We start from the raw sequence: 72,089 nt of genomic DNA, 5'->3' as shown, positions 1-72,089 counted from the left end.
CACATTAAAACAGATAAATTGTATTACTAATATTGGGGCTAAAGATACCAGATGAACAGCAAACTCATAAATCGAAAATAAACTTACATTCCATGACTAAAACTGAAAAAGAAATGCAAACCAATAAAAGTACACTAGAAACCACATAGAAAACTAAAAACTGAGCAACAAGAACCCCACCAAAACTTGGGGTGATCTCAGTTTCTCCGGATGGGTAAGCAGATCCTGCTCTACAAATGGCATTAATTTAGTAACAATGTTTGTACATTTAGTATCCAGGTCTTCTATTTTCTGAAACATTTAGCTTTTGGATCAATTGCTAATTAAATGGATTACTATCCCTTATTCTAGATTTTTGTTGCAGTCAACACAAACTTTTTAAATGTTCATAAATAGCTTCACTGAGTTATCTTGGTTTTATTTTAACACAGTCAATTGCAATCATTTATCCATTATATTTATAAAAAAAAAAAAAAAAAAAAAAAAAAAAAAAAAAAAAAAAAAAAAAAAATCAGCAGCTACATGTATACATGTGCATTGTAGGTTCTGTTTTCTAATTCATTGTAAATATTACAATGTTTTATATGTAGATAGCCTTTCGCTAATGATGGCATTTTTGTTAATTGAATTTCACAACAATTGGATAGTTTTTCAACTGTTAGTCTTTTTTTACTTTGTTCTGGATTTAATACTTTGGATACCACTGGTTTTAGCAATGAGAAAATTTTGCACAATACATATAGAAGTTCACAACTACCATATGAATGTGTCGGTCCTTAGTAAGAAGCCTGTAAAACAGGGTTTGTAATATTTTGGTGTATATCTTGATTTTCCATTTGTTCATTGATGTGGCCATTAGTTTTCTTGTATATATTGTTTAACATTTGTCATTTCAGGGCTATTTCTAACTGATTTATGTAGTTTTTTTTCTGATTGTAAAAATGTTGTATGGTAAGCTTTATTTCTTTTTCATCATTTTGTCTAGAGCTGGTGTCTGATTACCAATCATACCTCCCTTTTCGTTTCTTTTTTTTATGAATAATGACAACAGTTTTTAATTTTCATTTATGTATGTACATGTACATGTAACAATATAAAACAGTATATATTCATGTATAATATCATTCCATCATTAATATTGGTCATTGTTGGTATATATTTATCTTTAAGTTTAACAATGTACTGTGAAAGAGCTATCTTCTTACAGATACTTAGTATTATGGTTATTGGTAAACCACTGATTCAAAGGACAAGCTTCACTAATTGCCCAAAATGACCATAAAACTCCAAAAAATTCACAATTTGGTTCATAAATGGGTCTATTTCAAAAGTCTTAACGCTCAATAAATCAGTTCTTTTCATAAAATAGATATAGGAAGATGTGGTGTGAGTGCCAATGAGACAACTCTCCATCCAAATAACAATTTAAAAAAAGGTAAACCATTATGCATGTAGGTCAATGTACGGCCTTCAACACGAAGCCTTGGCTCACACCGAACAACAAGCACATTTTATGTTCCAAATTTGTCAAAATGTGATGATTTTGAGCAATTTTCAGACCTGAAAGCTTTATGCCTTTAGAAATAAGGATTTGGCCGCCACCTACCATCCAACATGTTTTGTAAACAAAAGAATCTAAATCTGATATATATATATATAATTCATCAATATAAAAAAAAATTGGATCTTGGATGGCAGCCAAGGTTATTTATTCCAAAAACAATTACACAGTTTTACCATAGTTATCTGTGGTATAGTTTTCACAATCATTCAATGGTTTTGTTGTGTATGATTTCGAAAAGAAAAATAAAGATTGCAAGACCTGAACGAGGCCTGATTTTTTAAAGTGACATATGAACAACAGAGTCAGTGTGGGTCCACTAAGCTAAACTGCCCGCTTTGCACCAGCCAATATAAATGAATGCCTAGGGTGGGAATTGAACCCACATACACAAACTTTGTTGTCCCTATATTTTTAAATGAACAAAAAATTGTCAAGAACAAATTTAAAACAAGATGCTCCACAGGGCACAGCTTTATACGACCGCAGAGGTTGAACCCTGAACGGTTGGGGCAAGTATGGACACAACATTAAAGCTGGATTCAGCTCTAAATTTGGATTGTGATTAAATAGTTGACACAGAATGAATGGGGTACTTATAAAGTGAGAAACGGAATCGAAACGAAACGAAACGAAATATAACGAAACGAAACGAAATACAACGAAACGCAACGAAATACAACGAAACGAAACGAAATATAACGAAACGAAACGAAATGTAAAAATGCAGAAACGAAACCCTCTTCAAAAGCATCAAATATATACACCTTATCGCTATTCCCGGCTGACCCGTCCGCTTGAACTTTTGACGTCAACAACAATCACTTTTCCATTGTGGCGTCAGACATTTTGTTTTATGACGTCAAAATTTTACGGGAACCTGTGTGATTTCCAGCAATGGCGGACAAATAGCGATAAGGTGTATTGCCCCTCCCCAGCCCTTTTAGTTCAAAAGAAATTTTCCTCAATCATAATACAAATACTTCAAAATAAAACTATTATATAGAAAAGATATTTTCAAATTCAATTATACAAATGTCATGTATAAAGAAGTCTTTTCAACGACCCTGTAATTGGGCAGGTCCACGATTTCAATACGGGTGGTGTAAAAGGGATTGAATTTGCCGTGCAGAAAGAGTCACGAACACAAATATTTAAATGGTGACGCCCCTCACAAGAAAAAATGATCTCCCTTTTCTCAAGTTTCTTGGATTTACCGAGTTTAATAAGACCGGTCGGTTAAAATGCTATGTAAGTACTTATATTCGAAAAAAATTATTAGGACAGGAACTTGTTTTTCCCCAATAGTACCGACCGTGCAAGGGCTTTATAGCCAGTCAAGGTCGTTAAAAACTCCCGTAGTAGCCAATAGTTCTCCGTTTCTGATATAAAGGCCAAAAGATTTTTTTCAACGGCTTTTTATAGTTCGTTCCTATATTGGACGGTCTTCAACAATGAGCAAAGCCCGTACCGCATAGTCAGCTATAAAATGCCCCGAAATGACAAATGTAAAACCATTCAAACGAGAAAACTAACGGCCTAATTAATGTACAAAAAATTAACGAAAAAAAAACAAATATGTAACACAGCAACAAACGGCAACCACTGAATTACAGGCTCCTGACTTGGGACAGGCACATACATATACACATACATGCATACTGTGGCGTGGTAAACATGTTAGCGGGATCCCAATCCTCCCCTAACGTGGGACAGTGATGTAACAGTAAAATATAGGAACGAACTATAAAAATCAATTGAAAAGGGCTTAACTCATCAGATGGATACAAATAGAAATACATAGACAAAAACCAGAGTGGAATCGTTTTCGAAATTCTTGCACAAAACAGGGTAAAACATTCATATCTTATTATATTATAAATGTTCTCGTCCTGAATATTTATTTAACTTGCCACTGGACGTTAAAGACCATTTATAAACATTAACCCTCAAACCCCTAAAATACTCTTAAAACAAATCATTTTTTTATTCAATTTATTATGACCTGGGCTATTGAAATATTTTGCCATTATGGTCTATAAAGATATCAGATATCAGCTGGTTAGCTACTAAAAATTGCAATGACTGTTCTGTTTCCTTAACTACTAACACTGTCGAAATAAATTTTAAAATGTATATACATGTATAAGGGTACTTACATTTTCTTTTCCTTCTCATTGGGCTCCATTTTGCGTAATAACGGTTGAATAAAAAATATTCCTTTTATATATACCCGGCTGGAGCCCGTGCAACATCTGGTGCTGAATGCGTTTTAGAAAACTTCAAAGACCTTTGATTTTTTTTCTCACGCTCACAACTTATCCATATATAAACTCAGGCATGATAAAGGGAGCCGACAGGATGAAAGACAATGCCTTTAAAAAGTATTTTTGGAACATCAAAGTGTTATATTGTACGTCAGAACGGGTAGCACGTCCACACGGGGTTGTAGAAAAGTATGCAGTCTTTCAATAAACAATAAATTAATTTACAATCCTCAATTAAGAGATCAAAGGAGTTTTTCTTTTCATCTTACATACTGTTTTAGCGTGGTTGTAACAATGATAACTACATCAACAGCACCACACAATTGCATAACATAAGGGTCAGATTCATTTCGTTGTGTTTCGTTTCTTCATTTATTCATTTCGTTTCGTTTCGTTATATTTCGTTTCGTTTCGTTGTATTTCGTTGCGTTTCGTTGTATTTCGTTTCGTTTCGTTTCGATTCCGTTTCTCACTTTATAAGTACCCGAATGAATGTGGTCTAATGAACTTAAAAAAATTTTTTTTGCCTTTGAGCAATTCACTACGCTGTTGAATATTAATCCTCTCAAAAAAATATTTGAAGAAATTTTCTTTTTATTTACGATATCTGAAATGAGAAAAATTGAACCCCCCCCCCCCCCCCCGCCATTTTTTTTCACATCCCCCCTTCCCTTATTCCAAAACTGATCTCAATTCAGATTTCTAATGGAGTTTGAAAACAATAACTACTCATTTAATATTGAAATGTAAAAAATGTTGAAATGAGAAAAATTGAACCCCCCCCCCCCGCCATTTTTTTTTCACATCCCCCCTTCCCTTATTCCAAAACTGATCTCAATTCAGATATCTAATGGAGTTTGAAAACAATAACTACTCATTTAATATTGAAATGTAAAAAAAGTTGAAATACGGGGTCATTTTACCGCATAGTATTTTGACCCCGGGTTCAATTTTTAAGGGTTCAAAATACCATATGACACCGGCAATGAAAATTTCATGTCAAAGTCCCCCCCAAAATTTGCTCTCAAAATCCAGACGTAAAAAATGGCTTCAGCATTATGACGTTGTTGGAAGGCGTTCCAGAAAAACATTGAAATAGCCTTGCCAGTTTGTTACCTTTCTGTGATTAATATACAAATATTTCTAACGACAAAACATTTTCATATTATAATTTGCATTAAGAAAAATTAAAAAAACTGAGTATCCATTGAAAACATGAATTTAAAAGAAGTGATACGGAATTTTATTCTGCACTATAGGTGTCATACCACCAATTAAAAGTCCCTATCTGTTCAACCAAATTTTGCAATTTTCACAGCTTTCTAAATATTTTACCTTAAGTTTAACTTCATAGAAACTAGGTATATCCTGAATTGTACAGGTGTCACCTTTCTGCATGCCAATTTTCAACATACATTCAAAATCATATAAGAAAGCAGAGAGCTTCCGAAAGGAGGTACCACTAAAAATAACCCCTGGTTTTCTGGAAATCTTAAATTAGTATACTATGGAGCGCATTAATCCTCAATTTTTAATACAAACTCATAGACAGGTAAATTTTGGCTCAAAATGGTCTTAATATATTTCTCTTTCAACAAAACTTTCATTTCTGCAAATTTGTTAGTTAGTTTAGGTGAACAATGACATCAAATGCACTTTTTTTTGTCCGAGTAGGCCTACTTTCACATACGTTCTAAATTTGAGGGAGTAATTGGTGGTATGACACCTATATAGGTCCGCGGGTCTATAATGTCGGTTATCATTCCAAAACTAATTATACATGCATCTCTTTGATCTTTGAAAAGTAGGCGATGGCAATACACCCGAGGCCCCTCAGGGGCCTCTGATGTAAAAATGGAATACATTTGAAATAAATGTTATTTCTATTGAATTTATTTAGAGTGTTTTAAAACCAAACTTTCCTCCGTAAGTTAAATTTGATCAAATCCGTCTCTTACTTTATCTATTGTTTGAGCAAGTCGGCTAAATTAAGGCTTTACAGATAATTTCCTACTGCATGTAAAGCAAAACTTTGGTTGACTTGATTGCTTAGTTTGTATAATTGTTTATACAAACTTTGTAAATAAGATTGAAATCTTCAAACAATATGTATCGGCATAGTTTAACCTGTATTTATATAATTATTATATTTGAATTAAATTGGGTGTTATCATAATGATTGTACAAAAAAAAAGCAAGCACGCTAACTAAAGTCTTGCTTTACATGCTTAAAAAAATACGCCGTAATAGATAAAAAAATAAATATATCATACAGTGAAAATGCGCCGCATATACAATACTAATGAATCGCTCGACAGTCAAAATGAAAGAATAGTATCATTATTCGACAGTAAACATGACTCGCATAAAGAAAGCATCATAGTGGAATGCAGTTCAATATGAAGAAACTGAATGACAAAACCTATTCTACGTTATACAACTTTAATAATTGTGTTGAAATGAATATTTTTTCTGCAACAACATCTTACCTGTTAGTTATAAAACACCTGCACGATCTGTTCGTGAAATGTCCTAAATATTCACCTATTTTGGTATATATTTCACAGCTTTTTGGATTTAGGCGCGAAAAAAACCCGTTCGCATCTCTTACTTTGTTTTATTAGTATTATGTGTTTCTTAACATATACTTTTTAACTAATTTTCTCCATTTTCTTCAAAAATAAAAAAAAAGTCGTCTGTTTATTTATCATTCTACATCAAAAATTTCTGGCATATACAGTGAAAATGATATTTTAGGATCCGCACTTTACATACACTGATAATGGTATGATGTCGTCGTCTGCATCGTCGTCGTCGTCGTCCGAAGACACATTTGGTGTCCGGACAATAACTTTTGTTTAAGTGAAGGGATCTCTTTAAAATTTAATAAGAAGGTTCAATACCACAAAAGGAAGGTTGGGATTGATTTTGGGGATAATGGTCCCAACCGTTTTGGAATTAAGGGGCCAAAACAAGCATTTTTTCTACTTTCAGGATATGAACTTGTGTTTTAGTATTTCAATTGCTTTGAAATTGTACCACAATGTTCAATACCACAAGTAGAAGGTATGGATTCATTTTGGGGGTTATGGTGCCAACAGTTAAGGTATTAAGGGCCATCAAGGGGCCAAAAACTAGCATTTTTGTAGTTTCTTGACAATAACTTGTGTGTAAGTGTATGGATCTCTCTTCTATTGTACCACCAGGATCCATATCACAAAAGGAAGGCTGGGGGATTGAGTTTGAGGTTAATTGCTTAATTCGTGCAGGAATTAGCGGTCAAAAACAAGCATTTTTCTAGTTTCCAGACAATAAATTCGTACTTGTTCTTAAATCTAAACTTAAAACAATCCTGCATTTTATGGGTCACTCTTTGTCGATGAAAACTTCAAATACTAAATGGTAATAATATAAAGTCCTAATTCATTTACTAGAACTAGTATCTATACTTTCTTCGTAATGCCAATTCACTCATATCAATAAACAATAACTAGAGACTCTAAAGAGCCTGTGACGCTCACCTTGGTCTATGTGAATATTAAACAATGGACACAGATGGATTCATGACAAAATTGTGTTTTGGTGATGGTGATGTGTTTGTACATCTTACTTTACTAAACATTCTTGCTGCTTACAATTATCTCTATCTATAACAGTACTTTCTGTGGAAAATATTATTGAAAATCTTCAAATTTTAAGAAAATTGTTAAAAATTGACTATGAAGGGCAATAACTCCTTAGGGGGTCAATTGACTATTTTGGTCAACTGACTTATTTTTAGTTCTTACTTTGCTGAACATGATTGCTGTTTACAGTTTATCTCTATCTATAATAATATTCAAGATAATATCCAAAAACAGCAAAATTTCCGTAAAATTACCATTTCAGGGGCAGCAACCCAACAACGAAATGTCCGAATCATCTGAAAATTTCAGGGCAGATAGATCTTGACCTCATGAACAATATTATCCCTGTCAGATTTGCTCTAAATGCTTTGGTTTTTGAGTTATAAGCGAAAAACTGCATTTTACCCCTATGTTCTATTTTTAGCCATGGCGGCCATCTTGGTTGGTTGGCCGGGTCACCGGACACATTTTTTAAACTAGATACCCCAATGATGATTGTGGCCAAGTTTGGTTAAATTTGGCCCAATTGTTTCAGAGGAGAAGATTTTTGTAAAAGTTAACGCAGGACGAAGACGGACGACGGACGACGACGACGGACGACGACGGACGCCGGACGACGACGACGGACGCCGGACGCCAAGTGATGATAATAAAAGAAATACTAGAACTGGTAAATAATAATTATGTTGCCAATGATGATCAAGTTTATTTTAAAGTTAACAACAAACTTTGCATATACAACATTTCCGGGAAAGCTGTTCAAATCGATTATAATTCGTTAAAATGTCTCAACGGTATGATGAATTACATCGAGGCTGTACATACGTTTAAAGCGGAGTCCACGAGTATTGGAAGTTAAAACAGTGAAAAAAAATTTCATGTGATATATCTTCAAATTTCAGGAACATAACTCAGAAAAACAGATCCACAAATGTATCTCAAAACTTGTCGTTTTGTTATTTTTTGCACTTGCACTTTAATTTGATAAAGGCTACCCGCTGTTTAGATTTGAAAACAATCTATGTTTCAGGGCCAATCACTCCAAAAAGATAGTTATTTTTTTCTGAATTTTGTTTATCAATATGGAAGATACATCTTGTTATATAAACCTTTTTGAACAATAAACATGTTCATAAAAATTGATGGCACTATAATTATAAGAGAAAACATGACATATAAAATATTAGGAATGGAAATCATGATTTCAATTTCAATTGTATTTATAGTCGAGGTGCATGCATGCTCTAGATTGTAAAAGTGCTAAATACAACTGCAATTCACGAAGAATCATCCTTTGCAATCATGGTTGATTCAGCATGTGTGGCATGTTCAAGCAGCAGGCACCAATTTGAGGAGCCATATCCCAAACTTTTCAGTGACAGACCAACCCTTCATCCCAGTCGAACCATCTCACAAATTTACTCCAACTGGATCAACTCTCAATTCAAATTTTTGTATTAAATACGTATAAAATATTTGCCACTAAGCATAAAACCATAAAAAAAATCGCCTGGAATCTTTAAATACTAAAAACTTTTTTGGGATGGAATTTTGCCGTTAAAGGATCCATTCCTAAAACAGCTTTCATATCAGCATGTGGCATCGGTGGTCGAGTGGTATAAGAGAGGGGCGAAAGATGTCTAGAGGACATTCAAACGCATAGATCGAATATAAACTGACAACGCCATGGCTAAAAAAAACAGACAAAAAAAAACAGACAAAAAAAAAACAGACAAAAAAAACAGACAAAAAAAAGAAGAAAAAAAAAACCCAGACAAACAATAGTACACAAGACACTAAATAGAAAAATAAAGACTAAGTGACACGAACCCCACCAAAAACTGGGGTTGATCCAGGTGCTCCGGAAGAACCGCAGATTCTGCTCCACATGTTGCACCTGTCGTGTTGCTCGTGTTATATTCATTTGATAAAATTTACTGTTTGCAATAACATTTATTGTTCTTAATAATAAGGATGTTCTTATCCCAAGCATAAAAACTTAGCCGTATTTGACACAACCTTTTTCAACTTTTGATCTTCAGTGCTGTACAACTTTGTACTTTTTTTCGCTTTCGATCTTTTATATCTGGGCGTCACTGGTGAGTTTTGTGTGGACGAGGCGCGTTTTTGGCGTATTAAATTTTAAACCTGATGCTTTTTGTTATTCATTAATCATGTGTTTCTTTGTCTAATACGTTTTCCTATTTATTTGTATTGTAGTCCTGTAATATTATGTTGTCATTTCTATGTTATATTTAACATTGCCATTAAAATGCGAGGTTTCATTGGCATGCCACAAAACCAGGTTCAACCCACCATTTTTTCCTTTAAAAATGTCCTGTACCAAGTCAGGAATATGGCCATTGTTATATTATAGTTCGTTTCTGTGTGTGTTACAATTTAACGTTGCGTCGTTTGTTTTCTCTTATTTTTGAGTGTAAATTGACATTGCGATAAGACGTGTCACGGTACTTGTCTATCCCAAATTCATGTATTTGGTTTTGATGTTATATTTGTTATTCTCGTGGGATTTTGTCTGATGTTTGGTCCGTTTCTGTGTGTGTTAGTTACATTGTAGTGTTGTGTCGTTGTTATCCTCTTATATTTATGCGTTTCCCTCAGTTTTAGTTTGTTACCCCGATTTTGTTTTTTGTCCATGGATTTATGAGTTTGAACAGCGGTATACTACTGTTGCCTTTATTTATTACAATCCCGGCAAATAGTCTTATTCGGTAAGTCCGCACATTAGTCAAAAGGGAACGGGAATGGAGTTACGATATAAGGAACATATTCGACATCATCTGTGAAACGGATATTTCATAACGGTCAGCCAACTCGTGATGTCGTCCGTAAAATTTACGAAGGGATGATTTCAACTTCACCATTTGGAACTATATTGGTTTAACAGCTTCCTTGGTTGTGAGCAGCAATCCTCTACCAAGGAAATCTGGATAGGAAATACAAGCCCGAGGATATCTTATCCAGTGGGAGATTTATTATGTACTTGATGTAAGTTACTGCACGTGGCAGGTGCGCTCGACTCCAATCTTTAAAATTGATTAGTATTACCAGTAATTTTTCCTAACGAAGGTCGGTACACGGTTCAGTCTCTGACTTCGCCACCAATAAAATCTGACTACCACAAAATAGCACAACAGAGCTGAAAGTGGCGTTAGACTCCAATCAATCATTCAATCAATCAATTGATTTATCAAACATCAAATATAAAGCATATTGTTTTTGCCATCAGCTTGTTGAAACCAATCATTTTTTTTTATAGCAAACTCAAATAATGAAAAGGAGTTTAGATATGTGATTTATTGTTCAAGGGGGCTGATTTTGATCTCCCGCATATGTTACAGCTAGGTCAGTCACAAGTTCGGGGGGAAAAAGGGGGGATACGTACACGTACAAGGTATGCCTATTTGCGAAATTTAACGGGGAAGTTTAAAACCAATGCTTATGGTGAAAGCTTTATGTAATATTATTTATGCTTGGCTTTGCTGCAATTAAAAGTTTTATCCAAAACGTCAATAAATTATGCGATAAGTTTATGAGTTTCGTTTTTTTAAATTGAATCTGAGAATCTAGAAAATTAAATCACCACAATATTAGTTTGACAATCGAAAAATCAATCTGTGCGGGTTTTACAAAAAAGATATTCTGAAACGATTATGTCGACGAAAGGGGATAATTTTAATCTGATGACTTCAAATGGAGACGGAGGAGGTAAGGTGCAAAAGAAAATACATTATGAAACGTTCTAGGCGAGACTTTGACTATATTTGTCGTTTTGATTTTTCTCCCCATATACAATTAACTCCTATAATATCAATGCCTCCAGGGATATGTGATTGCTTTATGATTTAATCAATCTGGATTTTGTGTCCAGAGCATAATTGCTACGACTACATCAGAAGGTGTCACATCTTAATATATAGATGTTTTTTTCAGGACATCAGTCATCATAATTATTTACAAAACGTAGGCTTTTTAAAAAAGAATACACCTTATCGCTATTTGAAAATCTTCCCTGCTTCACCGCAGAATCGGTCCCACTTGAACTTGTGTCTTACAACAATCATTTTCCATTGTGTCGTCATATGGATATTTTCAATTATGGTGTCAAAATTTTACAGGAACTTTTGTGATGTCTAGTAATGGCCCACAAATAGAGATAAGATGTGTTTTAAAAGATGCCCATTGGTTGATCCGGGGTGGGGGGTGGGGTGGTTCTGGGGGTTGGAACCCCCCTTTTTTTCGGCTGATCAATGCATTTGAATGGGGACATATAGTTGGAACCCCCCTTTGTCCTGGGTTGGGCCCCCCCTTTTTTAAATGGCTGGATTCGCCCCTGGATGCCCATGCAGGCATCCCCCCCATGCCCTCAACAGATCTCCTGTACCCTGGTATTATAGAAAAAAGTTCAACCAAATTTTTATTTAACTGTCAAAATATTCATGATATAGAGATGATAGAGTTTCGATCATCAATGACAAATGTAGATCAAACTTCTATTTCTCAGGCAACCCCAAGTGTGACTGGGGAATAGAAATATGGTCACTTGGTCTTCTCCAGACCGGCAGTAAAAGGCTTGCTGAAGTGTGTGTCCGTTTGGCTGTGCGGGATGTATCAGGTTCGCAGTCACGTCCGGTCAGAATGGGAACGTTAAATCCGATATCTTGTGTAGAGAGAGTGCCATGCTATTTACACGTTAAGAACCCTTGCAACAACTCTTTTAGGGGTCCGTAGGTGGCCTGTTGCAAGGCAAAGTTTCTGTCCCTATCCAATAAGCCCTCATTTTCCAGTGGCAGTCCAAATTTCCCAGACCATCATCCCAGATGGCCTCTATTGTGACAAGACCTCCTACCTATTGTATTTATTGTGAACTTGTTGATGTTCAATTCCTGAATAAGCATGAAATATTTGCCACTGGACGTTAAGCAACCAACAATCAATCGATATTTCTCAGGCGCCCAGAGCCCATCCCCTATCAAATCCTGTGTCCACATATTTATCAGGTATACAAACCTTTTTACACTAAAAAAATCCTACTTTCTTGACCATAAGTACAATCTGACTATTTTTGTGATCTTAAACTTCTGTGTATATATGTATTTAATAAGTTCATGCATATGTACAAATTAACATTGTATATAGTCATCCTTGATCATGTCAATAATGTTGTCATAATTTCATGTTGGTTTACAAAAAAAATATGCATGATCTAAACCTTTTTTGAAGTTTTTAATAGCGGCTAGTCATTGAAATACATTGTAGGTCAATTTCATCCACTTGTAGAAGCCAAATTTGCAACATTTTTGGCATAACATTATTTAACTTGTAGTAACATTTTGTTTTGAATTAAAGGAGCTCTGACGACTGATTATTGTTGAACTTTAATTACATGCACACATGTATATGTATTGCCTGAATATCTAAACTAATTATTATTGTTACACCAAAGTTGGTGCAATAAACAATATTCATATTGGAGTATTGAGGGCTGGATTCCAAATTGGAGAGTGCATCTTATTATTATAATAGTAGGTAAACATGGACAGAGATGATTGATGAAATTCTATCTTTTTACTAACAAAGATCATGAAGATAAGAAAAATCATTTAGAATTTGATTAAAATCTTTGGTTATCTCCCTTTAAAAAGCAATTAACAGCAAGAAAATGTTATCTATACTTTAAGTTTGAAAATGGAACTGTTTTTAGTGGAGAAATATCATAACAGACTAAATGCAGTGGTAGAATCTACTTTTATATGTATATAATTACATTAGATGTATGTTTCGGTTACATCTTCTGACATCAGACTCAGACTTCTCTTGAACTGAATTTTAATGTGCGTATTGTTATGCGTTTACTTTTCTACATTGGCTAGAGGTATAGGGGGAGGGTTAAGATCTCACAAACATGTTTAACCCCGCTGCATTTTTGCGCCTGTCCCAAGTCTGGAGCCTCTGGTTTTGTTAGTCTTGTATTATTTTAATTTTAGTTTCTTGTGTACAATTTGGAAATTAGTATGGCGTTCATTATCACTGAACTAGTATATATTTGTTTAGAGGCCAGTTGAAGGACGCCTCCGGGTGCGGGAACTTCTCGCTACATTGAAGACCTGTTGGTGACCTTCTGCTGTTGTTTTTTTCTATGGTCGGGTTGTTGTCTCTTTGGCACATTCCCCATTTCCATTCTCAATTTTATTCATTGTAATACATTATTCTGATTGGCTACACTGCAATCTCGGGTTATTGCTTAGTCAATTGCATTACACAATAAAATTTATCATTCATGATGACAGGAGGTCACACAATAAAGTGCACAGGTAAATTAAATAAAAACTTGATAAAAATCATGTTTTCATGATCCTAGCTAAAAAACGCCCACATTTATAGAATGAAGCGCTTCATACAAAATGTACTTCGGTCAACGCTTTTACAACCCAATAAAGTTACAAAATGAAGCATTCAATTCTTAAATACATTGAATGTACATGAATAAAAAGGTAATTTAGTCATATTTAGTCAGACCATATATTGTGCAATCTATATATATAGCTATCTTGTATTTATTTATGGTGGTGTAACAAAAATTTACAAATACAAGTTAAACTTGAGTTTTCTAACTTTTTTTAATACGATAAGACATTGTAAGATAGAAATTCTCCTTCTTCCTGTCTGTCCATTCTGTTCCATCAATTCCACTCCACCATTCACTGTACAGATAACTTCAGTTGTGCATGGTGAAAATGAAAATATAAATACCATATTAATTAGTTGGAACAAGGATGTGTATAGTTATTACCATGATTACTTACAATTTTTACATGTACCTGCACAATTTAATCCTTGGTTTGAATTTCTTTTGAATTTGTTTCATTTGACCTTGAATTGAATGTCAAGCAGATTACATATATACATAAAACTGAGAATGGAAATGGGGAATGAGTCATAGAGACAACAACCAAATAAAAGAGAAAACACATGTATACATATATATACCAAATACACAAATGTATCAATATAGATTGCTGTCAGCCTTTCTTACAAAGAATCTATATTGATACATTTGTGTATTTAGTATGTACATGTACAATGTATACATGTGTTTTCTCTTTGGTTGGGTTGTTGTCTCTTTGACTCATTCCCCATTTCAATACCAATTTATGTATATGTTACGTGACTGTAATGACAATGAATGAATAGTTGGTAAATACATGATTTTGCTGTTAATATTTAATTATTAAAAATATGCATTTAGTCAAAATTCAATTCTACATAGATTATGTTTGAAAATATTCAAAATTGTTCAAGCAGGAAACTGTTACACATGTACTTTATAAAAGCATACACATGATACAGATATGCTTGAATTTAAATGAACAGTTACAATTTTTTAGTAAAAAAAGGGGTTTTGCTTAAATGAATCAATAGTTGAAATTGAGTCTAGGCAACTGTTATAAATTGTAATGTATATTATTGATTGGGAATATTTTTAGTAATAAATACAATTTTGAGAGTGAAATAAACATGTTTAATTTCAATGTTTATAATGTAGGAAAATTGTAAATATTGAAGAAAGTACAAACAGGTTGTCATGGTTGTAGCATTATCATATGCTTGCTTTGTAAGGAATAATTACAAATTTTTTGTTTGTTGTTGATACATTTCAAAGATTTGTTAATAGTTGAAATTGATGAATGACATGCATACATTGTACATGTATCCTTGATTGTGCTGTACTTATGTACATGTTGATGTCATATTTGTCATATATTTTTTTTTTTTAATGATGGTGAAAAATTGTAAAATAGGATATAAGTGTACATAAACAATAACATGTGTTTCACTTACCCTGACTGTTCAATACATGTTCAAATATATATTAGTGATATAACACAATGTATGCAAAACATTTAATATTCTATAATTTCACAATATTAATATTCATGTGACCACATCCTATGATAGGACACAACAACAGTCCTTTAAAATATCTAAGTGTTCATGTGATCTAGAAATTGTAAAATAAAAGGTACTTCACCACCGATAGTACAGTTTACTTTATCTATATATGACTAGCTATCATCATTGATCATTGACTGATTTACCTTTGAAAAAAACATGGCTGATTTTGATGGTTCAACTCGGAAAAAAACAAAAATAGATGATTATCAACCATGTGAGTTTTTGTCGAAAAAATTGTTGCATATACATGCAGGTATATATCTCTGAAAAAGGGGAGTTTATTCCCTAAGGGCCTGTACTTGTTCAAATACAGTTATAGGATAAGTTTAGAAAATTAAACCAAGAAAAAATCCCAAAATGCATATACATGTATTGCATTAAATTAAAATTACTACAGTTATAGAAGGATTGTTGGAATGACTGAGATCAAATATACATGTACATGTATATATACTAATGTTTCCTACATTGTCGCTGCCTCCTGAGCGAGAAAAAAGGGTAGGTAGGTAAGGTCGAATGATATTTGTTTTTAATAAATTACAAAAGACTACATAGATGTTGTGAAATTTTCTAGACCCTCAGTCCTGGCAATGCTTAACATGCTTAAGTACAGTTTCTGAATCCCAAAATGTTTTCTTAATGAAAATTTGAATACAAGCTATTTTTCACCTAAGCAATTCAAATATGAATTAAAAAACATACCTTCATGTGCTACTTAAGAGATAAAAGGGGTCGAAATTTTAGACATTTCCTTAAAATTTCAGTTTTTTTGACATTTTTATCCTTTGGAGTTTGGATATACATGTGTAGATACGCCAAACTTTTATTTTCATTTCAACAGATAAACACAAGCGGATTTTTGTAGATACATTATAAAAATCTTCTTTGCATACATATGCTCTTAATATGTACAATAGTTTTTTGAAAATAAAAAATTTTTAACGGTTTCAGAAATTTAGGGAAAAAATAGCATTTTTTTTTAGGTATACATGTATTTTTCCAATTTAAAAAAAATTGCAATGTTGACTTTTTAATTAAAATTGGTACAAATAATCTTCATAGGTTACCAAACCTAATGCCATTTTATTGTTTTCAAGTTAGATCTGTATAAATCATAAAAATCAATCGTACAAGCATTTTCCCTGATATATCACAGTTTGATGTCTTGAAAATAACATTTTACTTTAGCAATGTCATTACCTCCCCTGTTTAAACTGTATCGTATGCCCTTAACCAACAATTTCTGGACTATAGTTTAACAATGCCTAACCAAAATGTCCATGTTAAATAAAAAAAAAGATGTGATATGATTGCCAATGAGAAACTCTCCACATTTTTTTGTTGTGTACCGGTACATATGTATATAATAATTATAATAATAATACTTTATTTCAAAAGCAAGTACAGCTTATAGGATATACATTCAATTTTTGACAAATTAATTATACATGCACCATATCTAATAAACAGACATATAAGTTGGCAGGAAAGTACACCAATAATTTTAGTTTACCCTACATCATGTATATCATTAGTAGAACCTTTTGTGAAATTATAATTAAGTATAAAAACCGCACCTGTCTTCCAATTTATTGATTTTCTATGAATTTTCTTATTACCAAGGTAATATCTTTTGTATATATATAATTACCTATAGCTATCATGACTATAAAGTGAGTCTTTTCATTATGAAATATCATTGGTATATATATATACAAACATATATATCTGTGAATGTATATAAATTTATTTTAACATGATAGAAATGGCTTCAACTGTTGAGCCTAAATTAGAAGCTAGAGAATTTAATGTCAATCCAGTTATTGAGAATTTGAAAGGTAACATTTTATGTTTTATGTATTGTGAAAACCACAGAACTTTAATGGTTATTTTATTTGCAATTTGTCAATTCAGATGGAGTTCCATAAAATTAAAGAAATTAAAAAAAAAATACACAATTGGCAACTTTGCTTAGATTAATCATGCAGAGTTCTTCCAAAGCAATAATGTTTTGTATATATATACATGTATGTATAATCAGGCTATCAAATAATTTGATTGATAATTTTATTGAACTCATTTAGTAAGCATTTAGTTTGAACAAATTGAAAAGTTTGAATTTTGTTGTGTTAAATTGTCATTTGTATTTAATTTTTTTCCATTTTTATTTTTTTAAATAAACTAAAGATTGTAGTTGTTATATATTTCAAATATAGTATATTCGATATTACTCGAATTCTTTCAAAATTCATATCTTGAAAAAAAAAAAATAGCAAAAATTTCTTTTAACTATTTTGTACCTTGTATTGAGATTTCCTCTTTAACATATTTTGCCACAAGATGTCTTTTATGCAAGATTCAATTAATGTGAGGCAGATATCTTTTGTTGTTAATATCGAATTTCACCAAGCAAGCTATCTAATCTTGCCTTTTCTGTTAAACATGCTTAATACTTGTCAATGAGAACATGGTTATGAAATGACAGTGGCAGATATATTCAATGAAATGTTTGCAAAAAAAAGGCTCTCAAGACATCAAGGGTAACATCAACTTAAAAAGTTGTCTAATTTTAACTCAATGGAAGAATATCATATTGACTACTTTTAAACTATGGTTAACTGACTGCAGGAATGAAGATCTAATTTTTGGGAATTCAAAGGGAAATATCTATTTGATCTGATTATTTTCAATTTTATATTGACTTGCGTTGATTAAGAAGTTTATAGTCATACTTAAGTCCAGTCAAACTAGTTTGAACCCCAAACTAATTGCAACAGAAAATGTTTTAGTTTTAATCTATAGCATTAGTCCCAAAAATACACCGAAAAAAGTCCCATAAAATCTATAACTTGAGGAAAACTCAAATTTTGCATTTTTAATTTCTTATGGTAATTAACATTGGAAAGGGAAATAACTCTGCCAAAATGAGTCTTTTTTGTCAGATTTTGGTTGATCTTACTTAAAATTCATGTAAAACATGATACTTTGATGGGGTTATAAGTTTGTGTTTGTCTATATTATATAATCTTCTGCTCATGAAATGTACAAAACTGAAATGTTACGGGTATTTTTATTATTTTAGCACACATTTCAGTAAAGAAATTGCAAATTTATGGCTTTTTTGTGACCATTTTGAAAAATAATGTGAATATTTGGAAATGTTTATATCTGTAAATTATATTTGTTCAGCATCTACCTTGTTTAAAGAAATTTTTAACCACAAAAAGAAGAATATATATATGCTTCATTAGTTTTATTCAATTTAAGATTCTTTACCTTGACATGGTGCAAAATCGAATAACTAATGAATTATGAAGTCTAGGCTGTAGCTTGTTAAAAGATATGAAACCACCTTTATAGTTCTTTGTTATACTATAAAGACGGCTAAAATACCAAGAAACAATACATTCTGTTGAATTGAAGCGGTATAAAATTATAATTTTGTATTCATTTTTATTGATATTTTTGCCTTTTTGTAGAGCTATCTCCCATGTCAATGCAAATCTCCATAGGAATTTTAAAATCATGAATTTTTAGTTGTCTTCAAGTCAGATTTACTTGGGGTATAATGCTATAGATTAAAACATAAAGATGCAATTACTTAAAGGTTAGGCTCAAATTAATGCTAATTTTTTTTGTTTTGAGTTTAAAAATATATATACATGTACATGTATAAATGTAAGGGTAACAGGCTTTTCTTCTGGCCTTTAATTGTTTGAATATTTTTAGCAATGTTTATAGTTATTTGTTCATTAATGATAAGATTAATTCAGCATTTATATATTATGCTAATTAATATTTCTGTATTTTTGTTTGGCCAATTTTCTTATTTATAAATAAACATATATCTAGCCTTTATTTAGGTAAATATTGATTATCAACAATACATGAACATGTATATATCTATTTATAGAACAGTCACAAGATGTAAACATTAAGTAACATTTAAAAATTGAAATGGCTGAATTAACATCTAGTAGACAACTAATCCTTAAAGGGGATAGTTTAGGAAGTAAGTCAACCATAGAAGTTTTATTCTCACTATATATATTTGGATTTTAATATAAGATATTCATATTGTTAAAGAGTTGTGAATTTAAAGGTTGTCTAATGTCATAAATGTTCATCACTTTAATCATCCATTTCTTGCACAATTATTATTCTAAATTACTGTGGATTCATTAATTTTCGTTGGATACCAATTTTTTCGTGGATTTTGTGGGTACAGGAAAAACACAAATTTAATTGTTAAACGAATTACAAATTCTCTAAAAAAAAAAAAGAGTTTGCCAAAAGCACAAAATTAAATATCCACGAATTTGCAAGTTTTCCTCAAACCATGAAAATTGGTACCCAAGAAAAGAAATGAGTCCACAGTACCTGACACAAAATCTTTTCTCACCTGCTGCAATAATCAGGTCAGTTTGAGAGGCTGTGATCTATTTACAGATCTGTTTTATGTGCTAATTGATTGTGCATTTGACATCATATTCAAGAGGAAAGTCTTTCTTTCAGGCAGGCCTAGGATTCTTAAAAAGAGCTGGGCAGTGCACAACTGGACCACCTAATGTTGAAAATCCTAGCTAGTTTACTGACAAAAAGTATTGATAGTTATAAGAAATATTCCCCCTCCTATACTGATTCTCCTTAAAGACTTACATTGTAGGTGAAATCACCCTGAAACAGAAAATGAAAGGAAATTACCTGTGTTCTGACAAAAAATTAAAATCATATAAGGCCATTATTTTTTGATAATTTTGGATACATATAGCATTAAACATGGCTTGATTTTCTAATCTTTTACAACTTGTGCTACAGGTCAGTTTACGTAGCCCTCATTTGTCACTCTGCGTAGGCACTTGTTTCTATCTATTGGAAGGTCAACTTTCCATATATCTACATGTATAAATATATATATATATATATGGATAGTTGACTTTCGCATGGATAGCCTGACTGGCACTCTGACTTCCTCCACCAATAGAAACTGACTGCAACAAATAGCCCTAGCGCTTAGCTAGTGGCACTTAATGCCAATCAATCAGTTGGGCATTGAATTGGAGTATGATATTTTCATTTTACTTCCATGATCTGTTCTAGGTTTAAGCTCTATGTACATGTCCATTTGTGTTTGTCAATACCCAAATGAACCTAATAAAGCCAAATTGTTTATAAATACTATTTTGTATTCTATCAAATTAGTCATTATGCAAATTTGTAAGGGAATATTATGTTCAGCAGAAAAGGATGCATGATTGATATTGGAAACCTTATTTTCTTAATTAGAATACAAGGTACATTCTGTAGTAATGTATATGGAAAATATAAACAAAACTAGCCACCCATGACAATCATTCTTTTTATAGTAAAATAAACCATGTAAGGTAGTTAATTATGGATAAAACAGTAAATAATTACATGTAGGGTTATCTAACAAAAGATAGAAAACCAATAATTGTTAGTGAGAGAATGTTTAAGACAAACCTCCTCAGGATGTTGATTTGATTCCTCTCTCAGACACTGTTGTTGAATTTAATTTTTTCCAAGTCATGAATGGTTGCATTTAAATACATTCAAGTTCAAAATGTGTGACATTTTAAATAAGTAGTGGTATTTTAAATTCTCTAAGTAATATTTTATTTCATTTATATTTGGAGATATTTAACATTCATTGTCTGTAGAAAATGACCTGAGTATGTTGTAAACAAGAGTGAACTGTGTTAATGAGTAAGTGAACCACATCAAAACTATTTCTTTTGGTGGATTAAAAAAGATACAAGTTTTGATGTTGTGGATTGTGGATGAGGATTTTAGTTTGAATTCAACATGGCTTTGAATGTTCGTTCTGGTCATGGGTCAACCCTTCCAGTTTTTCGTGAAGGCAGTGGGCTAGTACAGGGTTTACAAAGTGTGGGGATACCAAAGGAACAGAATGGTAACCATGGTGATAACCCTTATGTTACCTATGTAAATGTGAATAAATTTGAAAACAATTGGGAGGATTTAGATGATGAATTTTCCACGAAGGAAATTTTTGACACGAAGGTGTCAGAAAACGTACCTGTTAGAACAACTGCATACGATCAAACTAGACCAAGACAACGAGAGGAAACATTTTATAGCAAACAGGATGTTCCCCCAGTTCCAGTACAGGTTGACCCGTCTAATAACTGGACATGGCAACCCATGCATGAACATGAAAACTTAGGACAGGAAAGTTCTTCTCTGGAAACTTACAAAATTCAAAGTAAACCAAGACAGATGGAAGATACCTTTTATACTGAACCAAGTATTCCATCTGTAACAAACCAGTCAACATCTGATTGGACACAATCTGTCATGAAAGGTCAAGGTTATTTGGAACAAGAAATTTTAGGGACAACTAATTTGAAAAAAGAAACTCCTTCTGACCAGAGTAGATATAGAAATAGTGATAGATTTCCATTTATTAAAGATGAGTCTTCTGCTGATTTGACACAGCCCGATTCACAAGGTCACGGTTATTTTGAACAAGAGAAACTACCTATAGACACAGCTGATGTGACAGTGGAATCAGCTTCCAACTTAAGGAACAGATTTGGTGGGAAAAGATTTGAAACTCATTCAACTGGTAGGTTATTGTCACTCAGTATTGAAGAAATGCTGAAAAAAGTTGTTTTTAATCCTTTTTTCTCATTTTTGGAACTTAATTAACCGGATTTTTGTGACAAAAATGTCTGTTATTGATTTGGGGATGTACGGCGGGCGGCTGGACTGGCGGGCAGTCGGGCGGGCGGCAATCAAATGTTGTCCGTGCATTAACTCATGAACCGTTCAACCAAAGCTTTTTAAATTTTAATATGTTGTTACTGACAACTAAATGAAGGTCAAGTTCAATAATGGCGATTTTGACTTTTACTGTTCAGGAGTTATGGTTCTTGAAAGATTGAAAAATGGTTTTTCCAGTCGTGTCCATGCATTTACACATGAACTGTTCTACCAAAGCTTCCCAAATTGTAATATGTTGTTACTGATGACAAAATGGAGGTCAAGTTCAATAATGACGATTTTGACTTTTACTGTTCAGGAGTTATGGTTCTTGAAAGATTGAAAAATGGAGTTTCCAGTCGTGTCCGTGTATTTACACATGAACTGTTCTACCAAAGCTTCCCAAATTTTAATAAGTTGTTACTGATGACAAAATGGAGGTCAAGTTCAATAATGACGATTTTGACTTTTACCGTTCAGGAGTTATGGTTCTTGCAAGATCGTAAAATGGCGTTTCCATTCACTTTATTGCATTTACTCATGAACCATTAAATCTAAGCTTTTCAAATTTGAATATGTTGATACGGATGACAAAATGGAGGTCAAATTTGATATTGACGATTTTCACTTTCACCATTCATCAGTAATGGTTCTTGTGATATTGCCAGGACACAAATAAATGTTAATAAATCCGGTTTGCTGTCGTTGTGACAGCCTCTTGTTCACTTTACTCTTCTTATGAAGTCACAATTATCATTAAGATTTAACTGTTACACATTTCATGAACTGAGATTAAGATATAACTGCTGGTAATTATATATACAATTTCTAAGTCTACAGATTTTTTGCTCCAGTAATTTTGAACAAATAATTTTTTGGTACATGAAAATGTATCATCATTTGAAAGATATCTGGAAAATATCTTTTAGTATATAAAGTGATTGTCAGTGGATTTTCTGTACAGAATAGATTTATTCTGGATGACTTCACAATTACTAAAGAAATATGTTATTGATAGATGCAATACAATATTGAAATTGAAACAAGATATCAGGGATGAACAGAAGCTGTATGCATGAGTGATTAGTTAATTATCATGATTATAGACTATGATCATCATAATGTCATCACAAGCTGTATGCATGAGTGATTAGTTAATTATAGACTATGATCATCATAATGTCATCACAATAGGGGGGGGGGGGGGGGGGGGGGGGGCTTGGACAGATTTATTGGTGTTCACTGAACAAAACAACTTATTTTTTCAATTTCATTCAGGAACAAGAATAGATTTTGAATACCGGTATCTTAATTTTGTTGTATTATTTTTCTTCTTCTCATTTTCAATTAATTGAAACACATCTATTGCCCCAAGAGATTAAGAATCAAACAATTTATTGAAAAAAACATCCTTATCAATAAAGATGAATGGTCAGTGTCTAATAGTAGTGTACTACAAAAATTATATGCAAAAATGCAAGATTTAAAGAAGAACTGCATGTTGCTTTCTTGTTTAGTTTTGGTTTTTTTATTTCACTTCAGTGAAATAGACATTATAGAGGGACTTTAAAGTCTTTGTTTGTTGCCCGATTCTGAAAGATCAAACATTTTGCTGTCTGAGGCCCCATATTGACCCCCTTAAGTTTAATCTTGTTGTCTATGACCAGATGTAGAGCCTCTTTATATCAACAGTTCTATGAATTAATTGATCCCCTGCCATTTCACATCACTATTTGTTGTTTTATTGCAAATTGATTTCTGTTCAAGTAGATGATGAAATAAGATTTAGGACAATATTTGTTGTGTCAATTTTTCATAGATAAACAAGTGAGTATTGTTTTTAGACAAATTTAAATTAAAATTAAAAAAAAATATAGGATATTGAGTTAACAGAGAATGAAATCTTACAAATGTGATCTTGTAAACTTTATGGCATTGTTTAGTTTTTACTTTCCAAGATTTTATAAATTTAAGTGATATTCTGTGAAGTATTATTACAAAAATTTACTTTTGTTGATGTGATATTTGAAAATGTCAGGTTTCTTTTGACACCTAGAAGCTCACCTAGAAGAAACATTGAGTAGTATCAACAAATCATATAAATAGAAATTAAATGATTACTTATAAGTAAAACATATATTTTGAGAATAATTTAAATAATTAATATGCAAATGACTTGGAGCAAAATCTATCTCTATGTGCATGATGTGTAGAAAAATAGATTTACTCCTGTTTTTTTAATAGATTTTGTTGTTCAAATGTTTATAGTCTTCTATATTGTGTACTGTAGACAAGTTTTTGTATTTTTTTCTCTATCTGAGTGCACGTGATATTACAAATGTATATTGTTTGTTCTTTTCAGACTAATGATTTGTTAATTGCCACTTTTCTAAATTCTTTTCAGTTTCATACTGTTATAATCTCTTAAGTTATATTATCATGGTAAAACTTAGAATACAATTGTTAACCTGTTTGCTTTCATTTTGGCGAAAACTGCATATTTTGACAGCTGGTTAATTTCATGAGATTTTTAACAAAATTAAGCTGTTGCAATTATTCTACATGTGTTTTTAAGTGTGTTTATAGTTACATTTGTGTGACTTTTGATCAATACTTTGGAAGTATAATTTAAGTAAATGAAATTTGAAAAAGTACAAAATGAAAGATGAAAACAGAAAAATAATTTCCATTAAAAAATTCATTCAGACCCAGGTTAAATAGATAATAAAATTAATCCCAGTTACAAGGTGTAGGTAATTTATTGTTTACTAAATGAACTGACAAATGTTTATCACAGGCACCTGTCTTTGAAAAAAATACATAGATGCCTTAATATGTCATTATATTAAGGTCACGAAGCTCAGGTATAAAGTGTTTTTTTTTGCGTGACAATATTGGACATCAGAATCATTCCTTAAAATTAGTCTTTGACCTATTTATTATACCCCTACTTTAAGAAAATGGGGTATACTGTTTAACCTCTGTCTGTCCGTCCGTTCATTCATCTGTCCGTCCCTCAGTCCATCCATCCACCTATACATGTACTTCCTTTCGTCAGTACATCTATCCATTGGTCAGTAGGCCTGTCCATCCTTTGTATTTTTTTAGTTGCATCTTTCTCAGGAACTACATCATAAGGATTTCTGAAATTTGGTTTTAAGGTTTTATATAAGTCAGCTTTACCTTTGATCCATTTTCAGATTCATCACTCAACAACTTAATTCCTGTTTACTGAACACGTGTATCATTTTACACATGATAGCCGAAGTTGATAATTTTTATCAGTTTTTTCTTAGGAACTACAATACAAGGATTTCTTTATTTGGTTTCAAGGTTTATAATTAAGTCAGCTTTACTGTGTGATGTGTTTTCAGATTCATCACTCAACAACTTCCTGTTAACTGAATAGTTTTAGTTTGGGGGTGGGGTATCAATAGTGAGTAGTAGCTTGTTTCATCAGCATACATTTTTTTTTAACTCAAACATCAATCTTTTGAAAAGAAGACTGTGACCTATTTATTTTATAATTTATAACCAGTAAATTATTTCCAAAAAGTACAAAACATTAGATAGATACATAATAGAAAAAGAATTTCCATGTTAAATATTAAGTTTAGAGATGTATTAAATCCACATTGCGAAGTAGGACATTTGATTCTAAAAGGATTTATCCATTTATGACATTTGTTCTGTCAACAGACCTTGTTTTATCTTGATTGTCTAGAAATTGGTTCTCAGTTAATAGATGATAATTCCTCATGATACCATGTTATTGATATAGTATTTCAATCATTTGTGTGGTCACTAGGGATTTGTGTTGATGTCAGTCCATTAATGATATATATAGAGATAGGGAAGGAGTATAGAAATTTCCATTTCTAAATTAAAATTTTATGATATAATGATTTAGTACAAAGAAATGTTAAACGGTTATGAATGAAAATTAAAAGGAACAATATCTCCTTGATGAGGGTTCAAAGGATAGACAATACAACCATATTTCATCCTAATCTCATTAAGACTTGGAATTGGGGTTTTATTTTTGAGAGTGGAAAGGGGTTCAATAAATTGTTCCCTTTAATACTTAAACTCCAGTTCATATACATTTCAAACATTTGCAGATCCAGAGGGGGGTTCTGGGTGTTGGACCCCCCTTTTATTTTGACGATCAATGCATTTGAATGGGGCATATGGTTGGAACAACCCCCCCACCCCACCCCACCCCTTTTTTTAAAATGGCTGGATCTGCCCCTGCCACAGGTCATTTAGCACAGTAATATGTAGTACTGATACATGTACTAGTATGTAGAGTTCACTCACAATAAATTGCATGTGCACATTACACATATGGGGATTGTTAGTTGTAAATCATCACCAAACAGATTGATTAACATGGTGTTAGTGGGTGGTATATATTATTACAAAGTGGGTGTTAGTGGGTGGTATATTATTACTAAACAGGGTGTTAGTGGGTAGTATATTATTACCAAACATGGTGAATTACTACATGGTGTTATTGGCTGTTGATGAATTACTACCAAAGGTCATGAGTGACTACTAAACAGGGTATTTTGCTGGTGATTTAGAGTGATAACCCAATTGATGACCCTATTACATCATACAGAGGGATAAAGTTTTATAATGAATCCCCTATAATCAGAATCATTTACTGTACACAAAAAATCACCAGGAACACAGTATTGAAATTTTTCATATAACCAATGTAATTTAATGTCCTGTCACTAACGTAAATATATCAAGATTAATTCATAATAACTTACATTATCGTCCTTCCCTACGCCTATATATATCACCCTACTCTGTAATTCTCGTATCAAGGCTTCAAAATGAGACCAGGCATTATCAGCGACATCACAATGTGTGAGGAGAATTTATCAGCGACGTCACAATGCGAGAGGAGACGTTATCACTTGCCAAAAAGGTTCACATTGTGGCTTGCGGCTGATAATTTACAATATCAATGTGTAGAAACCCGATAATTTATACATATATCCACTACCACCTCATCATCATGATCATTGCCTGCACTCTCCTAATAACTTTTTCAGGCAGAATATAAAAAGGTATAACATTTTGGTATTTCTTTAAAATCTAGACCTCTTGTACCTCTTCTAGAATTGTAAATCTACTTGAAAACTCAATTAAGTAATATACAAGAATCAATAGATTTTGTATTATGTTGCAGTGTTACAATTGTGGCCTTTCTTTACAACTCTGTAACTATAATGATGAATCTAATGTAATATGTTATTCAAAATATTTATAGATAATTACATTTAATGTTCCCTGTTTTTGTTATTGGTGTTGTTTTGTACAGTTTTTAGGCCTTTATATAATTTATGTATTCTTTACATGTATCGTTACTCGTAACTATCCAGCGCCCTCGCGGTAAAATCATTGACTAATATTCAGACGTTATATATAATATTATATAATAACAGAAACAGTTTTTATGCCGTACACAGTCTATCTCTTATGGTAATACCTCCCCTAGCAACTACACATCCATGTTATATTTTCCTGCAATGTACCATCTAATCATGTTTAAGCCGACAATTTATAATTTACGCATGGAAATATTTACCTTTATTTTGCTGACGTTACTTTTCAATAAAGCGACAACATTTTTACGGAGACCGCAAAATACACTGCAAACATATACAATGATTCAAATGCATCTGTTTTTGCTTCTAATAAAAGCAGGATACAAGAAAGTTATGTGAATACTATATCTATAGGGCCTAAAGTAAAACGGTCGACTGTAGGATACAAGTTCTTCTTCCAGCTACCAAAATAAAACACCTTTGCTTTAGTTGACAACGCACGGTAAGGTTTAAATTAATTAAGTCATTGACATTTGGTTGAAAAGTTCTTAATCAAATATTTGTAATTTGTCTTCCGGGGTGTTCATTTTTAGTTTGTATAAACGACTGATAACGTCATAATCCAACTACGTATCGTACGTCTATACTTTCACAGACCATCGGACTTTAGCGTATGTAGGAATCACACTTTAGCCTAGACCATCGCACTTTAGCATGACCATCATACTTTAGCGTCCCCATCGCACTTTAGAGTCCTACATATATATATATTATATTATAATTGTTTATTTTACAGTGGGATCAGCAGACAGATCGGAAGGAGGAAGTGTTGGTTGTTGTGGATATATCTTATGGTGTCTGTCCATCCTACTTATCATTTGTACGTTTCCATTCTCTATGTGTTTAAGTATAAAGGTATGTACTTCAACAAAAAGGAACTATTTTCAAACATTCTACCCTAAAGATTTACTGAGGTATCATTATTGATTTTCTTTGAATTCTCTTTGGCATTAAGTGCCATACCAAGGGGCCATCGGTTTGGCTATCCAAGATGTATAACTACTTGTAGGCACTCTTATACATCAAAAGTGTAAATGTTGGTGTGAAATTTGAAACCTTTTTTTAGAAGCAAAATTACTTTTTGATTTGCTTTAGTTCTACTCAGTGATTTATTTCCTTTTGAGATAAATATAACCAAAATATTAGGCAGTAAGATCAAAGGGAAAATATACGAATTACCGATAAACATGATTCTGTCATGTCTGTTTAGAACAAAATGAGATCTGGAAGTCTTAACTAATTTAAGTATCTGATAGACTACCAATTGTTTGAAAATTATTTTGTTGACATGTGATAGTCCCAAGTTTTTAGATAAGGAAACATTCTTAAAGTATAAAGATAGATCTTAGTCTTTGTCAATCAAACATGTGGGTAGTCCTTTGTGCTAGTAGTTTATTGGCTAATTGTTTTTTTAGTTTAGTTGATTTATAGAACTGACATCAAACATATGTAGGGGAATCGAAAAGCTAAGCAAATGCAGCATATGTTACTGAACAGTAGATATAAGAAGATGTTGTTTGTGTGCTAATGAGACAACTCTCCATTCAAGTCACAATTCCTAAAGTAAACCATTATAGGTCCAAGTACAGTCTTCAACAAGGAGCCTTGGCTCACACTAAATAGCACTAAATAGCAAGCTATAAAGGGCATCAAAAAGGACTAGTTTTAAACCATTCAAAAGGAAAAACCAATGGTCTTATAATCTATATAAAAAACAAGAATAGAAAAAAAAACTAATGAACCACATTAACAAACAACTACATGTACTACTGATCATCAGATTCCTAGTATACTATGGATATTGAAATGTTGATTACCGGTATGGACTTAACTTATTCAAATTTCAATTAAATTGCATTTTGCTGAGAATATTTTTGACAGTGTTTATCAGATATAATAAAGGCATATATATTGAATGTATATGTTATTGATTTTAGTAAGCTAATCTATGATGAATTAATATGACATTGTACTTTAATATATAAAGGTGAAATGAATGTCCACTGACTGATGGTAGTTAGCATTTATTCTTAACAAATTAATTTGTATATGGAATGTATTGATTCTGGTAGAAATAATCAGAAATGAAGAATTGTGTCAACATTTGGGATATAATGAAATATTTTGCAAATAAGGCCAAAAAAAGAATGATTTGTTACAAGATTAGGTACATTTGTAGAAAGAAAATTTACATTATTAATTTAAATTTTGCAAATCACATCTCATTGCCATTTTTGGAATGATAACAACATTTCAAACATTGCTTTGTCTTCAGTTTTCTGATTTTCTTTTTGAATTTGAAGAAGCTTAAGGTGTAAATAAATTCATTGTTCACTTAAATTATATGATGGTTAATGTATATTTGGTAGTATTTAAGAATGTCAGCTTTAAAGTAGTTTTCAGGATATGTCACCATAAATATGTCATAGATGTTTTAGGTCAAACATGTATGCCAGTAAGCTGATCTGTGTTCTTTACAATATAGAATGCAAACCAGTTCACTGGTATTTATTTTGGATAAAAAATATCTGATACAGCATCTTTAGACATTTGAAGCCAGCCTCTATAGTGCAGGATTTTCTCTCTGTGTTGAAGACCCATTGGTGGCCTTGGGCTGTTTTCTGCTCTTTGGTCGAGTTGTTGTCTCTTTGACACATTCCCCATTTCCATTCTCAATTTTATATTTACATATCATGCATATATGTACATTTTCATATGGATATATGAACAGAGAAAAATAAATTACAGTGTTAGCCTTTTTATAACATATATTTTTTTTGTTTCAGGTTGTTCAAGAATATGAAAGAGCAGTGATATTCCGACTTGGTAGACTTGTTTCTGGTGGTGCTAAGGGACCAGGTAAAATAGAAATACACTGCCAATGGAGCCAATATGACACAAAAAAGGGGTTGGGGAGATTAAACTCCTCAGAAAAGACATTAAAAGATAATTTTAGAATTTTTATTCCAACAAATTCTTTAGTTTAAAAACAAAAGTAGTGTTTTGTTCTAGCTCACTTTTAAAGCATCTGTGATAAAGTAGATATCATTTGTACTGAAATTTTAACCCACACCAAAAAGAATTTGTTTTGCCTATAAGATAATTAATTTTTAATGTTTTCACCATGGAGTTATAGTTCAGGATATTTGGAAAAAAAACTACCGATCACTAAGTGCTTGTGTATTGACAATTTAGAATATAATTTTAATTGAAAAAGAACAATTAAAGTTTTGAGTAGAGAGTTTTTTGTATCTGGTTATAGATAAGTTAGGGAGATGTTGATTTAATTGTATTTTTCAATTCAGTTTGTTAAGAACTATTTGTGATAGATCAATGATATATTCTAAAAAGTTGCTTTAATTACTATTGGTTTATATCAGTTTGAGGACTGTTTCAAGGCCCTGCCACCTAGGTCATGGTCAAGCCACTCACAATTAAATATAAATTTTCAGTGGTTAGTTTTCTTAAGTTAGTTTGACAGGAACTACTTACAAAAGACCACAAATTTTTCTATATAATTATATTTCTGTTTGTACATCTTAGTTTGTTAACCATTTTGAGGTCTTGCCCACTAGTTCATGGTCTGTGTAAGAATATATCTTAGACTTTTATTCTTAAACAGATAAAAATCATTTACTTTTTAGTATTTTTCATATTAACACCTTGTTATGTTGGGCTACATCTACACTACAGTGCTATTTTGAAAAAAATAGTTTCCTACTCATAGCATACTTGGTAATTTTAGTTTTATTTTCATAAAAAAACATGGTGGAATTGTTAACAATGTATATTGCTGTTCTCCCATGTAAGGGAATACTATTTTAATATCTGATTATTTTATCTTTATAGGTCTATTTTTTATCATACCCTGTATTGATTCCTATACGAAGGTGGACATGAGGACAGTATCTTTTGATGTCCCCCCACAAGAGGTAACATTATAATATTAAGATCTACTACATTCCTCACCACATTTTCCTGATGATATAACAATAAACAGCATTAAATTGGATTGTCTGCATTATGGATAGTTTCAAACACTGCAGTCTTTCAATGTTTTACGTCCTTTCTTTAATAAGATAGATTATTTCAATAGTTTGCCATTGCTGTGTTTAGAATTATAATTATTTCCCTTTGCTCGATGTTGGCAACTTGATTAATTCAGTCATTAATCAAGAAAAGCAAAGAGTTATTTCCCTTTTCTACATGTTGACAAATTATACAATTTCTTCATCAATCAAGAAGAAGTAAATAGTTATTTCCCTTTGTTCCATGTTGTCAAAGTGAACATTTAAAGAAAGAAAAATGCAAATAAAAGGTGTAAGAATGAGATAACATGCATATACTTCGAAATAAATGTCTTCCAAAAGTATGGAAAGCCATTGGAGCCAAATAACGGTATTTTGTATACGTCAGTTACAGCCTCTGCATTGTAAGGGTTAAGTGTAAGACTTGTAAATTTAAAGATATCTTCAATAGAATAAATAAATACTGTGACGCTGTACAATTATTTAAAAAAAAAAAAAAATGAAATGAAAGATTTCTTATATAGTATTACATGTATTATGCACAATGTGAGTAAAGTATGTATCACTAAAGTTGGCTGATAAATACAGCCCTAGTCAGAACTCTTCAAGTGCCTTCTAATAGTTGATTGAACTTGGCAAGATGATCTTTGAGGATTGGACATGTTGGATGGAATTTACAAAATAGAAAATAATGGCCAAAAAATGTAGAATAATTAGCAATAAACACAGACTTATGTGCAAAACAAAAATTAAAAATAGAGAAAAATAGTTAAAAAAGATATAGAATAGACAATAATGGGGTCATATGAAGATTAGAGAATAATGGGTGAAATAGATAAAGAAATAAAAAAAAAGGTCTAAAGATTTAAAGAAAAAAAAACAAAGACCCAAGACTCTTTTTATTACTATTCTTGAAAACAATGGTCTATGGAGAAAAATTATTTCTAAATTTTTTGTCCTTTTGCATGATTTAGTAAAAAAAAAAGATATGATATTGGAATGTTTTAATAACTGGTACTGTAAAATCAGTAAAAACCCTAGAATAATAATTAATGTATAATTTAAGTGTATAATATTTGCATGCTCATCAAACATGTATAACACACTAAATTTTAAAGCTTAAATTTTTGTTATTTAGATTTTGACGAAAGATTCTGTAACAGTGGCAGTTGATGCTGTTGTGTATTATAGGATACAGAATGCCGCCATGTCAATAACAAACGTGGAGGATTCTAACAGGTCAACTCGTCTTCTTGCCGCTACTACCCTCAGAAATGTTCTTGGAACAAAGAATCTCAGTGAAATTTTGTCAGACAGGGAAACCATCAGTCACGTTATGCAGGTAAAACATACAACAGCAAAATGTGGATACATCTATACTATTTAATGAAAAGACCTCATTTTGTGTGTCACTTCTCTTCCTTCCACAATAAATTCATCATCAGTTCTTTGTGTCCTATACATGTAGGTACAATGCATAGTCACATTTGTCATCCTCACTTATGACTTTTCTGTTTTGGTTATTATGGGAGGAAAACAAAAATAAGCGTCTGGATATTGTTTCTGTCATCGGACAGAATTTTTAGTCATAGACACGACTTTAGTTTAGGACTGTTAAAATTACTTGGCTTGGGGACAGGACATTTATTTTCGCTTTATTTGCATACAATGCTCATATATTATGAGATTATAGTATATGTCTGTTCATAGTATACAGAAAAATACAAAAATAATAGAAAAAAATTGCAGATATGAAAAAAAAAGATATGGGTTATAAGAATTGTCCTGTCTCCAAGTACCAATAACTTTTGATACCTTTCCTAAAATTCCCCAGGCATAATAAATATGTTTTTATAAAAATTCATCCCACAACAGTTTATAATACATACTTTCAACCTTGCTTCAAATGCCCGCGATTTCGTGGATGTGTTCTTGTTATATATCAATTTCCTTATGTCATGTAAAGTAAAATAGAAATTCTTTTAATTAACAGTGAATATTAATTCCTTTAAGCCAGATATTTTTACTCCTCAGTATTCTCACATCCTAGTTCATATTTGTTTTGAAAATTTTGATCTTTTATTAGAAAGGAGAAGGTTCAGTAAGACCCCTTTTTGGCCCCAAAATATAGCAGTTTTAGAAAATTGTGAAAATGTAATCTTTAAGCTATATTTTGGAAAGTAAAATGCTTCTGCTACATAAATGTGAGCTGTTTTTGACAATACAATGCACAAGTATCGCGTTCTAGCATCATTAAGTCATGCTAAATGACTGAAATCTTCAAAATTTTAGCATTTTGGTTAATTTTTAGACGGTTTCTGTCTAAAATGAAAGTGGCCGCATTCGTGTTCATTCATAATATTGAAATGTAAGTTGTATTTGATGAAAATACAAAACATATATAAAGGTTGAGGATGAACACGGATGCGGCCACTTTCATTTTTGACAAAAACCATCTGAAAAGTGACGTTTTTTGGCATATTTGATAGATTTTTCATATTTAAGATTGAATCAGAGCGATTTTAATGACTATATCAGTTAAAATCTTTCACATACACTAATCGAATCAATTGAAATAGACACTTAAGTGTTTAACTATCGTTAGATGAACCTGAAATTTGAGGCCAAAATCTGCCCTTACCGGACCTACTCCTTTGTAAGTATTTTTAAGGATTTAATGTTTAATATTCTATGTAAAATATCACATATATGTACAAAACATGGGTCCCTTTTATGTGCGTATAATGAAATGTTTTTACAGGGTAATTTAGATGAATGCACGGATCCATGGGGTATCCGTGTTGAACGAGTTGAGATGTAAGTGTAATACACAAGCAATGGGTGTTTTCTGCTAATAGATATGTAATATATAAAGTGTGTCTCTGTGTAGTTGGTCAAATTCTAATTATACTGAAAACAGCTGATTTTTATCTAACAGTTTGATGTGTTTATCTTTTAACATTTTCAGAGTTTTATGGCATGGATTATGAAAATTAAGAAAATTTCATTATATTTTAGTGTTTGGAAATATGCAAATCATAAATTAGAATATATCAAGTTCTTAGCTCATATAAATTACATCCTTTTTTGTCGAGCCTTCGACTTTAGTCGAAAAAGACTAAGCGATCCTTACATTCCATCGACGGCAGCGGCGGCGTCCACAAATATTCACTCTGTGGTTAAAGTTTTAAAATTTTTAACAACTTTCTTAAACTATCCTGGGTTGGTACCAAACTTGGACAGAAGCTTTTTTATCATGTTTATGATCATAAGATAGTATCCAGAAGTATATTTTGTAAAAATAAAATTCCGTTTTTTCAGTATTTTACTTTTAAATGGACTTAGATTTTCTGCAAGGAAACAACACATTCACTCAGTGGTTAAACTTTTTAAAATTTAAATAACTTTCTTATACTATTTTGGATTTGTACCAAACTTGAACAGAAGCTTGTTAATGATCAAAAGCTAGTATCTAGAAGGAAATTTAGTTTTCTTCCAGTTAACATTACATTTAGTCTGCAGTTTTTAAACAATATTAGATTCATAAACTATCCTGGATTTTTACCAAACGTGGACAGAAGCTTCTTACAATTTAAAGATAATATCAACAGGAATATTCTATTGATTTATTTCCTCATTAGCTCACCTGGCCTAAAAGGCCAAGTGAGCTTTTCTCATCACTTGGCGTCCGTCGTCTGTCGTCGTCCGTCGTCCGTCGTCGTCGTTAACTTTTACAAAAATCTTCTCCTCTGAAACTACTGGGCCAAATTAAACCAAACTTGGCCACAATCATCATTGGAGTATCTAGTTTAAAAAATGTGTTCGGTGACCCGGCCAACCATCCAAGATGGCCGCCATGGCTAAAAATAGAACATAGGGGTAAAATGCAGTTTTTGGTTTATAACTCAAAAACCAAAGCATTTAGAGCAAATCTGACATGGGGTAGAATTGTTAAACAGGTGAAGATCTATCTGCCCTGAAATTTTCAGATGAATCGGATAACCCGTTGTTGGGTTGCTGCCCCTGAATTAGTAATTTTAAGGAAATTTTGCTGTTTTTGGTTATTATCTTGAATATTATTATAGATAGAGATAAACAGTAAACAGCAATAATGTTCAGCAAAGTAAGATTTACAAATAAGTCAACATGACTGAAATGGTCAGTTGACCCCTTTAGGAGTTATTGCCCTTTATAGTCAATTTTTAACCATTTTTCATAAATCTTAGTAATATTTTACAAAAATCTTCTCCTCTGAAACTACTGGGCCAAATTAATCCAAACTTGGCCACAATCATCTTTTGGGTTAGTAGTTTGAAAAATGTGTCCAGTGACCCGGCCATCAAACCAAGATGGCCGCCATGGCTAAAAATAGAACATGGGGTAAAATGCAGTTTTTGGCTTATAACTCAAAACCCAAAGCATTTAGAGCAAATCTGACATTGGTAAAATTGTTTATCAGGTCAACATTTATCTGCTTTGAAATTTTTAGATGAATCGGACAACCCGTTGTTGGGTTGCTGACCCTGAAATGTTAGTTTTAAGGAAATTTTGCTGTTTTTGGTCATTATGTTGAACATTATTATTGATAGAGATAAACTGTAAACAACAATAATGTTCAGCAAAGTAAGATTTACAAATAAGTCTACATGACCGAAATGGTCAATTGACCCCCTTAGGAGTTATTGTTCTTTATAGTCAATTTTTAACAATTTTCATAAATTTTTACTAACATTTTCCACTGAAACTAATGGGCCAAGTTCATTATAGATAGAGATAATTTTAAGCAGCAAGAATGTTCAGTAAAGTAAGATGTACAAACACATCACCATCACCAAAACACAATTTTGTCATGAATCCATCTGCTTCCTTTAATATTCACATAGACCAAGGTGAGCGACACAGGCTCTTTAGAGCCTCTAGTTTTTGTTGAGCCTGCGATTAACAGAAAGAGTAGGCGAGACACTGGGTTCCACGCCCTTACAAATTTTTTAGCTCACCTGGCCCAAAGGGCCAAGTGATAAAATTGAGAATGGAAATGGGGAATGTGTCAAAGAGACAACAACCCAACCATGCATGGAACAGAAAACAGCAGAAGGTCACTAACAGGTCTTCAATGCAGCGAGAAACTCTTGCACCCGGAGGCGTCCTTCAGGTGGCCCCTAAACAAATATATATACTAGTTCAGTGATTATGAATGCCATACTAAACTCCAAATTGTACCCAAGATACTAAAATTAAAAGTGAGCTTGGCGTCCGGTGTCTGTCGTTGTCCGTCATCGTCATTAACTTTTACAAAAATCTTCTCCTCTGAAACTACTGGGCCAAATTTAACCAAACTTGGCCACAATCATCATTGGGGTATCTAGTTTAAAACCAACCAACCAAGATGGCTGCCATGGCTAAAATAGAACATAGGGGTAAAATGTAGATTTTGGCTTATAACTCTGAAACCAAAGCATTTAGAGCAAATCTTATGTGGGGTAAAATTGTTTACTAAGTGAAGATCTATCTAGTTATTTCGTAGGGCATTTCTTTAAAACAATTAAAGAAAATAAAAAAAATCCCACCTGCGCTTTATCAAATATATTTTTACAGTGTGTTGTACTACTTTTGGGACAAATTATATCAAAATTAAAGAAAACTTCATCAGCTCTAACTCAAAATATGGACAATTTTATGTATAGGGGGTCTTGAAATCTTTTGACAGCTTCCAAAGTGCTAATTTCTTACCTTTTTCAGCTGGGCCTAAACACTACTTTACATTAATATTTATGACCCAATTTTTTTGGCAGTGTCATTTAACCCCTCAACTTGCTATATGAGGCACAAAACATGGAGAAATAAATTTTCAGACTATTTGTGGGGTTGCTGTCCCTGAATTGGTAATTTTATGGAAATTATGCTGTTTTTGGTTATTATCTTGAATATTATTATAGATAGAGATAAACTGTAAACAGCAATAATGTTCAGCAAAGTAAGATCTACAAATATGTCAACATGACCAAAATGGTCAGTTGACCCCTTAAGGAGTTATTGACCTTTATAGTCATTTTTTACCAATTTTTCGTAAATCTTTACAAAAATCTTCTCTTCTGAAACTGCTGGGCCAAATTTAACCAAACTTAGGGACAATCTTAATTAGGGTATTTAGTTTTAAAAATGTGTGCGGTGACCCAGCCAACCAACCAAGATGGCCAAAAAAAGAACATAGGGGGAAAATGTTGATTTTGGCTTATAACTCTGAATCCAAAGCATTTAGAGCAAGTCTGTCAAAGGGTTAAATTGTTTATAAATCAATATCTATCTGCTGTGAAATTTTCAGATGAATTGGACAACTGGTTGTTGGGTTGCTGCCCCCAATTGGTAATTTAAAAAAAAAAATGCCGTTTTTGGTTTTTACCTTGAATACTATTATAGATAGAGATAAACTGTAAACAGCAATAATGTTCAGCAAAGCAAGATCTACAAATAAGTCAACATGACCAAAATGGTCAGTTGACCCCTTAAGGAGTAATGGCCCTTTATAGTCAATTTTTATAAAAGAAATAACAACTCTTCTAATCTAATGACATTTAACGTAACGGTACCCAAATTGCACCGAGTACCCAAATTGCACCTATTTAGCAAAACTAGCAGCGAAAATCTTACAAGATTTTCTAGAGACTAAACAATTTGTTTTTTTATGATTTGATACTAAGCACATCTTTCAACATAGGTAAAACTATTTAGATATGCACAAAACGTTCACAGTATCTATCAACAGATGAAGTATTTACTGAAAAAGCAAAATGTACTGAAACGTCGCCATGCGACGTCATCAAAACGTCATCTTTTTAAAATGAGCAAATACAATATGTTACAAGTATCCATTTAAAAAATAATGAAGAGTAAGCATGGACTAATATCCAATTGTTCAAAATATTTAAAGAAATTAAACAAAAGCTCGATCTGTTATTAGACTTTTGACTATGTGAATTTAAGCATGGAAGCAATTTGGGTACTCCTCATTTCAGAATCATTGATGGTTTGGAGGTCAGTTTAGACCAATTTTTCTATGATTCCATATGGAATAAAAATCAAATTGGTGTACCTTTATAATAAAGAAGGATAGGGCTACAAAATAAACACAGAATGGACATTTTTGTTTTCATCATAAAAAAACGTAGATGAAAAAACTGTCAAAATAGGTGCAATTTGGGTACCGTCACGTTAAACAACAAACCACCTGTTGACAATGGAAAGTAATTCTTACACAATGTAAATGTAACAAGTTTTGATTAAAAAATGTTTTTTTCTTTCTATTTCAAAATGTAAATGTCCCAATTTGTTGAAAAAACAAGTGTTTTCAGCTGATTTGATGTCATAAAGATTTTGACCTCCTAAACAAAGGCATATGTGGTGCAGGTAAAGTGCATGAATGGAGAATTTGATAACTAAACATGCATGATACTTTTGTTTTATTTTCTGATGGTTTCAGTTTCTTTGAACAGATGTACACAGTGAATCTTTTACATGTGTAAAACCTAGCTACCAGATCTGTGGATTCATAATTATTGGTGGGTTACTCATTTTATGGGAATTTGTCTATAAAAGTGTTCAAGAAAATACAAATTTTATATGGTCTTTCATGAAGAAATATATTTAGAACTAGAAAAGTAATTATAATCAAAAATAAAAAAGTCATGTAAATTGGTAGTCCCAATGATAAATAGATCCACAGTATATGAATGAAAATGGGGTTTTGGAACTTTTTTTAAAATTTAAATTGATTTAAATTAGATCCCTAACCTTTCAAAGAAGAAAAAATATTTTTACAAGTATAAGTCTATTTAAAAAAACACATACATGTAGAAGATCATTGGAAGGGAACTCCTGAACAGGTAGGTAATAATAATAATTGTCCTTGCTTTAAATCCATTGCATGGGTTTTTGTTGTGCGTGTGATATTTTAGTTTCTTTTGTTCCTTTTTAGACCTCTTTGGATGAAGCCACTGATCCTTGGGGTGTGAGAGTTGAACGTGTTGAAGTGTGAGTATAGGGAAAATATATACAATACTATTGTCTTGATTATAATTTTGTTACAGAGTATTATCAATTAAGATGCAGTTTTGACACTGACTCTTTAATTGTAGATAATTGAAACTACCGATTAACATATAAAGTGTTAAACATCAATCAATCAATCTACATTTAATGTTTTCAGATAACGTTTGATTTTTATACGACCCCAAAAAAATTTTGGGATCGTATAATGGTATGATGTTGTCGTCTGCGTCGTCGTCGTCGTCCGAAGACACATTGGTTTCCGGATAATAACTTGAGTTTAAGTGAATAGATCTTCATGAAATTTTTTTAGCAGGTTCAATACCACAAAAGGAAGGTTGGGATAGATTTTGGGGATGATGGTCCCAACCGATTAGGAATTAGGGGCCAAAAGGGGCCCAGAACAAGCATTTTTCTAGTTTCAGGATAATAACTTTTGTAGAAGTATTTCAATTGCTTTAAAATCATACCACAAGTAGAAGGTTTGGATTCATTTTAGGGGTTTTGGGTTAATTGCCCAAAATATGGTGGTATTATTAGGGGCCAAAAAAGGGCCAATAAGAAGCATGTTTCTAGTTTCCAAACAATCATGACAATAACTGTGTTTAAGTGTATGGATCTCTCTGAAATTGTACTACAAGGTTCAATACTGCATGGGATTGAGTTTAAGGGTTATTGCTCAAAGGGGGTTTCAAAAAGTTGGGGGGGGATTTTTTGTTTACCATTTTTTGGAGGGGTTCTTTTTTTTTTTAATTTTTCAAATTTCGAATTTTGAAAAGTTTCAAGAAGAAATCTTCAGTTGCAAAGTATTGTGCAATAGATCTTTGACCACATTAATATTGTGACAAAAAACTATATAAATGTCAAAAATTTGATCACAATCCAAATTCAGACAAAATCAAGCTGGAATATTGTGACCAAATTTGCCCAACTGTTCAGGGTTCAACCACTGGGGTCGTATAAAGCTGCGCCCTGCGGAGCACCTGGTTAGCTGTAGTTGTAGAATGTTTTGCCCCTTAAAAATAAATATCACCATTTATCTGTAAAAACATGAACAGGTTTATAATGATTTTAAAAAAGGCTAATGAACATTTACCAGGAACTGTTAATAATGTGTATTGGCATATACTATATTTATTTGCTTTCACATTTTGCCCTGATGATACACATAATTAATATGGTTTCTACTAATGAAAGCTCCATTTTGAGCTTATGTGTTAAGGGATCTCATATGTCAGTACATGTACAACATTCCTATATTGCCTATAACTCTTAAGAAATAGATCAACTATACTTTGTTGATAGAATTATTGAAAGTTGAGATGTCGATATGAAAGGGCCTCGTCAGACCATGAATTCGTTTTTGGTTCATTGATTAATATGTTATTGGAATATATGTGAAGATATGGTAACTTTTGAGATGACTGTCTCCTAAATTTAGATTTAAATAATTATGTGTTACTTTTATCTGATCCTGTGTGGAATTTTGCATGTGGTTTGATGAAAGTGAAAGAAAATAATTCAAGACAGTATTAATCTAATGTTTCCTTACCTACAAATCTGAAATAGTTTGGATGGAAATAAACATAATAACATGTATGATTTGAAGAGTAGATCATTCAAATTAGAACAAATAGAAGTTTTCAATTACATAAAAATTATATGCATATAGTGCAATTTTCATCCTTGGAATATAAATCATTTCAGTTTTTTCTAAAGTTTAAATTGTTAAGAAACTTTATAAATTTATATATTTCAGCTATCATCAGGAGAAACCTAGGTTTGATGTTGTCTGCTTTTTGTTTAAAAGCAAAATTTCATTTCTTCTTTTTTTTTAACAAAAGCTCACAACTCACAAGTGTATTTTTCTGCAAAGAACTTAAAAGTGTTCACTTGCGGATCATGTCATGTAACTTAAATTTTATACTTATAGTAAAGATGTCCGTCTGCCAGTACAGTTACAGAGAGCAATGGCTGCTGAAGCAGAAGCTGCAAGAGAAGCCAGAGCTAAGGTAATGATGTAATCATAGACACATACAGTCAAATATGTGGTAACATGCATCACTATTAAGGTCAAGATGAACATGATAAAATATAAACATGATAAAAAGAAATATCTATTTGTAACTTTTACCCATTTTTATGCCCCACCTACGATAGTAGAGGGGCATTATGTTTTCTGGTCTGTGCCTCCGTTCGTCTGTGAGTCCGTCTATGCATCTGTCTGTGCGTCCGTCCGTCCGTTCGCTTCAGGTTAAAGTTTTTGGTCGAGGTAGTTTTTGATGAAGCTGAAGTCCAATCAACATGAAACTTAATATACATGTTCCCCATGATATGATCTTTCTAATTTTAATGCCAAATTATAGTTTTGACCCCAATTTCATGGTCCACTGAACATAGAAAATGATAGTGCAAAGTTCAGGTTTAAGTTTTTGGTCAAGGTAGTTTTTGATGAAGTTAAAGTTACATCAACTTGAAACTTAGTACACATGTTCCCTATGATATGATCTTTCTAATTTTAATTCCAAATTAAAGTTTTGACCCCCATTTCACGGTCCACTGAACATAGAAAATGATAGTGGGAGTGGGGCATCCGTGTACTATGGACACATTCTTGTTCTTCTTTATTTGAGGAGGATTAGTTTCAGTTACAAATATATGGAAAAACATGTACTCTGTGAAAAAATTGAACAAAGTTATTTAGAACATACATTTTGCCGTCCAAATGTATGTTCCAAATTTGGTTTCAGTCCTCCAACTTTAGTTTGCTTAAACCGTTATGAAACTTATACACAATGCTTATTACCAGAAAAACACAAGTGAAGTTTGGACTTGGGTAGCATCACTTTTACAATTCTCTAGTTATGTACCTTTAAAACATTAGAAGCAGGAGCATCATCTGTGTCCCATGGACACATTCTCTATTTATTTGATGCTTCTATCACTGCTTAAAGAGACCATAGTAAAAATAAATATTTTATGAAATGTTTGTTTTGTTTGAAGAAAATTGATACTCTAATTTGAAGTACAATACTTCATTATCATGACATTTTCCTCAATCTGTCAAAAATTATAATCACATTTTAGTTCAAAATAACAAAAAAGCAATAATAAATGCACACAATAATTTCTGAATTTACAGTATACTGGCCAATCAAAAATACAAAAGTTGATTGTTGTTTATTCAATGTCCAGTGATTCTCAAACTTGAAGGGGACTAGCTATAGACGATAATCATATTAGTTTAAACAGCAATCAAGTAACACGCTACAAAAACAGACATCAAGTGATCTCAATAGAAATTCTGTAGGGATCTTATTAATGTCAGGAAAATACACACAAGTTTTTGATTTAATAATTTGTGTGGTTGTTTTTTTAGGTGATTGCTGCTGAAGGTGAACAGAAAGCTTCTCGTGCCCTGAAAGAAGCAGCAGACGTTATGGCAGAGTCTCCAGCTGCTATACAACTCAGATACTTGCAGACACTCAATACAATTTCGGCAGAAAAGAACTCCACCATCATTTTCCCTCTGCCTATTGATTTGATGCAAAGCTTTATGAGATACACTGGAGGTGCAAAGGAGACAACCCAAGCTCACTTCTAAAGAAACTAAATATGTACAAAATTAACTTTTATTTCAACTTGCCAGTTGATTTGGGATACCCTTAAGTGTCCAAGGTAGACAACATAGGACACTTGCGAGAAAACAAATTTGTACATTTAATGGTTTACATTTATATTGTACAATTTAAAAAAAAACCATAGGTAACCAAAATTTATTGAAGTTTTGTATCTGATGTTTATAATTGGTGACAGAAAGGTATACACCATAACAAAAGTTAAAATATCAATATAAAGATAAATTATTATATGTTTTTGTTATGAAAGGAGCAACAAGATAAACATCAGGATAGAAACATAGTTAATATCTTCCTCCCATTTAACAAAAAAATATTTTTTCATAACATTTATTCTTTGAAAGTATTATTCTGAAGCTCTTTTATAGAATATGTAGTCAATTGAAGTTTTCAAGAATTGATTTTTTAAGCATGCCATTTTAATATATATCTATAACTGCATATATTACTTTAAATATATGCAGTTATATATAGAAAGAAAATAACTAGCAATATTTAACATTTATATGTACATGTTTGTATATGATGTAGGATTTTTTTTCTTGATGCATGTTGTTAATATAAAAATTAAGAGATGTGGTATAATTGACAACTGAAAACTGTGAATCAATAAAATAAGAATATGCATGTTATCAACATAAAAATGGTTAAGTTCTTCAATTTGTCAGAATATTGTAGTGAAAAATTAATACAAAGCTATCCCATAACCTGCAACTATTTGAGAAGAGAAGATTAGAAAAAGGAAATTATGGTTGAATTGCATTTCCCAATCAGTTTCAAGGTGTACAGATATTAAGTTACATATTATTATTTTGCAAAGACAATAATATTTTTTTTTATTAACAAAAACATCTACTAAACATTTTTAATCATGTGTCATATATTTGCAATACTTACATCAATCATAAAACATGTGAAAAGTTATTTTTTGTCTCTTATTTAATGTCAATTGCCTGATATTCTTTTCATGCTATGTGCAATATTTTATTTAAAAAAAAGGACAATATATAATAGGAATAGTTAAGTTCTAAAGAAGAATAGAAGGTCCTAATAATTAAAATGTTTATCTTGCTATATGTTCAGTGGCATTAGTGTAGAGTGTCTTTAATATTTCTCAAAATATGTCACAATGTTATCATGACAATTTTTCGGTTAATGTTTGAGATTTTTTTTTAATTATTAGATTTAAATTTTTTTAGGGCAGGCATCCTCTTAAACAGATTACTGAAAGGTTTTTCAAATTTTGTCCTTTTCAGTTATCACATTTTCCCTGAATTCACAGATTTTTATCAACATAAAAAAAAGAAATAAAATAATTACTGCAGCTGATTAAGTAGATATATCATTAAGATTGGTTGCAAAAATATTAGTTTGATTTTTCTACTGTCTTTTTTGAACTTTTTTGATGATATATTAGCTGGATTTAAAAATTTTTTTTTTTAGCATCTTCAATTTTCATTTATATATTTCATTTATAAGATTAAGAACATTTTGATTAAATTTAATTGTTTACATAAAGCTGTGATCAGATAGATATATATATATATATATATATATATATATATATATATATATATATATATATAAATACTCTTATTTTGTAGATAATAATTCTTTTACATGTGTTAGTTTCATTATGAACAGGGTAATATGTCTTCTTTTTTACTTGTGTACACTTATATTTAAAAGCTGGTACAGAAAGTCCACCTATAATGATAAACTACTTATTAATAATGACCAACCTTGGGATTATCATTCTTAGACTTTTTCATGAAGAGCAAGTGTGGACACAAATAAGATGGGCAAATTTTGATGAACTAGGGCAAACATTCGTTTTTGATGCGTTTTGTTATTTGATTATGCCATGTGATTATGGACTTTCCGAATTGATTTTCCTCTAAGTTCAGTATTTTTGTGATTTTACTTTTTTTTTCATACCACAAGAAAAGTTATATCTTATTTCAGTAGTAAGAAATATATTAGGGTCTGGATGGGGTTTACAGAATAGGCAATTATAGAAAAAAAGTGCAAAATTAATTAAAAAAAAGAAGAGATAACTGGATAAATGTATTAAGGTGGTACCTAACACTACAGGGAGATAACTCTGTAAAATCAGCAGAACGTTTTAATGACGTTGTGTTGTTAAGGGAATATAAAGCTTCTCCATGATCAAAATAAGTGTTTTGTCAAACTGCTATATAACCAGTGTAATTTTACTGATTCAACGGTTGGTTCAATTTTTTTGAAATTTTTATATTTTTGTCAAAGGGTCAAAGTAAATACTTTGTCCAAATTTTAAGAAAATTAAACGAGCCAAATTAATTTTAGTCAAGGTGTTGGGTACCACCTTAAAGAATAGAGAATAATGGGGTGAAAAATATAAAAAAAGAAAGATAATAATGGACAAAACAAATATAGAAAAGTAAAAGATATTTAAAAAAAAATAAAGAGCAAGAAATGAAGTACCCAATACTGACCCTCATATTTGCAATGCCTATATTCGGTCTTGATGATTGAAATCATAATAGATATTTTATTGTATCATCTTACAACTAAGAAATCTTAAAAACATTTAAATATTTCATTATCTTTAGTTGGGAATATAAATTTTCATTAAAACTTAGTTTCTGCATCAGTCATTCTTGTTATTTATATGTGAGAGGGTTTATAGTGCTTAAAGCAGTGTTCAGTTCATATACAGAATAGGCTAAAGATGTGTAATGTATTGTCATTTATAAACTGTGTTATTTCTTGTGCAATCAGACATATAATGCAAAATCAAAAGCTTAGATGTTATAGAAAATTACTCAGTTGAAAGGTTATATTTAAACTATTACTATACTGCAGTTGTCTCATGATTTGTATTAAAACCTGCATGTAAAATGGTGATTTTGGGGAATTATAGAGCAACATTCAGTTTATGACCTGGTTAACCAAACTTGATGAGTAAAATATATGTCTAACTATTTACTCAAGATCACCAGCCACAGTGATTTTTCACTGGATCACTCTTAGTGCATTGCATAATCAACATATTTTGATACTTCATCAAAAGGCCTTATTGATATTTTTGTTATTGTTTGTGTTTATATGGTATTATATATAAATTATTGTATTGTATTTGTTTATATGGTATTATATATATATTATTGTATTGTATCTAGTTTTTTTTTTTAATGTTTCAAATATGTCTTCTGGGAGCACATTTGCCTGACCTTAAGCGATGAAAGTAGTGGGTTTTATTTCTAATTGGTCAAACAGATGACTTTTAAACTAATATTTGCCTATTCTGTACATTTGTGTGTTGTTTCAGAAAAGCCAAGGTCTCTACCATTATTTCCAGCATAAAACCACTGTTGACATATATTGGATCCATATACCTCAAAATTTCCTTGTTGCATTTTTCTGAAAGTTTTAGGGATTCAAATTTGATACGTTACTTTTTATACGACCGCAAAAATTGAAAAATGTTTGGTCCTATATTGGTATGACGTTGGCGTCGTCGTCGTCGTCGTCAGAAGACATTTGGTTTTTGCACTATAACTTTAGTATAAGTAAATAGAAATCTATGAAATTTTAACACAAGGTTTATGACCATAAAAGGAAGGTTGTGATTGATTTTGGGAGTTTTGGTCCCAACAGTTTAGGAATTAGGGGCCAAAAAAAGGTCCCAAGTAAGCATTTTTCTTGGTTTTTGCACAATAACTTTAGTATAAGTAAATAGAAATCTATGAAATTTTAAATAAACCAAGAAAATGATTATACATAGACCATGCCATTGGCTTTACACCAGGGGGAGGAGACTGACCTACTGACCCTCAAATAATATACTATTTATTGTTTAATCAGTATCAAGGAGATCTGATATCACATTCTGCTTTCCTCTCCTACAGAGACAAGATTTATGACCACAAAAGGAAGGTTGGGATTGATTTTGGGAGTTTTGGTCCCAACAGTTTAGGAGTAAGGGGCTACAGGGTCCAAAATTAAACTTTGTTTGATTTCATCAAAAAATGAATTATTGGGATTCTTTGATATGCCAAATCTAACAGTGTATTTAGATTCTTAATTTTTATGCCCCACCTACAATAGTAGAGGGGCATTATGTTTTCTGGTCTGTGCCTCCGTCCGTCCGTCCGTCTGTGTGTCTGTTCGTCCATCCGCTTTAGGTTTAAGTTTTTGGTCAAGGTAGTTTTTGAAGAAGTTGAAGTCCAATCAACTTGAAACTTAGTACACATGTTCCCCATGATATTATCTTTCTAATTTTACTGCCAATTATAGTTTTGACCCCAATTTCATGGTCCACTGAATATAGAAAATGATAGTGCGAAGTTCAGGTTAAAGTTTTTGGTCAAGGTAGTTTTTGATGAAGTTAAAGTTACATCAACTTGAAACTTAGTACACATGTTCCCTATGATATAATCTTTCTAATTTTAATTCCAAATTAAAGTTTTGACCCCAATTTCATGGTCCACTGAACATAGAAAATGATAGTGCGAGTGGGGCATTCGTGTACTATGGACACATTCTTGTTGGTCTTGTTTTCAAATTGGTCTACACTAAGGTCCAAAGGGTCCAAAATTAAACTTAGTTTGATTTTAATAAAAATTGAATTTTTGGGGTCCTTTGATATGCTGAATCTAACCATGGATTTAGATTTTCGATTAAGGGCCCAGTTTTCAAGTTGGTCCAAATCGGGGTCCAAAATTAAACTTTGTTTGATTTCAACAAAAATTGAATATATGGGGTTCTTCAATATACTGAATCTAGCCATGTATTTAGATTTTTAACCGGATTTTTGTGACAAAAATGTCGTTTATTGATTTGGGGATGTACGGCTAGCGGGCGGGCGGCAATCAAATGTTGTCCGTGCATTAACTCATGAACTGTTCAATCAAAGCTTTTAAAATTTTAATATGTTGTTACTGACAACTAAATGAAGGTCAAGTTTAATAATGGCGATTTTGACTTTTACCGTTCAGGAGTTATGGTTCTTGAAAGATTGAAAAATGGAGTTTCCAGTCGTGTCCGTGCATTTACACATGAACTGTTCTACCTTTGCTCCCCAAATTTTAATATGTTGTTACTGATGACAAAATGGAGGTCAAGTTCAATAATGGCGATTTTGACTTTTACCGTTCAGGAGTTATGGTTCTTAAAAGATTGAAAAATGGAGTTTCCAGTTGTGTCCGTGCATTTACGCATGAACTGTTCTACCTAAGCTTCTTAAATTTTAATATGTTGTTACTGATGACAAAATGGAGGTCAAGTTCAATAATGGCGATTTAGACTTTTACCGTTCAGGAGTTATGGTTCTTGAAAGATTGAAAAATGGTGTTTCCAGTCGTGTCAGTGCATTTTCTCATGAACCATTCAACCAAAGCTTTTGAAATTTTTATATGTTGTTACTGATGGCAAATTAGAGGTCAAGTTCAATAATGACGATTTTGACTTTTATCGTTCAGGAGTTATGGTTCTTGAAAGATTGTGAAATGGCGTTTCCATTCACTTTGTTGCATTTACTCATGAACCATTCAATCTAAGCTTTTCAAAGGAGTAGGTCCGGTAAGGACTGATTTTGGCCTCAAATTTCAGGTTCATCTGACGAAAGATTTTGACCACTTTTTAAACACTTGTGTCTATTTTATTTGAATTAATTAGTTTATGTGAAAGATTTTAACAGATTTAGTCATTAAAAACGATCCGATTCAAGCTCAAATATGAAAAATCTACCTAATATGCCGAAAAATGTCACTTTTCAGATGGTTTTTGGTAAAAATGAAAGTGGCTGCATCCGTGTTCATCCTCAACCTTTACATATGTTATGTATTATAGTAAAATACAACTTACATTTCAATATTAAGGATGAACACAAATGCATCCACTGTCGTTTTACACGAAAACCTTCTAAAATTTAACTAAAATGCTATGAGGATTTCAGTAATTTAGCATGACTTAATGGTGCTAGTACCGGATATATGTGAATTGTATTGTCAAAAACAGCCCATATTTATGTAGCAGAAGCATTCAACTGTTCAATAAATAACTAAAGGTTTACATTTTAACAATTTTGTAAAACTGCTATATTTTTTGGGCCAAAAAGGGGTCTTACTGAACCTACTCCTTTTAAGATGTTGATACTGATGACAAAATGGAGGTCAAATTTGATATTGACGATTTTCACTTTCACCATTCATCAGTAATGGTTCTTGTGACATTGCAAGGACACAAATAAATATTAATAAATCCGGTTTGCTGTAGTTGTGACAGCCTCTTGTTAATATTTGGGCCCGGTTATTAAATTGGTCCACATTGAGGTCTAAAGGGTCTTATTTGATTTCATCAAAAATTGAATTATTGGGGTTCTATGATATGCTGAATCTAACCATGTATTTAGATTTTGGATATTGGACCATAATAAGTATAATAAATAATAAATGTCAAATTTAAAATTTTTAAGTTTTTAAGTTTAAGTTCTTAGACCACATTCATTCTGTGTCAGAAACCTATGTTGTGTCAACTATTTAATCACAATCCAAATTTAGAGCTCTATCAAGCTTAAATGTTGTGTCCATACTTGTCCCAACTGTTCAGGGTTCAACCTCTGCGGTCGTATAAAGCTGTTCCATGCGGAGCATCTTGTTATCAATTTTAAGAGGGCAAAAACATCCCTGGATTTTCATTTTAAGGATTATCCGCCAATGAAAGGAAATCCAAACTTTTAGTAATATCTTCTTGTGAGCACATTTCGTATCTTTTGGACACCTACATATAATAGCTGATAATTGAATGATTTACTCGATATGTTAGATGAACATGGTTCGTCACATTTATCTAAAGTACTACGTCTCGGTTATTGTATAGAAAGGTATATACTATGAAAATTAGAGCGAGGGGCTTTGCCCCAAGCTCTTATTTTCATAGTATATACCTTTCTATACAATATCCAATTTAGCACATATTTACAACTTGAGTAATCTTGTAATTAGTCTATTGATATGTTTTGGATGACTTGATGTAGCTCATTTACGTAGTTTTGTAAATCTACTCACTATAATATCATTGTAAAAATGGGATTTCAAAAGGCCCTTGACTTTATAGTGTAAAGAAGGTAGCTGCTGGTGTAAGTATGTTTATTGATATGAACGAAGCGTTGTTTAACTATACATGTACTTATTTACATGGTAAGATGACAAAATGAATTGACCAAGAGCAGACAATTCTTAAATTGCAGTGAAAGCTTTACATTCTTGAAAACATTTTTTTTATTTCACATAAAACCTAAAGCTATCACAAACAGTTGGATCCCCCTCCCACATCTTTGGTTGAAACACCTTTTAAAAATGGCTGGATCTGCCCCTGGTATGTACCCATAGGTAGTCTAGTAGATAGTTTATATGCATGAAATATTTGTCACTGGACATAAGGCAACTATTTATCGACCAATTTATGACTAAATATATCAAATTGCTTTATTAAAAATTTCCCTTCAAAAGATTCATGGTCGACTCTTTTTGTGCACAAAGTAATTGCATGGAAGATAAAGGATTACAAATTTTAGATTGAGTTGTACTTTAATCAAGGTATAAAGCAGCATTATTATTACTCTTTATTTAAATGAAAGAAACTTTTTTAATTGTCAAAACAAAATTTAGATCAAAAGATTGATTAGTAGGATGTTAAAAATCTGTTTGAAAACTAATTACAAACTATTTAGTTAAATTTGGAACACATCATTTATTTCAAAATAGCCAGTAGCAATTTTTGTTCTAATATCTTGATTACAATACAATGAAATCTTACCCTTGTGGTCATTCATGGGTAGTTACTTAGTACACGGAAAAAGTATGTACTATGAAAATTAGAAGGCGAATTCAAGCAATTTGATTGGACGAGAAGTTGTAAGTATGTGCTAATGATCACAAAGATTTCATACTCGGTCAACAGCTTAATAGTAATGAGTTTAATAGTTAAGTAGAAAAGAAAATGTAAAAAAAACAGTTCAATGTCTTAAATTAAGATTTTTGAAGAGTTTGTTCCAAAAAATGTTTGAACACCACAATATGAATTTCATCAACATGATATTCTCTGTTTTGTTGTATAGTATACCATTTCAAAAGGCGACAGGCTTTTTAGTATCAATACAATATTTGAACGAAAGATACTAAAGAAACAAACATAAATCATAACCGAAGCAAAGAAAAAACGAAAATTAAAAATCGAAAGTCTTCAAAATTTGCACCTGTCCTAAGTCAGGAATCTGATGTACAGTAGTTGTCGTTTGTTTATGTAATATATACGTGTTTCTCGTTTCTCGTTTTGTTTATATAGATTAGACCGTTGGTTTTCCCGTTTGAATGGTTTTACACTAGTAATTTTGGGGCCCTTTATAGCTTGTTGTTAGGTGTGAGCTAAGGCTCCGTGTTGAAGGCCGTACTTTAACCTATAATGGTTTACTTTTTAAATTGTTATTTGTATGGAGAGTTGTCTCATTGGCACTCACACCACATCTTCCTATATCTATATAGAAACATGTAGATGGATCACAACGAACCCAATTAAACTCTACATTTGGAACTAGGTCACATTTGGGAAAATGAAGATAAAGTTATATCTACGATGGACAAAGTCAATATAAAACTTTGACGATCTGATATTATTGCCAAATCGAGTATTCACTAAAGTTTATATGAAGTGGATGTAAGCAATTATAAACAACTGTATGATCTTAAATAAATGTCATCTGTGAAACAGGTATTATTTTAATTGTCAACCAACTTATGATGGCGTCCATTTACCTTTCGAAACCTTTAGTTGAATAGGTTCCTTGTTAGAAGTAACTCTGTTTTTGGAAAATCAATTATATATACATATAGGCGCTGCTGTAATGTTGCTATTTAAAAATGTAAAGTTCACAACTTGAATACTGAAATCACCTTGTCGTAAAGTTTTGTTCTCAACCGATCATCATTGTCAATTTCTAGATGTAAGTAAAGCTATGATATGGACTCAACTTTGTTTGTGATATCCTTTATTTCAAGTTAAATGAAATAGATGCGTTCAACAGTCACAAAACTTTGAATTATTTAGTTAGAGGACACAATTTGATAGCCCTCAGTGAATTTTTATTCGTACCTAGAAGTTCTTGTGTTAAGTGTGTCTCCTGTAAATAAAGGACCAAGTCATCAAGAAGAGGAACAATTGGTTCTTATAGTTATACGGATTTCAGCTGAAAAACATGTTCTCGAAACGTAAATAATATATGTCGATAAAAAAAATTACAAAATTCAAAATGTCAGATTTAAGTTTTGGATAATATACTTTTTTAATCAGAGCTTTTTGCAAGATATGATTTATTCTATTCTAAAACCAGATATTTGTATCAGCTTTTGCTTTTTAATTCCATTTCTTTCAATTAATCTGCCTTTAAGTTTAAAATGAGAAACCCTAGTGTAAAGGGTAGAATAGCTATACATTTTATACTATTGCAAGAGGAGATATACTTATATTGTATGTACTCTGAAATTGTAATACGAAAACTAAAATCGTCATATGCTTGTGTCAAATCTATCGAACATAATTATAAGTAACGCACGCCATGACTTACTTTGCCATTAAATCTTATTTCCGGTTTGGACAGTGTTGACCCTCTAAACAGATAACACAGATGATAATCGGTATCTACAATGTTATATACGATATATTTACACAGTTCATAAACCTCGTTAAAGGATTATTTTGTTATTCATTGAGAAATTTCCTTACATAGATTTTTATATATTTTGTTGTACAATTGTGCATCAATTTACAACAGACCACGCAACGACAGCTACAACTATGACTTCTTGTGGTAAGATAAATTGTTATATAACACTAATGTCTTGTTTGATCTTGATTGGTCTCTCGAAGACACTAAACCAAAAACCTCTACTTAAGGGGGTAGACCTTGGTTCAGGGAGACAACTCTTTAAATCAGTTAAGCGTTTGTAAAAGTCAAGTTCATCAATGTTTTTTAAGCATTTACCTGAAACAGATTAAAAATAATCTATGTAACCTAGAAGCTTAGAATATGTTTTTGAAAATGGTTGACACAAACGTACTGATGACTTTAAGAGTTATTTCCCTTAACCTAGGTCTACCTCCTTGAATACAAATTTATTTTGTAAGTATCAAAGTTCAATACTAAATATAATAATTAATTCCTCATCTCCAGTGTGAACTCTCTTTACAAAAGTTCCCTCTTTAAAAGTAGCCCAAATTATTTCTGTATTAACTGTATCGTATCTCATTAACTAAAACCAAATGCTCCTTTCATTTACCATAACAGAAACGAATCTATTTGAAATGGTAAACTTAAAATTTCCAGAGACAATCAATTTGAATCATTTAAACAAATACGAAATGTAAACATAATGCTTCTTTCATTTTCTATGCAAGAAAGTTGTTTCAGTGTTAAGATTACATACTAGTACTTGACAGTAACTATTTTAAAACGTGCTAAAATGCAGCCATCAACACTGAAAGAAAATTTTGAAAAGCTAAGAATAGTCTGATATGAATCAAGAGTGTATTAATAAATCACACTCTTAACAATATAAGAAAAATGGCGGTAAGTTGTCCTTTTACAAATCCTCTTATTAAAAGTCATAAGAAAAAAGTAAAAACACAAAAATACTGAACTCCGAGGAAAATTCAAAAAAGGAAAGTCCCTAATCAAATGGCAAATTCAAAAGTTCAAACACATCAAACGAATGGATAACAACTGTCATATTCCTTACTTAGTACAGGCATTTTCTTATGTAGAAAATGGTGGATTGAACCTGGTTTTATAGCTAGCTAAACCTCTCACTTGTATGACAGTCGCATCAAATTCCATTACATTGTCAACGATGCGTGAACAAAACAAACAGACACAATAGGTAAAAATGTCCAAAATTGGGGTACAGCAGTCAACAGGAAACGAGTTACCGGTAAAAATAATGTTTATCCAATTCTTGGAACCAATGCATGTATATATCATAAACTTAGTCTTCTTTGCACGATTTTATCATTTTTTGCGCAACCATATCGTTTAATCGTCAATTTTTTTCTCTCTGTCTGTTATGAAGTGAAAATATGACAGCTACTTAAATGTCGTGTTTAGAAGCCGAAGTTTACCGATTGACACCTTATAGGAAACAATCAACAATTAAACGTGGATATTGAGCACGTGTTTAACATGTACAATCAGATTTAGTTTATTTTAAGGACAGATCCATGCGTATTGCGATCACCGGATTTTTACGAGTGGGTGACGCTGAGGTCACTTTGCATACGGAAAATATATCGGCGAATTGCTTCATTCCAGGAAGCAATTCAAGTAAAGTAAAATTCATCTAAATATGAACACATTAAAGAAATTTCTTCAGAAAAAAGTATATGTACATAAGTTTTACAATGAAAACTATCCATTTATTTAAAAAAACATATGCATTTAAAAAAAAATAATTAATTTGAGGTTTCATATAACTTTAATGCCCACTACGTGATATATATGTTACAGAATACATATGTAGTTACGACATAATGAACAAATCCGCTGTCGTTAGGTCTTTCTATACAATTACTGCACGAACATTCACTTTATATTTCATGACAGAATATAGCTGTTCCCCTAGTGGCTTTGTTTTTGTCGAAGAAATGAAGAAAGACTTCTTGGAATCTGGATATATCATGATAAGGTGACTATATTTCATATATTCTTAAGAAAAGACGTCGTTCAAGAATTCCTAATCGGGATCAGATTGTCCGATGGTATCTTAACACACTTTGAAATACAAATTCTAAGGACAAGTTAATACGCATAATATCAGATTTACCCATGAAATCACAGTCATATGACACTTAATTAAATATAAATTAAATATAAAAGGAAATTAGTCAAACCAAAACAACAGAAATATGATGAACTCGTCATGCACCAAGATGAATAATATCTTGCAGATACTGCAGTGTATATAGTATCTGTTTGATCGTCTTGGACTTTTAAGACTATTTGTTTTGTTTTGTTGTGTTTTTATGTTTTGAAGTGTGCTGGGTGGGTTTTAGACTTGCTACATGTCCCTTCCTAATTATGTTTTTTCTTTTTTTTTTTTTCAATTTTGCCCCTTTAATAATTTTACTGCTATAACTAGGAGAATACAATTATACTGACATCTGCAGGAGGAAAGTCAATCAGTAGACTGGCACTTATCAGTAAGCATATAAATTATATGAGAGAAATAATAGAAAGGGAATTGTAGCAAGTCTAGGTGGGTTTGTAAGATGATAACCGATAAACAATACTCGACCAACTGACTAACATGAAAAAAGAGAGAAATAAGACTTCGAACAACAATAAGGAGCAACATAAATCAAAACAATAACTTACATTAAAAAAACTCTCAATACGGTTTTGTAAAAATGGTACTAATATTTGCTATTATATAAACCAGGAATCTTTTAGACGAAGAAGAGGTCAGCAAAATAAGACAATCTTTAGAAACCAGCGAAGATCTTCAGAAAAATGCATTCGGGGTATATAATTGATATTGTTTTACTTCAATTGTAATTCTAGATCTACTTTTATACTGTTTAGATAAAAAAAATAATCTTTTAAATTATTCTTCACAACAGAATCTGTACTGCTTTATTTTTGACATGCAGCATTATTTATTTTCAAAATCTATATGGTAAAATAGATTATAATTTGTATTTTTCAACGGCGAATTACTTCTCTAAAAAACATATCCTAAATTCCTAACCTGAACTGAATGCTGAAAATTCGACTAAAATTTGAACTCTATACTTTTCATTACACATGCAATGTGAAAAAATTAAACTTTATGTTAAAGTATCAAAATTCCGTGATCGATTATATGCTACATTACTATATGAAATTTTTTTAATGTTATCTGGTTGACATAAACCAAACATCTTCTGTGATCCATTTTCTTTTTGCATTTGATGGTTTTTTTTTCAATTATTAAAGGTAACCTTCTCTGTGTTTTGTTTTTATGTTGTAAGACCAATGCGATATAAATATTCGACCACTGGAATTTTGTCTAGGATTAACCAGCTGCGAACAATCAATGCAGTTTTAGGTGGCTGTATAATGTAGAAATTTCAGTCATCATAAAAGTCCTTACAAATAATGTTGAGCTCCTATCATTTAAAAATAATCTTTAGAAAGTAGTGTACGCTGCATTGTCTTTGGCTCTAGATCGTTTTCTAACTACTAGATACATTTTTTTTTCATCGACAATCAAACTCACAAAATGTTATATTTTGGACCATCCACTTTTGACAAACGCTATGACAAAATAAACAATGAATCTGAATTTTTCTGACGAATTAGGAAACCAATATAGTTGGTGCGATGGGGAAACATAACGTGTCTTCAATGAACATTTTGATCGTAACAACATTTATATAAGATGAAAAAGTTCAGATTACGATAAAATTTCAGACTTTTCGACGGTAAAATCAAAACTGTACGAAAAATTCAGTACAGTTCAGCAGGTCCTTGAATGTGTACAGTAAATAACAACTACCAAACATTCTTAGCATAGGATTACCAGATCCTAATTGGCAGCAAGCGAATTGTCTTAACAGGACTGAATAAACTACAGTGAACAAATATGAAAATTGACTGAAGGACTGTAAATGACTTAATAAGTCAGATCAAAATTACTGTTAAAGATCAAAATCTGTTACTAGAGTTTTTGTCCTACTAAGCATTATTTGACACACAACAAATTAAGTAAAACACAAACATTGAAAACAATGTTGTTATCATATCAACAGGTAGCCGATGAAAACGGAAAAGCAAGCAAACTTGTTATATGGAAACACCCCGGTAATGATGTCACGGGAATGTTAGGGCGATGTGAAAAAGTAGTCTCTACATGTGAAAAGGTAACATATGTTTTAATGTTTGGTTTATAAATATGTATAGAAATTTGGTTAGCATTTTTGAAAATTAAATAATAAGTTTGAAACATATTCGTGTGGGTAATAGGGGCAAAAAGCATTATTAATTTATTTACACATCGTGGATATGGTAAGACGCAATATGGAGATTTACCAGTGGGGAATTTCGTAAGATAACTAAAATGTGGTTTTCACATGAATAAGATGATGTATGTGCACACGACACTTGTTTTAGTAACGCATAATAATATTTAATTGTGTTTTCTATTGTAGTAAACATTATAAAATGGAGAGAAAAATATTCTAATATGGCATTGGTTGTTTTTGGAATTTGGAAAATAAGACTTCGACTCAATCAAAATATTCTAGATACTCATTTATTTGATGGTCAAAGTATCTACTTTAAATACTCGTTGATTTAATTGATAGAAGTAACAACATATCTCTTTTTTTTTAGCTTTTAGGTGGCGAAGTATACCACTATCATACTAAATTGATGATGAAAGAACCTCTCACTGGCGGAAGTTTTATCTGGCATCAGGACTATGGGTAATATCACAACTGGAGTATTTTAAATCTTCCATACTTTCGTTTTACATATTTTTTCAAAAACAAACTAATTTAAACGTCATTAAATCATTGGTGAAAAGTTTTTTCTTCTTTTCAGAACAAATTATACCACGTCTCTGACTAACAGTTTGTCTTTTTCATCATTTTTTTTTTGCCATTGAATTGTCAGTTTATTTTCGACAAAAGAGGTTGAATGCCCCTTTGGTATTTTCTTTTTATTTTATATAACAAGACTTTTGACTTAAACAACAAGAAATAAATTGGGATATACTTACCTTTCCTTAGCTAATATAACTGCTGGTTTAATTGGGTATTTATTTTTCCTGTTCAATGTTCTGTCTATATTTGACGCTGAGTTTTTTATTTTATTGTAACCATTATTGAGATATCTTTTTGCCAAATTAGTGTAATGTTATTTTCTTCAATAGTGTTTGTTTTAGCAATGGTAACACATAAACAAATAATAGTTGTACAAAAATGTGAGAAGAACACACAAACACACATAACCGTCCTGGTTTATTACTGATTGTCTAATGTTTTTACTGCAGATACTGGTATCATAATGGATTTCTGACTCCTGATATGATGACTGTGTTTATAGCAGTAGATAAATGTATTAAAGAAAATGGCTGTCTAGAAGTAAGTCCTGTAAAGTCTTTTTGTAACATATCACAGGATAACATTTGAATTGGAACTTTTATGTATCTTTAATATCACCATGCATTCCGGATTAAAGGCTTCACAAGACAAAAAAATATCTGTTTTTTTCTTACTTAAATTTCCATACTAAAAATTGCCAAAACTGTTATCTATGTTCAGATTATAAGAGGATCACACAAATGCGGTAGAATTGAACACAAAAAAGTAGGAGGTCAAACTGGTGCTGATATAGAGAGAGTGGAGCTTATTAAAAAGAAATTTCCTCTTGAGCATGTTGAAATGAATCCAGGTTAGCATTTTAAATATCTTGTTAGCCGTGAAAATAATATTATTATAATAATCATTCAACATCATTGTTAGACATAAAGTGTGTTCAGTGGTATTTTTTCGATGACTTATTTAAAATAAAAAATTCTTAAAGTTGAAATAGTGCATTAAAAAAATGTTATTCATTTAGAAGGATAAGACAAATTGGAAACTTTGAGTTTATATCATATTAGAAAAAAATGTGATTGGCAAAGACAATTTAATTGTTAGCTTCATTTTCAAATTAGAAAATATAATCTTCTTTTTTATTTGAAATATTGAGCTGCCTAATATCCTACATCTTAAGAAAATGGTGTTTTTATAGACAAGTGAATGGTAAGCTTTATGTCTAAATAAGCAAAATAAATCTGTCCTTTTAGGTGATGCTTTATTTTTCCACTCTAATTTATTACATGCCAGTAATGCTAACAACAGTGATCTCCGACGTTGGACATTACTTTCATGTTACTGCAAAGCCAGTAATGACACAGTAACACCTCACTGTCTACCAAGTTATACACCACTGAGAAAGGTAAAGATGATAAAGTTACACAGAAGAACAAATGATTCATTTTACATTTTGTTAGCTATTATTCGTATGTTTCTCTGTCCTAAATGTTCTTCCATTTATTTGTATTGTAGTCCTGGCATTTAATGTTGTCATTTTAATGTTTTATTTAACATTGCCATAAAAGCGGGAGGTTTGACATGCCACAAAACCAGGTTCAACCCACCATATTTTTCTTAAAATGTTCTGTACCAAGTCAGGAAAATGGCCCTTGTTATTTTATAGTTCTTTTCTGTTTGTGTTACATTTTAATGTTGTGTTTCTGTTGTGTCGTAGTTCTCCCCTTACATTTGATGGGTTTCCCTCAGTTTTAGTTTGTAACCGGGATTTGTTGTTTTCTCAATCGATTTATGAATTTTGAACAGCGGTATACTATCGTTGTCGTCCATAGCTAAAGCAAAGACAAATAGACAAACAATAGTACACAAAACACAACAAATAAAACTAAAGGCTGAGCAACAAGGCTATCATCTGTGAAACGGATATTACATAGCAGTCAATCAACACATGATGACGTGTGTAATCTAATGAAGGAATGAGTTCAATTTCGCAACTTGGAACTCTTGGTTTAATATCTTCCTTGTGAGCAGCAACCCTCTATGAAGGAAAAACATCAAACTCTTTAAATTTTATGCGGTGAGTTTCCAAGTCAGTACGTCAGTAAAAACATCAATATAACTATAGTAGAAAACCTCCAGTAGTTACCAATACTGAGGACATACAACATATACACATGTTTCTCCTTAATTCTAGCGTCTCTATGATCATTATAATATTGTTTAGCAGTACTTATTATAATCCTCTTGATTCTAACAGGTACCAGATTCAGCAATTCGGGAATGTACTAGTTTGGATTGTTCAGGAAAAGAGTTCATGGACCCAGAAAAAGATGTTAACATTAAATCTACACCAGGAGACAAAGGCAAATCTAGTTAGTTGAGTGTTATCTGACATTTTGATTTGTAGTTATGTGTCATATACCATATAGTGATTTCGTATATAACTTTTTAGAAAAAATATTACGTTTTGATTTTTTTTGTCTGTTCATACATGTATATTACAATCGCTTTATAGCATATCACATACTTAACGTAATGTTGAGTTTGCTTCTTTTCCTTTCTATTATATACAAGGACCTGGTTTTTTTTTGGAATTTTACAACCAGGGGGCGGTTTAATTGCAAGAGGACATTTCATCCAGGAGGTTATCACCAACCAGGAAGTTAGCCCTTTTGTGATGACATAAAATATCCTTAATACGTCATCTTTGTAGATTTACTGATCATAAAATTTTATAATCATTCGTAAATCAGTTTTAATTCGAGCGCAACTTGTGATTTTTATGTAGAGGAAACTCGCGCCTGTAAACTCTTAATTTTTCCCTCCAATTTTAACAAATATTGGAATTAATTGTACGTCATGAATGCATAGATATAGGAAGATGTGGTGTGAGTGCCAATGAGACAACTCTCCATCCAAATAACATTAATGCTCTTATGTATTGTTTTGTGAAATACGCTCGCTGGAGAAGACCTCGCAAGTCAGTTGTGTCTTTTACAATTCGGTGTTATCATGTATATCTATTATATAGTCATTTTTATATATTCACTATTTGCAAAAGTATGAATTATTCTAAATACTAAGGATGTTCTTATCCAAGGCAGATAACCTTAGCCGTATTAGGCACAACTTTAATGGAACTTTTGGCCTAAATGCTCTTCAACTTTGTACTTGTTTTGGCGTTCGAACTTTTTTGATCTGAGCGTCACTGATTTGTCTTGTGTAGACGAAACGCGCGTCTGGCGTATTAAATTATAAACCTTTTACCATCTGATAGCTATTATTTGTGTTTTTCTGTTCTATATGTTCTCCCATTTATTTGTATTGTAGTCTTTTTTGTATTTTTCTTTAAATGTCCTGTACCAAGTCAAGAAAAAGGCCATTGTTATATTACAGTTCGTTTCTGTGTGTGTTACATTTTAATGATGTGTTTCTGTTGTGTCGTAGTTCTCCTCTAACTTTGATGTGTTTCCCTCAGTTTTAGTTTGTAACCCGGATTTTTTTTTTTTTTTTTTTTTATCTCAATCGATTGATGAATTTCGAACAGCGGTATACATGTACTACTGTTGCCTGTATTTACAATTTGTGCTTAAGCATATAAAATATGTTAAAACTAGACACGTGAACATTCACCTTATAAAAACTCACAATGCTAGTATTATCAGTATTTCATCTTACAAACCAATATAAAGAAGTTCATTATTACATAACAATTAATATATATAACACTTAATTACCAGTATTTCTAAGACACCAAGGTCACTATTATTTTATCATTTAGTCACTAGCAAGCCACTTAATACTTTTTTATTTCAGAAGAGTAGCTTACTTTAAGGTTAAAAATGTCTTTATCGTACAGTTCTATTTATGAACACACAAAAAGTCGGGCTTGTGCAGACAGAACACAAAAAAGAGGTACATTATTGTCTCTACGTAAATCTGTTACTTTGTCAAAGGTAAATTATTTGGGTATTTTTTGTATCAAATTAAAGTTTAAGAACATTAAGAACTTGGAATCACTGTAGACACTTTGTTGAAAGATTGTTGTTGTTTTTAATTTTAAAACAAATTACATATTTGAAATTATAGCAGGAAGATATTTTTGCCCTGTTGTTCAGATCAGAAGTACTTGTTGTTGTACTCCAAAAATTATGGTAACCAGTGCGCTATTATATACAATGTTGAATATTCAGCACAAGTGAGAATATGGTATAGTTTTGACATGAAATGACTGCCATCTTATTTGATTAAAGTATTACTTGATTTATTTCACATGACTGGACGGAGTTTAACTGGTTTGCTTATTTAAGACCAGTCCATCTATAGGCAGGTGTTTCGGGATAAACTCATAAATGAAGTGACCAGTTATTCGTCCCGTAGCATTTGCCATCAGTTAGGTGACACTGATAGGTGATTAGAAATCAATTATAATTATAACGGCAATCATCTTTATCGCACACATTTTCAAATAGACTGTCCTTATGCAAATTTAAACGTAGGTTCCGCCCGATCAGTTGAAATAACATTGGTAATAACCGTCAAAATTGTAGAATTTAAAATAGCAAGGAATGAGACTATGAATTATAGGCTGCATTTCTTTACAATTTCAATTTACTATAGTACGAACGGAAACTGTAACAAACTAATGGCCTACTTCTATAAACCTACTTTTACTGTTATCTTAAACTTTTTTCTGAGTTTAAGAAATATTCCAACAATTATAAACCGACTATTTTAGCTTACCATATTAACAATTATGTCATGAGATTGGTACTTAAAAAGAACACAACTTAGCCACACTCAGATCAATATCTCAGGAACATAGCATACACAGAAATTCATGTATATTATAAAGATGCGAGGAGCCGGATACTGAGCAGGAGACAGATTTATTTTAAAAGGAGAAATTAATGAAATCTATCAAAGTGTTTGTGAACACTAAAGGGCAAAGATTCTTCATTGAGTACTGGGTCTTTCGTATAACTTTGCTGGTAACAATGACAATAAAACTGAATAGAAAGTCTTAATATCTGACATACCTTATGTATATACATAGATATAAGAATATTACTAATGTAAAACCATTCAAACGTGAAAACGGTATGATCTTTATTAAAACGAGAAACTAGAAACACTTATGAACCACATAATCAAACGACAACTACAGAACATCAAGTAATAATATATAATATATCTTGTATAATATGTTTTGATCAAGATAAAGATATCTTAAGATATAACACAACATAAAGTTTAAAGTTTAAAGGATATCTCATAAACGATATAAGACATCTCATAAACTATATAAAATATCTTATAACTATTATAAGATATCTCATAACTATATAAGATATCTCATAAACTATATAAGATATCTCATAAACTATACAGTATATAAGATATAACACAAACTATATTAGATATTTTATAAACTATACAATAACGACACGTTTTGAATTTCATGCTTTTCTGTCTGGATTTACTTTCATCATGAACACTCATAACCAAATATTCCAAGGTCAAATATTCCAAGGTCAAGGATGCATTAGGTCCGAAAGAGTTGAAGAGTTAAACTTATCATTAAAAATCGTGTCAGTACCGATGCTCTGACTACTAAAAGAGGGACGAAAGATACAAAAGGGACAGTCAATACTAAATTGATGACACCCTCGGGCACTGATAATCCACCAGCAGAGGTAGCTGTAAAATATGAAACAAACACGTATTACATTGATGCGCCCCAATCTCTTTTCTGGATTTTTCTGCATCAGGAACGTTCAAAGCCGAATATTTGAAAGCCAAGAATGTATAATAACAGTAGAAAAGCTTTATTACGAAATAGGACTAAAACATGTAAAATTAAAAGAAAAAAAAATCAACAATAAAATAAAAACAAAAAACGTTTACAGAAAATTAGACAAAAGGAAAAAAACAATATGTGATCAAAACACACTCTTTAATAAATCTTAAAAAAATCAATATAAATTACTGATTATATACCAAATCATTTGTGAATTAAATAATGTCAACTATAAATAATGTAGCTGATTGACGATTAGTTTAACAAGTAGAGCTTATTAATTGAAATTGTGAAATTGGTATGTTGTAATTAATTTTCATCTTTTTGAAAATCATACATTATATACTGTTTTGGAATTCTATTTTTTTGCATTTTAGATGAAAATGAGTTAAACTACTGAAAAGCATACCAACTCTACAGTTGAGTTCGCAAACAGCATTTCTAATATCATTTATGACATGTGCGCAAAACAATTTGTACGAAAAAGTAAAATATCAAAATACAAAACTCGAAGGAAAAGTCAAATTGGAAAGTCCTTTATGAAATGGCAAATCCAAAAGTCCAATCACATCAAACGAATGGAAAACAACTCTCATATTCCTGATTTAGTACAGGCATTTCCTTATGTAGAAAATGGTGGATAATAATTGGTTTTTAAAGCCAGCAAAATGTATCTACCTAACAGTCTTGTAAATAGAAACAATGCGTGACCAAAACAAACATAGTAGCTAAAAATGTGAAAAGTAGGAATACAGCAGTCAACATTGTGTCATAATCTTAATCGTTATAAAAACAAACAAAAGAGCCGGAAATTAAAGAAAACATTTTTTTTCATTTTTTAAAGAATTACCGTAACACTCAATTGAGAAGTACCCCGTAGATAAACTTACATACAAAAAATTAAACCAAAGTAACTGTTTATGCCGAGACGAAAATTACAATATACACATTATTCTATCATTTAAAACAATCCCAACATTGTATTATTCCCTTATTAAAATGAAACTCGTTGTTTCAGCGTATTTGCAATTGTCTAGTTTAAGCTTATTTTATTTGCAAAAAAACGCAGAATGGATTAGACACAAGTTATAACATCATAAGTGTTCTTGTCCTCAGTGTTTTGTCATAAACTGTCTGATGATATAATTTTATGTGGATATATGTCACATTGTACTTATCCACAAAATGATATGTAATATCAATTTGTATTACTATGGAAAATGCAAACATAACCCAATAGTTACAGCTATCAGATTATGGAGAAAAATTCTCACACTTTGCTGGAAACCAACAGCAAATCGTGTGATCCCAAATAATGCAAACAATAATTTTAAAAAACTAAATGCTTCCTTTTGTAAATTCATTAGGGTTTACAAGCGTTGACCGAAGTACACTTTGTGTGAGGCGCAGAACGCTTTATTCTAAAAATGTACGCACGGTCAACGCTTTTACAACATTATAAATAAAGGCAACAGTAGTATACCGCTGTTCAAAACTCATAAATCCAGGGACAAAAAACAAAATCGGGGTAACAAACTAAAACCGAGGGAAACGCATTAAATATAAGAGGAGAACAACAACATAACACCGAAACGTAACACACACAGAAACGGACCAAGCATCAGACAAAACACCACGAGAATAACAAATATAACATGAAAACCAAATACATGAATTAGGGATAGTGCCACGTCTGATCTCAATATCTCAAAAATAAGAGAAAACACAAACGACTCAACGTTAAAATGCAACACACACAGAAACGAACAATAATATAACAATGGCCATCTTCCTGACTTGGTACAGGACACTTTTAAAGGGGAATATAAAATTGCTTAAAGAAGCACTCAATACTTATATTTACAATTTTTGTTAGGATCACGAAAACACGATTGCTATGAAGTTTTCTATTATTTACATGTGCACGATAATGTGGAAGCTCGTGTCATCATGAATGTTACATTACATTTTTAAAGAAGGTTGGCTTAGAAATACGCGATATTCATGAAAGTGTAAAGTTTAGCAATGTGATTCATTATCTATAAGTAGCTTTAGGTCATCTTTTAGTTACTGTCGCACTTTTGAAAATGACCAAGTCCATTAAAGGGTTTGTAGTATTTTAACATTTTTCATCAGTATAACTATGGTTTATACAGTGAAATATGCTCACTTACTCCCACAAAACGTTTCTTAAATTTAGTTTAAAAACAAAGAGAGAATACGTTTTCCACATAGATTCCACATTCATTGGTTAGTACGTATCTTTACCGTGTCCTACAATAAAAATAATAGATAAACAGTATGTAAATAGGCATGAAATATATAAATTGCTATATGGTATGAATGAAATATATTAAGACTACTGAAAGCGCTATAGCTAGAAGCTTATGATAAGAATACGATAATTAAGTTTTGTTTTTTAGAAATAATTCTTTCATTCCATGCTCTACGCTCTTAAAAACAGAGGTAGGCATCATATTTGTCAATATTTTTATACCAGGCGTTAGTAATTTGAATCTGGCATTATCAGTCGTTTACTTAGGTGTGGTATCTTATCATTTTCACAAGTTTTCACATATTTACATATTCTACTAATTACATTGCTGCCTAAATCGGAACATAGAAGACACTAGGGATTAACGACATATTGTTTATTCATTAGTAAATACCTCCAAAAGAGAGATATATCTTTAATATGTAATAATGGCTGGGACATAAACAATATGTAACAAGATCATTACTAGAGAATAAAGAAGCAGTACATGTCGTTCATTTGGTTTTTAATAATTTTGTTGAATATAGTTTTGGCTGTTCTTCTGCGTTCAGCGTTCATTTCTACATGTATATGTGCTGAAATTTAAGGCCTTCTACTATATTTCAAATCATTTTAGACCACACAAGTAACTAATTATATTCTGAGCCATACCTTCATACATGTACATAGTATACTGATATTCTGCAACTTCCACCACATATTTGGGTGTAATCTCCCCAACATGCCAGGCTGCATTCATTTTCTGGTGCTCTGGGATTTATTAATGTTTTCATTTTGTGTCCACAAAAGCATTCATGATTATTCTACATAAAAAAAAACCGCATGATATGTTTGATTTGTGATGCAATTTGCATTCGCCAAAAGTAAATAAACATGTAACTGAATACACAAAATGTCATAAAGTTTACTTATTTTAATAAAGTTTCATTAGTAAAAAGTAGAAAAACCAAAAAAACTGAACCTCAAGGAAAATTCCAAACGGAAAGTCTTTAATTAAATAGCAAAATCAAAAGCTCAAGCGTATCAAACAAATGGAAAACAACTGTCATAGTTCTGACTTGGTACAGATATTTTCGTTTGTAGAAAATGGTGGATTAAACCTTGTTTAAAATACTTATTCTTTTGTCTGTTTTGTGTTTGTGACAGGTGCAAGATTTATTGCAAATCGATTACAAAAGTGAAAGTTGTAGAACAAACTTATATTCTGTGAATATTTTGCACGTATAGTATTATACAAAAGTTCATTAACTCTAAGTATTCACTGGGAAATAACAATATTGTCACCTAAACTTCCCCGTTTCATCAATAAACTATTGCTCATGTTTGGTGTGAGTTTTTGTGTGCGCGATGTTTAATTACACAGCCCCATACTGTCGATGCAATGGATTAATTGTTCAATAACAGTGGCTCAACCTCTGTATGTTAATGTGCACTTGAAGCAATATTTGGAAGGTTCCGTGAATTTCCCGTTTCAAGAAAAAATTCTGTCCTTATTTCAAAATTCCTTCATTTTCCATGGAATTTGTTCCCGTCAAGTAAACGCTAAATGTTAGCAATGAAATGTTGAGCAAATGATTATACATCATTCAACCAAATATTTTTTTCTTCTATTTCGTATATTTACGATCGAATGTATCCACTTTCACTGAAGAAGCATGGAATTTGGGAACACATTTTCAATTCCAATTAACTACGCTTCAATATGTATACCTGGTTTAACGAGTTGAATTAATTTTACCAAAATTAACAAAATATTTTGTCAGTCTATGAAATGCATATTGTGCATATGTTTTATATGTACTAGTATATCTTTGAGAAGAGATAATCTGTATCTTTTTCATGACATTTTGGCAGTTACCAATTTATTCATATTAAAACGACCACACGATCCTGAAAGGTCTTGGCAAATAATTTGAAAAGGCTAACCTAGTATTTGTCATTTTTCCAAACTATTCCAGCTTTTATTCAAGAAAACTAAATCTTATTCAGAATAGAATGATCGTAATTCATCCAATTGTGTGCTTTTAGCAATACAATATAATGCATACATAAGACTCAATCACTAATAAATGATGTTCATGATAAATGTGTTCATAGTTTTACATCATTTGTTACGTCAATCCAAAGAACCATCATATTATCATTTGAAAACTTTGTGTCCTCACAAGGAGCATTTGGTGCATCATGAAAATATTATATGGACAAATTGACATTTAGATAGATTGCACAAGGGATGTATACTTTATATTTTTTACAGTTTGTGTATTTACTCGTATGAGGTTTCTTTTGTAAATGTCTCATTCATTTATTTATTGCAGTAATCAAAATGCTGACTCGATTTTTTTGCTCTGTGTTTTACCTTATATCTAGCCAAGGTATAAATAACATTCATTCGATGTTCCCTGTACGTGTATTTATGACAATGTAAATCATGTCATTTCAGACAGTATTCCTTATTTAATTCAATGTGACGTTCAAAAGAAAAATATAAAACGATGCATGACATATGTTTGCAATACTTTATATAACATAACCCATATAGTGGTCATCCATACTTGGATGGAGAGTTAGTCTAGTAGAAGAGGAAGTTTTGAATCATATTGTTACAAAGCCATTGCCTGTAATGTATTAGTAGTTATAGGTGTCATAGCAAACAGAAGTTAACCCATGTTTGAATTTTCTGATTCTTTTACAATACAAATAATATCACAAAAAATTAACCTGAGGGAATATAAAAAAAACTAAATCGGACCGCGATCAGTTGCCTCCCCAAGTTAGGCGCTAACCTAAATATTGAATTGATTTTTAAGAAATAATTCATTGAACCTATAGATTGTTGTAGATACATACACATATCCTGGGCCATGATTTTCGAATGTTATCCTTGGCGTTAACGATAACATATCTAACTTTTTGTTATGAAAAAAAAGAAGTAAAATCACAAAAATACTGAACTCCGAAGAAAATTCAAAACGAAAAGTCCCTAATGAAATGGCAAAATCAAAGGATAAAACACATCAAACGAATGGACAACAACTGTCATATTCCTGACTTGGTACATCAATTTTCAAATGTAGAAAATGGTGGATTGAACCTGGTTTATAGCGCTAAACCTGTCACTTTTATGACAGTCGCATCAAATTCCGTTATTTTTACAACGATGCGTATTTCTTTCTTGTAATCTTTTGTTGCAAATTATTACATATTATTAATAACGTGGTCGATTTTCCAAGTAACTAATACCTAACGGTCCAATAAATTAGACCCTTTACAAACACAATGCAGCCAATATCAATCATTTATTCTAGAATGCTTCACACATTCATCATAGATAAGTCATCACTTAGTCATTGATAAGTCAAATAGTGCAACTTATTGGTACAAGTTCTGTATATCCAGTAGAATAGAAATAAACGCATCAGTTACCAGGATCAAATTTGGTATTTACGCCAGACGCGCGTCTCGTCTACAAAAGACTCATTTGTGACGCTCGAATCCAAAACGTCAAAAAGGCCATATAAAGTACGAAGTTGAAGAGCATTGAGGACCAAAATTTTAAAAAGTCATGCCAAACACAGTTAGAACCTCGTTAAGTTGATGTCGAAGAAACCGGACAAAAGCATTCGATTTTTCAGAGGTTTGACTTATTCTACGTCATAATATATTTTGAATGCAGGAAATACGACATGATATTAGTGTTGGCTAAATATGTTGAACCTCGTGTCTATTCTGATGTAAAAATCTTAAACTGTTGTATTGAGGTTCCATATTATTTGTCCATTTTGATTATAAAAAACTCAAGCGAAGATAAAAGAAAATTTAAATAAAATGTAAGTCCCTATAAATTATGGAATCACTTTCGGAACTAAATAAGTCCTGACATATTACTGGTGAGGTTCGTCTGTTTTCCATTCAATTATTAGAAATTTTTCATAATTGCTTAAATCCTTTCCATCACTCTAATTCATGAATTTTAATTCAAATGATTCATTTAATCTCGGCTTGGCTTATTTGAATTTGTTTCGTTTTTATATCAGGTGAAATATGTTTATCACACTTATGAAAATGAGTAGAAAAAAAATGGATTTGTAATTTATCAATAAGTCTGCTTTTTCATTATTTGGTACTTCGAATATAGAGACATCGAGGGTTATTTGACATTACTTTTCGATCGATGAGACTAGTTCAACCTAGCCGATAATTCGATTCAATCGAGTTCGAATCGTCAGAGGTAAAAATGCATTGATTAAACTGAAATTTTGCATGGAACAGATCAGTTTCATTGACTTATCAGAGTTAACAACACGTGCAAGTTCGACACAACGAGGTTCGATTGAGATATACTATGTATTTAAATACTCACATGATTAACTCACAATAAGTACACAAAGGTGAACTTAAAATACTAACTGACCTGAACTCCATGATATCGGTAACCTTGGCACAGACTGTTACACTTTTCTACGCTTAAATCATAATTCCACTTTTTTACCTTGTCACCCAGTATGCGTTCGCCATTACAGTCTTTATAACATCCAGCATATCCTGTCAATAAATGATAGACGCGTGAGACGATGTAAAAGTAGAAAAAACCTGTCTGCATTACAATCTGTATAACATCCAACATATCCTATCAATAAATAATTGACGCGTTAGACGATGTTATAAGTAGAAAAAAACCTGTCTGCATTACGGTCTTCATAACATCCAACATATTCTATCAATAAATAATAGACGCGTGAGACGATGTTATAAGTAGAAAAAACCTGTCTGCATTACAATCTGTAAAACATCCAACATATCCTATCAATAAATAATAGACGCGTTAGACGATGTTATAAGTAGAAGAAACCTGTCTGTATTACGGTCTTTATAACATCCGACATATTCTATCAATAAATAATAGACGCGTTAGTCGATGTTATAAGTAGAAAGAAATCTGTCTGTATTACGGTCTTTATAACATCCGACATATTCTATCAATAAATTATAGACGCGTTAGACGATGTTATAAGTAGAAAGAAACCTGTCTGCATTACAATCTGTATAACATCCAACATATCCTATCAATAAATAATAGACGTATTAGACGAGGTTATAAGTAGAAAAAAGCTGTCTGCATTACAATCTGTATAACATCCAACATATCCTATCAATAAATAATTGACGCGTTAGACGATGTTATAAGTAGAAAAAAACCTGTCTGCATTACGGTCTTAATAACATCCAACATATTCTATCAATAAATAATAGACGCGTGAGACGATGTTATAAGTAGAAAAAACCTGTCTGCATTACAATCTGTAAAACATCCAACATATCCTATCAATAAATAATAGACGTATTAGACGAGGTTATAAGTAGAAAAAACCTGTCTGCATTACGGTCTTTATAACATCCAACATATTCTATCAATAAATAATAGACGTGTTAGACGAGGTTATCAGTAGAAAAAACCTGTCTGCATTACGATCTTTATAACATCCAACACATCCTATCAATAAATAATAGACGTGTTAGACGAGGTTATAAGTAGAAAGAAACCTGTCTGCTTTACAATCTGTATAACATCCAACATATCTTATCAATAAATAATAGACGCGTTAGACGATGTTATAAGTAGAAAGAACCTGTCTGCATTACGGTCTTTATAATATCCAACACATCCTATCAATAAATAATAGACGTGTGAGACGAGGTTATAAGTAGAAAGAAACCTGTCTGCTTTACAATCTGTATAACATCCAACAAATCCTATCAAAAAATAATAGACGTGTTAGACGAGGTTATAAGTAGAAAAAGCCTGTCTGCTTTACAGTCTGTATAACATCCAACAAATCCTATCAATAAATAATAGACGCATTAGACGATGTTATAAGTAGAAAGACCTGTCTGTATTACAGTCTGTATAACATCCAACACATCCTATCAATAAATAATAGACGTGTTAGACGAAATTATAAGTAGAAAAAACCTGTCTGCTTTACAATCTGTATAACATCCAACACATCCTATCAATAAATAATAGACGGGTTAGATGAAATTATAAGTAGAAAAACCCTGTCTGCATTACGGTATGTATAGCATCCAATATAGACAACAGTAGTAT

The 72,089-nt window shown here is 31.7% G+C and overlaps 2 protein-coding genes across 3 annotated transcripts; both read left to right on the top strand.

Annotated features, from left to right (window-relative positions):
• The first annotated feature begins 20,536 nt into the window (after window positions 1–20,536).
• On the top strand, window positions 20,537–46,412 carry LOC139511511 (band 7 protein AAEL010189-like). Of its 2 annotated transcripts, none has more exons than XM_071298305.1 (8): window positions 20,537–22,041; window positions 28,320–28,438; window positions 30,370–30,442; window positions 31,433–31,515; window positions 32,750–32,953; window positions 39,584–39,639; window positions 41,588–41,666; window positions 43,034–46,412. In XM_071298305.1, the coding sequence occupies exons 1-8, from the start codon at window positions 21,258–21,260 to the stop codon at window positions 43,256–43,258; spliced, it is 1,623 nt and encodes a 540-aa protein (XP_071154406.1). In that variant the 5' UTR covers window positions 20,537–21,257; the 3' UTR covers window positions 43,259–46,412. The 2 variants fall into 2 exon arrangements, with proteins under 2 accessions (XP_071154406.1, XP_071154407.1); XM_071298306.1 differs by lacking the exon at window positions 39,584–39,639 and adding an exon at window positions 34,373–34,428 and having other exon boundaries at window positions 43,034–44,482.
• Window positions 46,413–52,995: 6,583 nt separating this feature from the next.
• Window positions 52,996–60,436, top strand: LOC139511510 (L-proline trans-4-hydroxylase-like). Its single transcript, XM_071298304.1, has 9 exons — window positions 52,996–53,142; window positions 54,931–55,012; window positions 55,766–55,847; window positions 57,117–57,227; window positions 57,700–57,791; window positions 58,361–58,451; window positions 58,632–58,761; window positions 59,159–59,310; window positions 60,163–60,436. The coding sequence occupies exons 1-9, from the start codon at window positions 53,130–53,132 to the stop codon at window positions 60,280–60,282; spliced, it is 873 nt and encodes a 290-aa protein (XP_071154405.1). The 5' UTR covers window positions 52,996–53,129; the 3' UTR covers window positions 60,283–60,436.
• The last annotated feature ends 11,653 nt before the right edge of the window (window positions 60,437–72,089 follow it).

This window comes from Mytilus edulis, chromosome 2 (assembly GCF_963676685.1).
Source record: "Mytilus edulis chromosome 2, xbMytEdul2.2, whole genome shotgun sequence".
Taxonomy (NCBI): domain Eukaryota; kingdom Metazoa; phylum Mollusca; class Bivalvia; order Mytilida; family Mytilidae; genus Mytilus; species Mytilus edulis.
The sequence above is the reverse complement of the archived record's forward strand: the minus strand, read 5'-3'. Positions and strand labels throughout refer to the sequence as shown.

Bases quoted from the DNA above. Each gene is read 5' to 3' on its own strand.
- LOC139511510 (XM_071298304.1), top strand. The intron at 55,848-57,116 runs GTATATAATTGA...TCATATCAACAG, and splicing joins TTCAGAAAAATGCATTCGGG to GTAGCCGATGAAAACGGAAA. The intron at 58,452-58,631 runs GTAAGTCCTGTA...ATCTATGTTCAG, and splicing joins AAGAAAATGGCTGTCTAGAA to ATTATAAGAGGATCACACAA.
- LOC139511511 (XM_071298305.1), top strand. From the start codon at position 21,258: ATGGCTTTGAATGTTCGTTCTGGTCATGGGTCAACCCTTCCAGTTTTT. The intron at 30,443-31,432 runs GTAAAATAGAAA...TTATCTTTATAG, and splicing joins TGGTGGTGCTAAGGGACCAG to GTCTATTTTTTATCATACCC. The intron at 41,667-43,033 runs GTAATGATGTAA...TTGTTTTTTTAG, and splicing joins CAAGAGAAGCCAGAGCTAAG to GTGATTGCTGCTGAAGGTGA.